We start from the raw sequence: 72,089 nt of genomic DNA on the forward strand, positions 1-72,089 counted from the left end.
TGTTTCCCAGAGCCTCAATCTCAGGTGTGAACTTTAGCGCCTGGAAATTGACATGACACCTGAGTTTCTGAAGCTCAAGAGGGATCCCATTATTTGCCAGTCGAGCATCTGTTTTGTTGAAGTATATAACCTTATGCTGGCTGAAGAGAGGCAAAATCTGCATGTGGAATCTAAAACATAAGAACAAAATGTCTCGTTCTATTCCAGCGCAACAAAAATTAACTGAAGAATAGCATCACTGTAGTAGCAAGTGTTAAGATTCCCACACTAAAAATAAACTTTCAAGAACTCCATTTATAAGCAATAAATGGATCACACAAAAGAAAAAGTAAAAGGGAAACAAAATTTTGATGTCTTGATTAAAGCTTGTTTGCTCTCTCTCCATTATATTGCAACTAAACATAATAGTTTACTTCCCAAAATGCTTTTATTTGTTGATATATATTTCAACCTCTATCCTCATTCTAAAACTTTTTGGACATCCAATTCAAACTATAATGACATGAATTCTAATTTTTTTTTCCCAAACAAAATTCATAATTTGATTGCAAAAGGTTACAAATAAATTCAATGCAATTAGTGGTGTGCAACTATTTAAATGGCTAGGACACCATTTTGCTTTCGAAAATAGAATCAAATAATTCCCTGATAAGACATCATGATCTTCTGTCAATGGCATGTGCACTATAGGTATTTCATTATGTGATGAACATCGGTGCAGAGGTGAGGTTATGCATAGGATGCCATGCTCGATAGTATTAGGGATAAGGTATGCTTGAGCAAATTTTGAAGCGAAATGTTTCGCCTGCAGGGGAAGAAATTAAAAGATAGTTCAGCCTATCGCCCACAAGTTGACGGTCAAACGGAAGTGGTTAATCGGGGGTCGAAACATATGTGCGCTGCTTTGCTGCATTCAGACCAAAAGAATGGTACCGTTTTTTGTCTCTGGCAGAACTATCATATAACACTTCATTCCATGTATCTACACAACTGATACCTTTTCGCATACTATATGGGAAAGAGCATTCATCTCTATTACATTCGAGAAAGGCACCACCATTTTTTCTTCCTTGGACCAGCAGTTAGTAGAACGCGACACGGTCTTGAAGGAGCTCAAAATTCACTTGCAACGAGCTCAATAGCAAATGAAGAACATGGCTAATAAGCATCGACGTGCAGTGGATTTTCCAGCAAGTGATTTAGAGTATTTAAGAGCTTGGTTTTTTGGATTAAAATCTAAATTCAAAGTCAATATTAAATTTTAACCACGTATTTTATGGGACCTACAACTTTTCAACCACACATTTCAAAAACTTCTTTCAAAAATCTAATTTTAATCCCTACCAAACACCCACTAAAAATGAAGTCGTATCATCGCAAAACTTTGGCACACTAAGTCAATGAAAAGCTGGCTCCTCACTACTACGGGCCTTTTAAAATCGTGGCTAAGGTGGGAAAGGTCACCTATAAACTAGACCTATCGCCTGGAACCTTAAATTCACCCGGTCTTTCATGTATCGCAATTGCGGAAAGCGGTCGGGGAGCATCATCTGACCACTCAATCTTGGCACGGATTGGGAGTTAGTAGTGGAGCCAGAGGCGGTGTTGGGAGCCCGAGGTGCCTTATCAAATAATGCTGATGATATGGAAGTCGTGATAGAATGGAAAGGGTTGTCTCCAATGGAAGCCACTTGGGAGCCGTACAGCCTAATCAGCCTACAATTTCCCACTTTCCACCTTAAGGACAAGGTGGCTGAATTGGGGAGGGTAATTGATAGGCCCCCAATCAAGCAAACTTATTCCATAAGAATCAAGAAGAATGGAGTGAGTGGGGGCAGCAACTGATTCTGTTAGGAAGGCTGTGTTGTAACCAAAATCTGCTTTAACACGCTTATAAATAGTAGATGTGAGAATAGAAGGGGCATGACTTTTGTGATTAAAGTGAGATATAGGATAGACACAGTCCTCTCTAAAGGCTGCAATTTATCATTCCAGTTTTCTGTAATCTTTTCCTTCAATCAATACAAACCCTTTGGGCTCTCATTATTCCATTGTTTTCTTTACGTTCACCAGTGATTCCCATCAGTTATGCAAAGTTAACAACAGAAAAAACTGGCTGTTAGTCTCTCAATCAAGCAAGACTTCAAAACCTATTCTTCTTATGGAGGTTTTTCTCGAGAACCAATATAAATCTGACACTTATTGCTTTATAGCCACTGGTGCAAGCAATGATGCTTACCTAAAAATCGTATTCTCCTTCTCATGTTGCAAACATGAATCACTACATAGAAAAGCATGTAAAGCCTTAGACACCAAACTGCTAAATTTTTTCCGTTGTCATGCACCAAAAGGGCTAGCCACATATCATTTGTAAATTAGGTGATGCTGACATGGAATTGTTGATGGCAGTTGACGAATATAAATAAGGATTAACAAATAAGGGGAATTATCTTGGCAGAAGTTCAAGGGAAGTAAAATGCACAATGTACATTGACTTACAAATTAACACTTACAAATTAACATTGTACGCACAAGGAACTTGCTTATGCCACGAAAATATTCATGATAAAAGAAATATACAAACCTGTTGCAAATAGTATTTCTCATTTGACCAGCTTACAGGAGGCATTATAAGCGGTTTAAATCCATATCTTGCCCCAAACTTCTTGGGCAACCTCTTAATAATTCGAACTTCATCTCTTAATGAATCAATGAAATGTCTCACATCAAAAATATCCTCAAAATTACTGCAAGTAAAATAACAGAGTTTCAAGCTGCAGAAAGGAATAAATGACAGATTTCTATGCATGTGCGTGACTACTTTTCCATAGTAAAATATACCTAGGATCAGCCCAGAATGATGCCTTATCAAGCTCGGGAACAACCAAAGTAAGATTTAACAGCCTAGCAATTGTGACCATGTCACAAATCTGAAAGTTCAGGTTGCCAATTAGTTGAGGCGAAACTTATGTAGTTAACAAGAGAATAAAGAATGAAACTAAAAATACAAACCTCTGAGCGCATTTGATTCAAGCCGCCATTGCAAGAGACTTTAAGAAAACCATTACTTCTGTAATTTCCTGCAGTATATTAGACTTGAATCTTAAACAGTACAAGAAAGTACAACACCACAGCTATTGGATTTTCAAATTTATCCTAAGTTCTGCAATTATTCTACTCTTTTAGAGAGAGAGAGAAGTGGCTTTTCAACAACTGGCACCATTCATTTAATGCGAAAATCGGAAGCCAAAATTTAAGTGGGGTTATTTATGTATGATACCAGTAGATTTATAGCTTGTATAATATGAGATTCCTCCTCATTGTTTGCCAATATTGCAAATTACCTCGATTGGTACAGAAGCATAAAACTTAGGTCCTATCGACTTTGAGAACGCATCTAGTTACCCCAACTATCTCAGCCTGATGATGCAAACTTTCATATTCATCAAATTGCCCACAAATATTAGTCCTGGTTTTAGGTAAAAATTCCCAGTCACAACCTTATCTATGAGTTTCACTAACTTATATATTCAATATAGGACCTAATAACTATATACATGAATGTATACATCATTACTATTTAACTGACATAGACATCACAGATTTGAATATAAATTCATGTAGGCAATAATGCACCACTCAAAAACAAGTTCAAATTAGCAAAAAGAGATTACTCACTAGAAGGAACCGGGGGTGGGGGTGAAGAAGGTAGGGATTCTTCTCCACCAACCGACATTTTTCTAAATCCCAATTCTCCGGTGAATAGCCGAGGATGCCACAGTTCCCCAACTGTGACAAGCTGAACCAAACAGGTCCATATTAGAATGCTAGAACAAATTCTGATAAACCAAGCTTGTAATCTTGATCTCTGAACCGCCTGCCCCTGCAATAACGGCAATTTATCAATGTCCCTTTCTGATCTTACCACCTCCATCTCCCTCTACCTCTACCTCTACCCTCATTGCCATCGCCAGATATTCATCCCCAAATTACACATCACAACAAACCCCAAATTCATGAATCAACTACACGATGTTACATGCATATTCTACGCATATGCATGATTTGAAATGTGGGTTTGTCAAAGATTCAATCTTTCTAGTAAAATGGAAGAACTGAAACGCGGATGGGTGAAATTGAAGGAAATTTTTGAATTTTAATTGAGGAAAAAAAAGGAATTTTTTTGACAGGATGAAGAAATGGCATCTCCCTATATATAAGAGAGGAAAAAAATAAATGAGAAGTGATTTTCACGATCTGAATAGTTTATCAAAATGAACGTGTCTCTGCAGAATTTCTATCCTATTTTTCAGGAAAAAATGATCCAGGATTTGGATTATTTTGTTGTTTGCATAATCAAGTTTGATTCATATAATTATTGCGGTAACATTGTAAATTAATTTATTTCATGATTTTATTCTGATCTCTTTATTTTGAAACTTTCAATAAATTCCATAGACTTTTTTAATCAAAAGGTGGGCAACATGATTTGGTTTAATTAAGATTATACAGGATTTGTTTAGTGACAATTTGACATCTGGTTATGGAGCTGCAGAGTTTGCACAGTTGCTAATTGAGGTAATAGGTGTGTACTATTTGAAAAATGCTACACGTACACGACATTATACAGCTTTGTTGACAACCTTCTCACATATAAGAGTGGGATCCACGATTAAAATAATCACGGGCCCCACATTTATGAGAGGGCTGTAAAAATTTACAGCATATACATGCTATACAAACAGCATTTCTGGTACTATTTATATTAAGTTTCCTCATTTTCAATCATATATTATCCCATAAAATAATTTTACACGTGAACTCAAAATTTTTCATTATAAAATACATTTTTGACCCATAAATTGGGCTTAAACGGGGGCTAACAATATCAGGAGCAATTAATGCCGTTGATGATGAAAAATGATGTGACACTACTTCATCAATTTAAAGAAATTTGAAAGGAAATACGGTTATATATGTACTAGAATTGAACAAAATTAGAGAGTGATTTGCTAAAAATTGTTTATGGTACTACAGAGAAATTTTTGATAGCTCACCCTATTCTCATTCATCCGTTCGCTTTAATATAGATTGTCGCATATATATTTGTCATTTTGATCATATCAAACTACAATGTTTGACTTTAATTTGTGTATTATCATCCATTTTGAATAGATTTGATTGGCTGAGAAGTTCGATTGTAAAAGGGTTATCATAATGCCTAAACTATAGTCATCACGGCTTTCTTTTGATTAGTTGTCAGGGACGGTGCCTCTGTCTAGGGGAACACCTTTTTTAGTCGTATCATTGATGGTTTCAGATAATGTCTCCCATGGTCGGACCCATAATGATAGATTTTGTGGGTCAACCATCTATTCTGAACTATTTAATTAATCTGACAAAGACAAAGTCAAGTTGAACTCTCAAATGGTTCGAAGTAGGTTTTAATCTAATGTATTTTAGCCATTGAGTATTTATACAACACAGATACACATTAATCTTGATAACAGATTGTTTGTACATATCTTGGTGCATGTATTTAGTTGATAGTATGCCTGTCTCTCAAGGCAAGATTGCCAAAAACGTGAATCGAGAAGCATCTTTTAAAACAATAAATACATAATAACTTTATAGTATGTTTAGCTTTATGAGAATGGGTCACAATTTATGGTCAAGACACATAATGGGATTACGAGTAATTTTTTTATGACATCAAAACAGAAACAATAATAAAAGACAAATTTAGTTAAAGCATCTTGTGGAGTTTATTAAGGAGTCAATATTTTTAGAGGTGATGCTACACATATATTAAAGTGTTCATAAAGATGTCTACTCCCCTTATATGGACTTCGTCCCCCTCCATGTAAAGGGAGTGAACACCTTTATGAACTTCATATTATGTATAAATAGTATATTTCATATATTTAATTGTAAAGTAAGTACTCATCTAAACAAATTTCACGACAACATAAAAATGGGCTCTCGCCTCGTTAAAACAAGTGAAAATTACAGCCCATTAGAATTTTAAACTTTTCATTTCAAAATTAAGATTTACAAGTTTTTATTTCAAAAATCAGATAATAATTAAAATTTTAAATATAAATAATTATATTACAAAATATAATATACATATTCATCCCATTTAGCCCATACCCAACCACACACACCAAAACCCTAATTATTTTCATCATCTCCATTCTCTCTCATCTCTATCCCACCTTCTCCCTTTTCTCTAGCCGTTTCTCGCTGTCGCCACCACCACACCATCGACACAACCTCACCAGCACCACACCCACCAAAAAGATCCCCAAAGCCGCAGCCCCTTCCTCTGTCGACGCCATTACCACCACAAATCCACCATCTTTCCCTCAACTATCAACGCCACACAAAATAGATTAGGTGAAACAGAGGAGATGGTGAATAGAGAAACAAGTCTACGTTGGCGACAGGGCACAATTCGTCGCTACTTGGTGCACAGCAACGACACACCAGTAGCCGTTCAACGATTGTGCCTTTCGTTGCTCAACGTCGTCGGTGGAAGTGCAACTGTCATGGTAGTTCTGTCGGTGGCACATATCATTGTGATGGTGTTGTGCTGTAGCATTTGGTTGTTGACGGTGTTGGAATGATGGTTGTGGTGAGGCTTTTGTTGTGGATCTAATGTGGTGGTGTTTTTTAGGTAATGGTAGGCGACAATTTTGTTGGATCTTGTTGGTGATAGTGGTTGTAAAGGCATCTCCAATACATGTCCTATTGCACCAAAAATTGGTGCAAACTTCCTCAAACCATTGCACCAAATTTTTGTGCAAAATGTGCAACACTATTCATTACACCATTTTTTGTATCAAATGGTGTAATGTCCATTTTGTCCTTATTTTTCATTTTTCAAATATAATAGTTATGGATATTTGTGTCATTTTTTATCTATAATAATAATGATGATGATAATTAATTACACTATTAATTATATTATTAAAGTTTATTATTTTTAATAATGTAATCAAATAATAATTAACATAATTGTTAATTTAACGTAAAGTTTACTTTTAAAGTTTATTATTTTTAATAATATAATCAAATAATAATTAACGTAGTTGTTAATTTAACGTAAAGTTTATATTATTAAAGTTTATTATTTTTATAAATTTAACGTAATTATTTATCATAAATTAATAATATAATTAATTATTTTTGTCAATTTAACATGATATATAAAACGTGTGAATAATTTAGTAATCAATATATTTGTTAATTTAATGAAATTATGATTTCGTAATTTATATAGTTATAAAATAAATAAATAAATAATTTTTTAAATAAATACATTGTCAAAAATTGAAAGAATGAATAAAATAATAAATCACTGTTTATTTTATGTAAGTTTTGACGTAATGGTTGGAGAAGAATTTTGGTTTGGTGCAAAATTTGATACAAAATTGTGCAAATTTCGGTGCAGCGTTGAAGATGACCTAAGGTGGTGAAAAATTTTGAATCATGACTTGCAAAATTTGTGATTGATATATAAGTTGTGAACTATAAATTTTTTTATTTATAATCGGTGTATAAATTGTGATAGATAAAAATTTTGATTTGCAACCGTGAAATAATTTGTAACTTATAAAATTTTTTGTTCGTAACTGAAAAATAATCGTGACCAATTAATTCAAAATTTATGATCAAATTATATAAAATTGTGACTTTAATATATTTAATTAATAAAATATATTTTTAATTAATTATTTCATAAATAAAATTTAATAATACATTTTTTCGAAATTTTAAACCTTGCTTTTGAGTTTTGAAATAAGTTATATGAGTCTGTTTGGGAGTAATTTTGAGAATTGATTTTTTGACCGTAGGAGAAAAGTGGGGTCCACCTGTGAAAGAAGAAGTGAAATATGACGGCTGAAATAAAGAAATAACGGTCAAAAAATCGGGCCCAAACAAGCCCATATTTAATTTCTTAAATATGAAATTTTCCATTAAAACAAGTTACACATGGTCGGCATGTGCTGCAAGGACTACTTGTGCACTAAAAGGTAGAAATGAGGGTGGCATTGCCATAAATGAAAACAATAGTCATTTTTTCCCAAGTGAGTCCATAGGCTGGGGACCATTTTTGCAATTTTTTTCCCAAAGGAGTCCATAGGCTTGGGACCATTTTTGCAAATTCCATTTAAGCAGGATGTTAAATATGAATTTAAGAGCCTGTTTGAACCACATTATAATGAAAATGAGAATGAGAATGAGAAATAGAGCCGTTATGGGCCCCACACCAGAAATAGAAATTCAAAAATGGTGGCTTGATATGATGGATAACGGTCATATTTTTTATTTTAATGAGGTAAAAATGTGGCTCCAACAGGGGCTTAAACTATTTAAATTGAGCCAGCATTTCTGGCGTTAACAAAGAGACCAATCATCTAAGAAAATTTAATTTTGGTAACCAAATGGATTGAAAAAACATAGTACGGACTAATGTGAAAATAAGTTGAACTTCATTTATAAAAAAAAAATGAAAAATGTGGAAATTACACCACATGTCAAAATCTTGATTTTTACTTACACAAATGTCATCCTTTTTCTGACATTACAAATATGGCAAATTATGAAAGTTTTGGACTAATTTACCCCTCTGCAGAAATGTAATACCTTACAGGTTTTGCATTAATTGTAGATTTGACTAGGCAGTGTTTGGAGAAGAAAAACAAAGAAAAAAAAACGAGATGAAGGAAGAGAGCCAAACGTCGCCTCTCACCCAAAACAACGTCGAAGCTCTCTGCAATCGCCGACCCTCTCTCTGCAGTCGCCGACCGCAGTCACAGCCTTGGACGCCGATCGTCAACGTCTAAATCACTCCCAGTGGCCGTCGAATCGCCCGAAGCTAAGTCGAAATCACTCCCATTGTCACTCGAATCGCCCGAAGCTGAGCACAACGTCGAGGCTGTCTTCTCCCTTGCGACTGCCAGAGAAACCGAACAAAGGCGAAGGTAAATCCACCCATCTTCTGACTTCCCATTGTAATTTCAAATTTTGTTCCTATTTGTTGGCCAATAGTAGGATGCAGCCACATTTCTTTCATTATGCAATTGTTGAACAATTAGAAGGTGAAGATTGCTTTTTGAAATGCACATTTTATTTCCTTTGAAGAAGTAATTTTTTTTTTCGTTACTGAAAATTATCATTGAATCTGAATTCAATTGCTGGCGGCCTCATCTTGCAAGATGCCTTTTGACTTGTAATGTTATGCATACTAGTATTTTCTCTGTACAATTTCTTGCAGTTTTCCTAGCAAATTTTGTACTGTCTTCTTAAGCTCAGCATTGGTGTACTTTCTAGATATTTCACAGTTCATGATATTACTGTAGTCCTAAAAAGTGTGTGAATTGGTGAAGTTTATCATGATATAGTTGTCACTGTCTTCTTAAGCTCAGCATTGGTGTACTTTCTAGATATTTCACAGTTCATGATATTACTGTTGTCCTAAAAAGTGTGTGAATTGGTGAAGTTTTTGGAATGTCAGAGAAGCTTGTACTTGGTATTCCTTATTTTTGTGTTTTCCTCCACTTGTATATGGCTCGAAGTCCATCCTAGTTGGATGGTAGGGATCGAACTCTAAGAATTACTCGTGCCATTCTTCAATTTAGTTGTTTAGTGTACTTAAACATTTCTGAGCTTTTGATTCCATGTGGATCGCGTCATGTGTTTTCAACCCAACTGTTTTTGAGATGCCCGGATTTTTCCTAATCCCTTTGACACCATGAAACCTCACTAATTGAATGATTATCTTCTAGGGTATTGTTTAACACAACACCTAGAACAGCCTGTTGAACTAAAAAAAAATTTTTAGCCATTTCCTCCTGAAGCTCCAAACCTTCAGTTGTGTATCTGAAAACCCACCTTTTCCAAGTCATCTCAACCATAAAATTAATGAACCGTGAAGTTCCTCATTTTATGCTACCATATTAGAAGTAAAAATTTAAAATTATAGTTGATAGATCCCGAAGTAGTCCTACATAATATTCCTCCATTTTGGATACCATATGATAGCAAGGCTCATTTGAATGTTTGTCTCGATTGTGGTGACCAAAGTATATCCCTTGGGGGCGCAATATCACATGAATGGGAGATGTAGATAAGTGGAGAAAATAAATATTTTATCATGTGGAGTTACAATTTCGTCTCAGTAGGGTGGAGTTGTTTCTATTAGAAACTATGTCAGATACATGGATTTTCATTGAGATGTGTACTTGTCTGTAATATTACCATCTAATGTTGATTCTTCTTTCGGTTGACACATTCGTTTTATCATATCACCTTCTGGTGGAAAGATTCAACACGCAATCAAAGTATTGACCTCCATTTCAGTTTCTTTTTTCTTTAGATTGTGGTCTACTCCGTGTAATTGTTTTAAAATCCTAATCTAACGATCTAGTTATAGTCAGTATGATTCTTATTGAGCGTACGACGACATGTGTACTTCATATAGACATATCAATGTGTTGATTTTGGCGGAGTATAATTGTCACACCATACAAAATGAAAATGGAAGCTGTGGATTAAAAAACTTTGTTCAGGATTATTTCAGACGTATGATTACCAGCATTGGGGATTGCAGGTTGATTTGAATTGCATCTTGCTACCATATGCAGGTTGGAATTTCATAATCTGAAAATCGAAGAAGCATTGTGACAAAAACTCCCATGTAACCGGGACTTTTAACATGCTTCCCACGCCCCCACCCAGTTAATAAATTTTAGGGTAAGAGGCATTTGTAGTCTCTTATATTGAATTGTGAAGAGCAGTGGAGTTGGGAATACTTATTTAGTTTATCTTTCTCATCATTTGTCTGACATACTTCTGCTATCTTTTTCTTTTTCCCCTCTTCTTTCTGGTAAGCTGTGACTGTGAACATGGATCTCAAAGATCTTTGTTCACAGTTTATTCCAATTTTATATTTCCTTAGACTTAGACAACATGAATTTTTTTAATATACTGTAATATAATGCCATAGGATACCGTTATATAACGGTAGAGTTTTAGGTGTGTTGCTGGGCATTAGGCACATGATAATGAGGTCTAATGTTTGTTAACTATTCTGCTTATCAATATCACGTTTCCATTATTTATATTTCAATCACTGAATGCTAAAGCTTGTATAATACATCAATCATTTTCAATCATTTGTTTACATGCATTATTGGGGCCCCAATCCATTCGAATATTTGTTTTAATATTATGTGATAATAGTGATTAAGTTACGTCATTTTTATCTCAGCAATAACAAGTTCAATGCCTCCCACTAAACTGTCAATCATTTGTTTACATGCATTATTGGGGCTCCAATCCATTCAAATATTTGCTTTAATATTACGTGGTAATAGTGATTAAGTTACGTAATTTTTATCTCATCAATAACAAGTTCAATGCCTCCCACTGAACTGTCGTTCCCGACAGTAAAGCTCAGGTTTTCTCGACAGTTAGGCCAGCCTTCTTGCATGTTTAGACATCAACTGTCGCTATAGACAGATCTCGACAGATCATCTGTCGGTACCGACGGTTGTAGTCAGTTTTTCTCGACAGTTGAGTGTGTCCATGCCTTAGTGTGTTTCATTAAACTGCTACTTATGATACAATATCTTTAAGCTTATCCAGTAACCCGAGTGAGTTTTATGAATGCATCTTGCAGGACACAGGACTGATGGAGTTTGATTATTGTATTCAAGAGGAGGCAAGGTTGCGGGCCCACATTTCACAGAGGAGCAACTTGAAGTATGTGAAGACAGTGATGGACGTTTTCGATGACCGACAGCGCGACGAGTTTCGAAACTCCCCATTCGGGTATCTGGCCGAGGTTGCAGAGATTCAATTCTCTGCCCAGCTCATCCAGCAGCTCGTGTTCAGAACCATTCGCACTGACAAGGTTAACGAGCTCTGGTTCAATGTGCAAGGCAACATGATGAGATTCGGTCTACAGGAATACACCCTTGTGACGGGGTTAAGATGCGGTGTATTCCCGAAGGGTGATGAGTTCGATCGAGTGCTGGAGAGGAGAAGGCTGAAGGAGAGGTACTTCAAATCCATGGAGATAATATCGTTGGCACAACTCCAGACTACTATTGCCCGACCTTCGACGGCCCGAGCCGACCGCTACAAGCTAGGGCTCGTGCTAATAGTCGAAGGAGTTTTCAATGCCCCTGATAATAACGTCGGAATTGATTTGTGTACACTATCTATTGTTGACGACCTAGATATCTTTTTTGCCTACCCTTGGGGTAGAGTCGGCTATCGGAGTTTGCTGCACGGATTCTGGGGTTTCTGGGCAAAGAAATTTCTGAAGGCGAAGAGGAGGCAAGAGAAGGAGGTTACATACACTATTCATGGATTTTCCATTGCCATGCAGGTATACAATGTTTTAAATACTAGCATATCATGCTTTATTTGTTTGTCGTCATGTAGCATCGTGCGTACCATCTCAGTTATTTTATTTCTGTTTGTCTTGATGGAACAAGTTTGGGCGTACGAGGCAGTTCCTGAGATTGGGGAATGTTTTGGTCAGAGAGTTGGGGAACAAATGCCACGATTGCTTAGGTGGTCCGCACGAAAACAACCACAGCATCGTACGTACGATGCATTCTTCAAGAACGTGCGGGTATGGATACCATGTGTTACTTTTGTTATTCACGTTTCGTGTCATTCCTGAATCTTTTCGTTTCTAATGTATAACCGTACATTGCAGTTGCATGTGTATGCCACACTTCGTCCCACCGACGCTGAGGCGAAACAGCAGTATTTCTCCACTCTCGTGCCGTACGATGATCCTCTGGTGCCTGTGCTGGATGAGATTGCCAGGAATGTTGTGGGGCCGCAGTTTAATGCATCACACGGAGGTAGTGGAAGTGGCGGCCAGTTGGTGAGGCAGGAATCCGATGACGGAGTCTCGAGCGGAGGAGGTGGTGAGGATGACACGTCTGAAGATGAAGGTGCCGATGCCGAGGAGAGTGGCGAGGGGCCAGTGAGCGATCCAGCGTCGGTGCGGATACTTGTAGAGGGAAGATCGGTGCGTCTTCCACACCTCCAGCGACCCACGTATCTTCTCCAGTGCGAGGGCCGACGATGGAGACACGGCCAGTTGGCACATCCGGATCAAGCGTCACCAAAGAGGAGGTCGAAGAGCTGTTGTTCGACCAAAGAATTCTCTTTGAAATGCGACTTCGCACCGTCAAGCTTGAAATCGAACAGCACGTGACATCCGAATGTAAAAAACTCCGAGCTTTCTTCGCTACCCTCGTGGCCCCACCTGCTCCGACCCCCGTTCCAGCCGCGATGCCCGTCGATACCGAGGGTGGCGTTTCAGGTAGTATTCCGCAAGGTATGAATGTTCAATACATAAACCGTTTGGTTTATAATTTTCACCCATGTTCGACATGTAGCACATGCACCTGTAGCTCACATTTTTTTCCATACGACAATTGCGAGTTAGAAATACATGGAGGAGAAATGGAGCAATCCCCAGACGAGCGAGACATGCGAGCAGATATAGGAACTACACATGTACAAGGTACGTGGGTTTTTTATGACCACATTGAAACTTGTTATTTGACGGACTTTGTATGTTGTGGAAGTTGGGAAACCTAATGTATTCACACAGTTTTCATGTTCTCATGAATAGATGGAGGAGACATCGCGGCTCGCCCGGACAACGTACACGACCCACTGCACGTAGCAACCGATGAACAGATAGGTACGTTGTCATGTGCTACGATTTTTCCCTACTATATTCGATGGCATCTACTTCCGTTCTGACTTCATGAAAATGCAATAACATATTCCTATGGTGTGATTGTGGTCTCCAATTAGGTGGAGGACAGATGGAGCCGATATTTGCCGTCCCGGATTTGAACGGTAACATGCAAATTATTTTTCTCATTTTCTTTCTTCCTGTATGCTTCCATTATCTTCCAACTGCAAACGTCGAACACATATGCAGTTACAAATGTGTTGTAATGTCAGATGGAGGAGCCATGGAGCCCTCACATGCGGCCCCGAGCAACGATGCCGACTTACAGGGTTGCGATGTTACGGATGGTGATGGTAAGTTCATTCTCTGCATCACTTATTGTATGTTACGTATGCTACGTGAAGGGCATTTATGGTCACTAACTCCCCCCTACTTTTGAATTCTCGTAGGCGATCTCGCTGAAGTCCCTGTTCCCGCCAGTGTAGCCGAACCAGGACACGGAGTCCGTACGACGAGTCGGCGCTCGGCACGGGTGCGACGTCCAGCTCCTGCGGCCAGGACTCCATATACAAGGGCGGCGAAGCGAACGAAGAAGTAAAAGGAGTGTGAACTGTGGGGACAGCACGACGGTGGTGTTGTATTTGGTAATACCCTGTCAGCGATTTGGTGAAGGTGGTGACGGATGTTAACATGTTGGATAAATAACTTTTGTTAGAATTCTTTTTACATTACATTTTCATTACTCTTGTGTACCGTGGTGATACGTGGACAGAATCCTCATATTTTATTTTGTTTGGCTGATCGGTAGTTGTAGTGTTTATGAATTGTGTCTGCTATTTTACCTTTCTTGATTGTATCAATCAGGTTCGTTTTGTTGTTCGGTATATGTTTTTGTTGGACATATTGTGTGCGCTTATTTTCTTTTGGAGGAGGGGAACATGCGTATGCAACATGTCAATTTCCCGAAATGCTTTGTAACTACTGTTTTCTTGATATTGTTGATATTCGATCCAATCTTATTATAGATGTAGTAATATACTTCGAGTCTTTAAGATTTTCTAATTTGTGTTACGCTTCTTACACCCGTGTTGCTTACGTTAAATAGGGAATGTTATATTTCATAAATTTATGTACTGGTATCTAGTCTTCACTATAGCTTTAATCGGGGACGATATTATTATGATAAATTCTCAAACTAAGGCATTAAGGCACATACATGAGATGCAACGAGAAGATGAGTCGTTACAACTGTCAAGAGCATGACAACCACGGTAAAAAGAAATTCATAAATCAATGAAATGAGTAAAAATAATTATTTCGCTGTTCGTCTTCCATGTGTGTTGCGATGATGACCCGTACGTGTGAGGAACTATACCATTACAACCATGGCAAATTAAAAGTAGCAATTTGATTGAGCAGTTTTTTGTTGCAGATATGCACATTTCCTTAATTGTGCACATGATTAAAGAGTGTTTAACATTGTACTAAGTATGGGGAAATGTGGGATAAAGGTGCACTTCATTTATTCAACCATCACACCAATTGCATTTCAAATTTACTAGGAGAATGGACTTGGCGGTTGGGTAGGTGGAGACCATAATTGTTTCCCCTTCAATTTGCTTATAAAAAGTGTGGGACTTCATTCTCACTTACAAACAAGTTCCTTCAAGACCATTGTCACCCATTCACCTTCTCACAGACACTTATCATTCCTTCAGTACTACTATACGTTCACGTAATGAGTTCTTCTACAGGAAGCAACGAACCGTTGAACATGAACGAGCCACTGCCAATTCTTGGTTCATCTCCGCTTTTTCCAATTTATATTTCGTCAGATGAGGAGGAAGTTAACCCTCGTATTGGGAGGGGAGCCATTTTCCCTGTTCGTTTTCCCAACTTAGAAGTTGTTTCCAACGAGGGTGCGCAATCACCGAATGGAGTCCTCAATGAGGAGTTCGAGCTGGATGTCGGATACGAGGGGGATTTCGACGATGACGACGACTGGATGGCGTACGATCCCCCAAATGAGGTCATTATCCTCTCTTCCGACGAGTCAGGTGAGGATAGCGGGGACCGTGGTTCAGTTGTCGACGACGACTAATGTGAGACCCATGGAATGTAGTGAATAAGTACTGTATAGTAAGGTATTTTGTAGGGATGACCTTAGTTAAGACAATACCAAAAAGTCCACGTGAACATGTCTCTAAGATGCAATTCATGTCATGTTTTTTGCGTTTTCCGATCGAACTGTCGAGAATTACTGAGACTATCTGTCGGGGACGACATGTCAACTGTCGGGCAGTAACAATAATATGTACAAAAATGGTTATGTATTTTGCAGTATGTAAAACGACTATTGTGAAAGGTGTGTATCATGGACTAACTTTAATCCGTGATTTACGACGACGCAAATGATTGTACATTTCTTCGGGATTCAAGATTGCGTTTTGCACTACCTTTAATTTCGATTTAAGATGATGCTAATGATAGTAAATCTGTAGGGGGATAGAAGATTGCGTTTCGAAATGAGAAAAAATATATATGTACAGTATCAAACATTTTCCGTTCTCGTGTTTAGAGGTCACAACATGTATGTGTGACGCAGACCGTGAGTGTAGTGTAAGGTTTCGTCAACTGTCGAGAATAAGTAACACATCTATCGGGGCCGACATTTGAACTGGGCGGGATGTTTACTACGTGCTGGACAGACAGTGAAATTTTTATGTGCACAACATGCAAGAACATTAATGATCACAAACTGTAAATCGTAACTTCATAATGTTCGATGTAGTACGGAATAATTAACATACAACGTCTATTAACCTGCAAATCTTTAAGGAGCATGTGATACACGGGGGTTTGAACACGTGATCCGATTATGATCAACTCTACCACAGCGGGTACATTTTCTGGTAGACCATGCATACTCATACCTAGAACGCTTACGGCGGGTTGGTGGTCTACCTGGAGGATGACGTACGAGTGGTGGGAAAATAGGAGTACATGTAATTAAGCTCGGAACAACCCAATCCACTTCCCTCGGAACAGGATATATAGTTTCGTTGTAGGCACCCTTCCAGTAGTCCGATGAATAATAACGGGAGCAAAGCTCGTACAACGTCTTCCCTCTAAAGCAAGCAGCACGACTTGCATGAACACATGGCATACGGTTTAGTTGGAACTCACGACATGTGCAGGTTTCTTCGGACAAGTCAACTATGTCCGTGTCGTTGGATATTCCAACCTGCGTCAAGTTGTTTGTCAGGGCATGGGCTCGAAGCCTAGTTCCATTTTCGAAAGTCGTCCGTAGCTCGTTCTCCATCCTTGGTGTCAATAAGGTACTGCATTCTTCCGCATTTGCTCGACGTTCGTAAAACCACTTCTGCATAATACTCCGAATGTGTTCAACCAAGCAGGTTATCGGTAACGACCGGGCTTCTCTCAACATCGAGTTCAACGACTCTGCATTGTTGTTTGTCATAATATTGTAACGGTGTCCAATAAATAGTGCTCTGGACCAAAATGAATATCCCGCTCGCTCTAAGTACCCGTGCGCTCTTTCGCTCACTCTACGAATCTGTCCCATGAGTCGTTCAAAGTCCTCGACCCGAAAAGTTGTAGCAGCTCGTTTGAATAGAAATAATAGGCTTGCGTTGTTATACCGTTGTATTAGGTTCTTTTCCATATGCCATATACAACAACCATGCCGAGACGACGGAAACAACTGAGAAATAGCTTTCTGAATACTCTTTTTCCTGTCCGAAACGAACACAAGTTCTTCGGAATCCCCTATAAGGTCTTTCATGTTCGACAAAAACCACTTCCACGATTTATTGGTTTCAGCATCCACGATCCCCCATGCCAACGGATAAATCTGTTTGTTACCATCTTGGACAGTTGTCACTAGGAGTGTACCTTTATATGGATCTTTCAAGTGACTGCCGTCAACACAAATAACGGGTCTCAAGTACTGCATGTATCCACGAATGCTTGCACCAAAAGCTACGAAGAAGTAACGAAACTTATTACAACAATCAACTTCGATGTGGGTAACGGTCCCCGGGTTACTTTCTCCTACGACATGACAGTACGAAGATAATTTCTGAAAACTGTCCCTTGGTGTACCATGTAGCATTTTTAAGGCATGGAGCTTCCCCCTACGTGCTTTGCTATAACTGATTTTCACACCAAACTCACGTTCCATATCACGTGCAATATGAGTAGGCGGATATGATCGGTATGGAGTATCCAATTTTCCCAAAATGTGCTCCGCAATTATAGCACTAGTGGCATGCCGATGTGCGTTACGACGAAAATCAAGGGAACATGTGTGAATTGCAACGAACTTACGGATCATGAAGATTGCAGATTGCTTGACAGTAGAAGCACGTAGCATCCACTTGCAATTATCATCCACACAGACAATTGTTAACATTTTCAAGCTTGACCTGCTTACCCGGAATTGGAACTTCTCTTGCAAAGCAAGTACATGAAACTTCGAGTACAACTGTTTCTTGGTAAAGAATATTTGCTTCTCGGTGAGAACCGATGTATTTGCAGCTGTAATCCACTCATCTGTGCATGAACGTCTGGAATTTGATGACATTGTCTCGTCTATTTCAGCAATAATAGCACGATCTGTACCATGTAATGGGTTCTCTAAGTGTTCGGCGGATGCTGCAGCCTCTATACGCTCAATCGGAGGTTCGGGTCGTTCGGTTTGCGACACACTGTGCTGATGATTCATCTCGTCGTGTTGTACATTCGGTGGACATACCGTTGGGCCGAACAAGCTCCCTTCACAGTTTGCATCTGTTGACATACCAACAATTGGGAGCTCGGATACCAAATATGTGATGCAGAGTGCAGTTTCCTTATGAACAAATATGTACCACTGTAGATCCTCATCGTCGCGTATCTCTGCCGGAGGTAGATTCAAGTTCGGGACTTTGAACTTCAATTCGATTGCATTGCGGGATTCAACGATACCAAGTTTCTCCTTCAATCGTAATAGAAGTTCTGCTACGGTAATACTTCTCGACACTAAAATGGAAGTGGTTTTGTCCCCTCTCCACTTCCATTCATCATCTGAGTGAACGAAGTTTCCTCCATGCGACACGATGAATCTGAAATCATGACTCATACCTGAAATGTTAGGATTGCAAAAGTGAGAATTCTGCAGATTCATATGTCGACATTTCATAACATCAAATTGGCACACGAAAATACTTACATCCATGTACTACCAAAGATATAAAAGATGATCAGTTTTCAGGTGTCGAAATCGACAATTACATTTTCTATCCAGACAGTCAGTAAATGTCGAGCTCGACAGTTAAAATGTCTAACCCGACAGTTTCCAAGATACTGCTCGACAGTTCTATTGCCATAACTTTCGAGAAAGATAAATTCCATGTGCTTCACTGTTTGACGAATTTATTGAAAACGGTAAAGGCCATAATAAATTCTGGACTACAATATCACTGTATCTTTTTAGAAATGAATAAGATATCACTTAATGGTTCATTAAATGTTGAATTATATATGAAATACTTCACATTTTCTATATAATATTGGTATAATTTTTCTTTCTAAAATATACCAAAAATTTACTACATCAATGAATAAGAGATTGAAAGGGTTCATTTAAATATGATCATATTGTATTGAACATTTAAAGTAGTCAATTATGACATGAGATGAACTTTTTTCTACTACCTTACCTTTCAAATTTGTCAAAGGCTTTCCTTGTTTCCTTGTTGATGATGGAGTGGAGATAATGAAGAAGAAGAAGCTCTTTCAATTCGCGCGCGTGTGTGTATTTTGTAAAGATTTCACCTCTTTTTTAATCAAAAAAAATCTTTTTATACAATATAATATCATATCTTCAATATTAAATTTAAAGCAAAAATAAATTAATCACATCATAACATTAATTGCATTCAAATCAAGCATTTATTGCTCCAAAAAGGTGTTAAAGGGTAAAGTGGACGTTTTGTAGGGAAAAATTGACATCCTTGGAAGAAATTGGTGAATGTCCAAATTTTTTTTTTGTATTTTCAATTTTAGTGATATTTGTGTAAATTCCCCTTTATAAATTAACTACGTCATACGATTGTTGAATAGATCATTACTTCCGTACTTTAACAAAAGGTAAAACCTGTCACGTCATTCTTGAGCTTAATTTCGTCAATGCTTATCAATAAAATTATTAATTTATGAGTGATGTGGTCGAAAACGATCTAACCTTGATTTTTTGTACACTAAAATGTAATAAAATTGTTTATTCGAAATTTAAATATGATGATTATATTCAATTAATAGTTAATACTCCTACATGATTTAATAGACACCTTTCCGACGTGGAGTAATGTGATTGGATAGAACTACCATTTTTGACAACAATCTTTGTCCTTTATAAAAAGGAAAAAAAGAAGAAATCAATCCCACAAGTTACTTCTTCGTCTCTATCATTTCATTGCTAGATGATCAAACAAATTCCACAATAATCTCCTGCAAAACATTACAGCTAAATCAAACCAAGAATCTCGTTCTATTCACAACCCTTTATCCAAAGAATCACTTATTCTTTATTAATATGAAAATCCAAATTGAAAAACAGAGTCTTTTCATCATCTTAATTTCGGGGTTCTTGTTATGGAATCAGGTCGAGTCGATCCGGTTCGATCTGGAATCTGGGCACACCAAATGCATATCGGAGGACATAAAGAGTAATTCCATGACCGTCGGAAAGTATCATATTGTTAACCCTAATGATGGCCACCCGTTGCCTGACTCTCATAAAATCACCGTCCGGGTAATTATTATTATTATTATTATTTTATGAATTGATTTTGCACGGTCCTGGATCAATTTGCTAATAGGGTTTTGACTAGTTTATGAATGATGATTTGAAAATAAAATATTTTTGAAATCTTGTACCTCTTAAACCCTTTACAGATGAATCTTGTACCTCTTAACCCTTTAGTGTCATTTTTTCTAATTACAGATGAATTTTGAGGAGAATCATACTGACAAGTTAGAAATTAATACAAACTGAATTCTTTTGGTATTAATATTCTCTAAGTATTTTTATTTTTTTTCAACAGGGTTGGATCTAATGTATACAACTTCTTACTCAAAGATTTAAGAGAACAAGTTTTTTTGTAGGTTTTGTTAGTTAGATTAGTCGAAATGAAGGCTTTGCTCGGTTTTACTTTATTCCATGTTATTTTTTCTGTGTATTAATAAAGTGGAAAAGGTTTGACCTAATTTTGTTTGTAACTTGTAGGTGACATCGGCGTATGGGAATAGCTATCACTACTCAGACCATGTGACCGAGGGGCATTTTGCATTTCAAACTGCGGAGGCAGGTGATTACATGGCTTGCTTTTTTGCAGGTGATCACAAACCTTCCACTACTATTACAGTTGATTTCGATTGGAAGTCTGGTATTGCTTCCAAGGATTGGACGAATGTGGCCAAAAAAGGTTCTGTTGAAGTAAGTGCTCATTCTTCTACATTTCTTCGCTCGTCATTGCATTTATGCATGTGATATTATTCTGTCTATGGTTCTGAGTTGAAAGTGAGCTTAATTGTAGATTTGATGGTGGAGTGTATCCTTTGTTAAGTGTAACATAGATCTTCAGATTTTAGACTGCAGATTGCTTTTGTGACTTGCTTATGGATTTTGCTCAACTCTAAAATTTCATTTAAAAAGATCTTTTTATACATCAAATTTCCAACATATCTTAGAAAAGGCATACTTTCCAATCCGTCATTCACCTCCCATCCCCTTTATCATCTATGTCTGCACAAGTTTACATATCCCCTTACCCTGTCATCCTCCTTACCCCTCATTTCGTCCCGTGTACTTGAGAGCTTCCTGAGGAGTTTTGTGAGCCAAAAACAAAGGAGGAGGGGGGGGGGGGGGGGCGGGGGAGGGGGGGGGGGAAAATTGTGGCTAAATTTGGTCCACTATAGCACACGATCACGTTTGGGAACAAAAAAAAAGGGGGGGGGGGGGGGGGGGTAGCAGGATAGTGTGGGGCAAGGTTGTATAATAGCAAAAAACGGGGGCGGGAATGCAAGGTTGGGGTGAGGAAGGAGGAGGAGAAGGATTGTGTTGGGATTATAACAAAAAATTGATTCTTGTTCTGAAATGTTGAAAAAAGGGCCTTCCTTTTTTAATTTCTCCCTTCGATTTGATCCTTCCTATACAATTTTCTCTATATCTTTGGGTTTATCCAATTTGTTCCTATCACCTTCTTTTCTTTTGGATGTGGAACCTATGCCAAATATAGGAATAAGCAGCTATTATTTATCTTTGGAGGTGGGGACTTAGGAGTCTGTTTTGAGTTATGGCTTCCCCACTGCTCTCAAGGACTATAATTAATTAGCAGTTCATGAAATCCTCTTTATATCTTTCTTTTTCTAGAGTTAGCATATCTGACTTGTTTGTTTTCAGAATTTTATATTGTTATCTTGTTCCGACTTTGTCATATTGGCTATTGTGTTGAAGATAACTTAACTCGGTCAAGTTGGTTGGAGATATATAATAACGCGTGAATGCTATAATTGGAAGTTTTTTAATAAAATTATTAGGTGATTACTTTTCTTTTGAAATTTAGTAATTGTATTCTAACGTCCCAGGTTATGGAATTAGAGCTGAAAAAAATGTTTGATACGGTGCAATCAATCCATGACGAGATGTTTTATCTACGTGAAAGGTGAGCTAATTCAATTCTGGCTTTCTAAAAAAATTTTAGCCTGTTTGGTAGGGGAGGATTGCATAGTTCTGAAGCTAAATCTGAGTCTTGTTCTTGCACTATGTTTTCCACTTGATAACTGATGTAGAACCTTATTTTTCTTGCATGATTGATTATTGTTTCAGGGAAGAAGAAATGCAGGAACTTAACAGGTCCACGAACAGCAAAATGGCGTGGTTAAGTTTTTTGTCATTTTTTATTTGCTTGTCCGTGGCAGGAATGCAGCTATGGCATTTGAAGTCGTTCTTCGAAAAGAAGAAGCTTATTTAGTGGTGTACTGAATCATCCTAGTTAGTGTTTTGTAGTCATGAATTTGAAATTAGCAATACACAAATCTGAATGGATTTTTATATTCTGATGCAGGCAGAGTTCTTACTAGTTTTTTTCTGATTATTGTACAACTTTTTGTATCAAAAACTGTAAAAGGGGGATTAGATGCTGAATCAATGCTGCACTAAACTTGTAATAAATATCAATTAGCGTTCGAAGGTTCTGATGAATAATTTTGTATAGATGGGGAATTGGGATAGTGTGTGATTTTACTTCACTTTTTATGGAAGAGCTTGTTAGGTTTTCCATTTTTTTTTCAATCGATAACATACTTTCATAAAATTATTTAAACAGATTCAAGTGTGACTCTAATTGCAGAAGCAATTTTTAACTTTTTAAAAATAATGCCAAATATGTCCTTAATCTGCCGTTGTTTTCGTACTAAAAATAATGTTGTGTTATGAAACCTTATGAAATGTCCCCTCTTGGGTCAAAAATATGAATAACGTTTTGGTTCTCATCATGCCCTATGGACAACTTGGCCGAATGAATGAGAAAGTGTAGTAGAGAACAAAAATTGTGCAACACGAAGTGTACTCTTTGTAAAATTACTCTTGATGTTTGTGTGTATGGATAAAGTAGTATGATATCTTAGTGAGTTGTCAATTAGAAGTGCTCATCAACCATGTACCGAATACAGTAGAAGTGTCGTATATTTGAGTAGAAGACTTCATAACACAGCGTCGCTATAAAAACAAATGTATAATTGTTCGAAGTTATTAATAGAAGTTAGCCAACTACAACAGATTGCAACTCAAAGAGTGAACATTTATATATGTAAATTACAACACAAATTGACACTCGCTTCTGAGATCAAGAAACTGGGACTGTAGAAATAATAGGCACGTCCAAGGTTAAATCCAAATAGCACGATAAAGCATTGGGCAAACGATCAGTCTTGCAAGCTTCACACTATTGACTCCATTCAAAACCGATCTTGTTTCTGGCATGTAGGGGTGAAGGATATATTAGCAGATATATGAAGTTCCATCTTTCATATCTGGTTTCTCTCATGTTGTAAAGATGCTCCAGTGATGATCGGACGGTAATATGTCCCTAATCTTTTCAAGCCTCTTTAAGATTTCCAAGAAAGAAGGTCTCTGATTCATATCTGCTGCCCAGCACCTTTCAGTCAACCTAAAAACATGTCCAATTCAATAGGATATCAGGAAATCAAATACTCAAGTGACCATATTGTCTGCTTCGAACACAGTAATGTATGCAGTTCATTCATTACACTCGTAATTCACTGGCAAACATTAACGAAAAAAACTAAACTCTTAGCAGTAAAATTGGCTGGTGCACCAATGTGTTAAAAACATATATGAATTAAGATATTTTAAGGTCCCATTTAGAGCCAAACATGGACCATAGTTACACATGCACACACTATAAGATATTGTAGTCTACTCACTCTCTCAAATCCTGTATAAAACCTTTGGCCCTAAAAATTGGTCTTTGTCCCTCTGCCACATATCTAGCGGCTTCATATGGTTCGTAATTTGCCAGTGGCGGTTCACCTTCAAGCATCTGCATTAGTTCACATGTCACTGGATTATATTTCAATCAATGTTTCCATACTATTCTGATTCAGGACAAATAAAATTACCTCGTATAAGATCATTGCAAAAGAGAAAACATCAACCTTTTTGTCATATTTTCGGTGTTTGAAGACTTCGGGAGCCATATACCGGTCTTTTATAGTAGCAAAAATACAGAATTAGCTACATCATCAAAATTTCAGCCATATAGAAACAATTCATAAACAGTTACTTACAGCTTCCAGTTTCACCGGTCATTTTGTACACGTCATGAGAATTTTGCACCCTAATAAGTTTGCTTAATCCAAAGTCTCCAACTTTCAAATGGTCTGCACTAGAGTTGACAAGAAGAACATTCCTGAAAAAGAATCATATTCAGTTTGACAGCTATTAGGGAAAAGAAAGATTTTCCCAAGAGTTCCCAATACAAAAAAGAAAGCGATCTGGAACAATTTTAAACATAAATTTTGGATGAGAGATAAGATGACAGATATGTAATACTTATTATACTTGTTAGACAATAGTGGATGTCCTCGCAATTGTATCCAGAAAATAAGCTAACCTTGGTTTTAGATCTCTGTGTACTATAACGTTTGGCTCGCTGTGAAGATAAGCCATGCCTCTGTCAAAACAAGATTTATGAAACTCAACAAGCATACTATCATTTTACATTATTGCATAAATTAATTTATTTACATAATCATCCCATTTTTTTAAAGTAGGCATATGCAATCATGATACCAAAGACATAAGAAATAAGAACTATCACCTGTCCCAAAGCATACGTCATTCTGAAGTTACTCAAATTAGAAGAAAATTAGTTCTTAACCCAACCCCAATCCCACAAATATATATACTCTCCCAAGATATGCAACATTATATGTTTACCCCTGGGTGCTGTGTATGGGCTGATAAGCCAAATTATTTTATGCCCCACCCTAGATGCGTGCATGACATTGCACCCAGAAAATAATAATAATAATAATAATAATCATAATAATAATAATAATAATAATAATAATATATTTGCTTTAACTTAGCAAATATATTTGGAAATAATACATCTCTCTAATGCTTTTGGCAACAGATTTCATCAGTAATTGTGCAAGTGATTGAGTGCTTCTGATGGACAACTGACTTAATAAAGGGTTTGGAAGTTTTAGTAAACAAAAACAAAGACAATAAATTTGATGCAAATTTTACCTAGCAATATCCAATGCAAAATTGATTGCTGTTGATGGATTCAGTGCCCCCTTTTCCTTTAGGTATTGATGTAGATCCCCCTGTGAAGGAATATATAAGGCAACACTTAGGACATGACTTTCCATTGTCAGAAGTACGAAAATTCTGCTTCAACGTGGAAATTTATTCACTTACCCCCCTCAAATACTCTGTAATTAGCATTAAGGGCTTCCTTTCTGTGACCGCTCCAAGAAATTGGACTATATTTGGATGGCGAAGTTTAACTAGCAAATTTACCTCATGTCTGAAGTCCTGACTGCATGATAGCACGAGGCAATTCATTTTATTTTATGTTAAGCAGGAACATGATGTGAAAGATATGGCTATGATTGGTTATAGGAATAGAAACTCATAAACGATTATTTAATCTCAATTACTTATCCAGCTTAATGAAGATAAATTCTCTCTTTTAAACCAGGTTCCAGAGTCAATAGCCACTCTGTAAAAATTAAAAGCTTTAATCTGCGAGTTCTGCATGACCATGCATTATACTCAAATTAAAGCAACCTATTACTAATAATAAATAAAGAAATGTAACATCATGAGCACTCCATAACAATCTTAACCCAGTTATGAAACATACATCACCAATCTATCATCTGAGAGTTTTGGAAGAATTCGTTTGACAGCTACAGGTGTTCCCCTCCAATAAGCTTTTATTATCTCACCAAAAGACCCCTACCAATATCAGCCATGATCAGGAACTTCGCGTAAAGATGTAAATCACACATGACAATAAAAAAGGAATAAATATTTGATATGTAAACAACAAGGAGCATACACAAAAATTAAATTAACCATACAAGCATTTGAAGCAAAATGGAGGGTCATTCAATAACATTTCCAACCAACGCAAAAATAGAATAGAAAGGTAGTACTGTGCCATGAAAGTGCCATTGGGGGTGAACTTGCTTCCCACCCCCCGAATAATAAACAAAAGAAAAACCACAATTCCTTTGAGGAATTCATAATGGGGTATCACTAATATAGAATGAAGATGGTTGTGCAATAAAAATGACAGAACACTGAAGTTTACAAGAATCAAAATATAAAATAACACAAGAAGGCAATTTTTTGATAAATTCCATTAATTACCAAAATCTACAAACAAATTTATATCCAACTAAATCCTCAAATCCAACTGGGTTAATGTACTTCTCAACAGTAAATGTAACTGTTTAAACGTTCCACTTTTAAGAATAGAGACAGACCATTACATTGTTGAAAAGAACGAGATTTTAAATAATAATATAGACCGAAAACATCAATATTTTTATCCTTTAAAAACAGTATTGGATTACTTATTATCTACTGCATCGAACTGAACAGTGACTAATGTACAAAAACTTGATCAGTAATTTTTGAATACAGACCTTCCCTATGATTGTTGAGCTCGAGAAGTCCAGTTCGACAGGATCAATCTCCCAGTCACACTTATTTGGAAGAGGAGGTGGAACAGGCCTAGGTTCAAAATGGCTTCCATTCTGGCCCTGCAATACACCCATAAAACTAAGCTAATAGAAAAGCGAAAAAGAAATTATGCATGAAATTCTATATATGAAGAGAATAATGATGACCACAACTTAAACTTAAACTAACTTGTGCATGCCATGAAACTCAAGACCACAATCAAACAGGGCTTGAGTAGCTGAGGGTTGGCTTGTTCAAGCTCAGATTGGAAATAAAGAAAATAAGGTTGAACTTGTTTCTAAGCTTCTATAGTTTCTCTCGGCATTACAGCTAGTAGATATAGTGCAAAGTAACCAAATTGCCTGAACTCAGGTCCTATTCGATTGGTCAAAAACTGATTCAAGCTCAGCTTGAATAGTAAGCAAGTCAAGATATAACATTTTTTAGGCTTTTTATGTCACCGTATGAGGAAGATAACAATCAGCAGGGCTCATTTTACATTGATTCCTTCCAAAACATAAACTCACGTCAAATTATGTTATACCCCTCTTTTTAAAGAAGAAAAATCATGTTTAGTCTGTTTCCATACTCATGTACCTAATGACATCCATTATGACTTCCCAAGTACAGGCACGATCATGTGCAGTCCAGCAGAAAAGAATTCGAAAGTTACCTCGTGAATTTCAACAATTGGTCCCAAAAAATAAAGGAAATGATCAAGATGACAACATATGCCAAAGAAACAATTAACCATCAAGTAATCAGATTTTGAGACTTCAAGAAGAGTCCCTCCCCCAATTTAGGTTCATAAGGTACACAAAAGAACTCCATGGACTTTAGCAACTGAACTAAAGTAAACAAGCATCACATGCATTTATGAGTGAAGAGAGTTGCTGAACAATCTTCAAAAACCAGCAAGGCTATAGCTTGGAGAGTAAGAGAGACCTCAAAAGTCGGATAAGAAGAAGATTCAAATGTTTGCAAAGACTCAGTAACCCCATTAATGGTGACCTATTATTCATAGGAGCAGATGATTTCACAGCATCAGGCATATTATAACTTATCAAAATTAACAACCCCCACCCCCTGTTTGAAGAAATAAGTGAAGAAATTTAGAGGATAAGTTACAAATAAAACAACTGACATCACAAAGTATACCATCACCGAAAGAGTGTTCTTGTCCCAAAGGAAGAAAGCAAGAAAAAGAAAGAGACTTACATAAGATAGCCCACCATATGACTTTAATAACTCAATCATTCCATGTCTTTTTGCTCCTTCAGCATCAGCAAGAGGCTGTCATCACCAATACAAAGGTCAGATGAAAGGTTAAATGAATAGAATTATAGAAACTAGAAAAAGACTTCATCACAAATTAAGGTTCATAACATAGAATGGGGAAAAACTAAAAGAGAAGTTGGTGCATGATCTTTTAGTTGTGTATGGAATGGAGAGAGGAGATTGCAATGACAGTTGGACTTATCTCCACCAAGGAACTCTACGTTCACATCTCATGCGCATAGAGTATAAGACAGATAATAAAAAATGTTGAGATCATTATATTAGCAATTCTTAAGCCTAAAGCCAAGATTACCAAATAGAAGGTGATACTTAATCGTGCATACTTATAATAATTGCATTACATTAGAGTCATTAGACTATTTCAAAGTAATCTCTTACAATGCCCACTTTTCTAACTTATGTAAATAGATGCAATGTGAAAATTTAGGAGAGTTTTTCGAGTCACTTAAATGCATCTAAAATAACAGTAAGAAAAACCAATAGCAACTCGTTATAAGAATATAAAATTCCAGAAAAAAAAAAAAAAAGAGCATCTGAATGAAAAAGAGTGCTATAACAATTTATAGTGACAAAACAACCTGTCCAACTACGCACACAAAATTATTCAATCATGACTTTATAGCCATTAAATCAACAATTATACATATGTAAGTATATGATATAAATCTATATATGTAAATGATGAGGAAATTACTGTGTTTTTCCAGCGATCTTGTGCGTTGACGTCAGCATCATACTCTAGGAGGCACTTGGCGACGTCGATCCAGCCATGAAGCGCCGCCACATGAAGCGGAGTGCGGCTATCATAGTCTCTGGCTTGTACCAGAGATCGATCCTCCTCAAGGAGCTTCCTCACCGCCGCGGCATCATTCTGGTGCGCGTGCCACAGGATTAAAGAAGTCCTGCTCACCCGCGCCTTCTCCTTCTTCTTCCCCTTATCTGCCGTGGATGGTGGGTGCCCTTCCCCTCCGACCCCTCTCGCCGCCGACTGCCCTGAGCTCCCCTCGCTGCTGCTCATTTAATGGATTAATCGGATCCGAATTCCTAATGTCTCTCTTTCAGTTTGCTTTGGCACTCTCGCGCGTGTTTTAACTGGCAACTGAAAAACCGTGAATTTTACGTGGGTGAACAAACAAAAGAGGATTGCAGGAAACGCCAAAAATAAAATAATTAAATATATTTGGCCTTTTCTTTTTTTATTATTTAATTATAGACCATTTATCAGAAATATACACACGGCTCTGTCAAAAAAATATACACACACAAAAAGCATTGGATTTAAATAAGACCAATCAATATAATTAATAGTAACAATACAAATATGATCAATTACAAAGAACCCTAATTAAATTTGAATGTATTTGGTTGATCTTTAACTCCTCTCGTTGTATTTCTATATATCAGTAAGCGAAGCTTATTTGGGAGAGATTTTTCTTAGTGAAAATAATCTTTTGAATAATGTGTGATTAAAAAAAATACAATTTATATAAAATATGTGATTAGAAATTACTTTTTCTTCTATCGATAATCAGAGCTTGTTTGGGAGAGGTTTTTTCAAGTAAATATAATCTTTTGAATAATGTGATTAAAAAAGAAAAATTATAGATTAGATAAAATATGTGATTAAAAATAATTTTTTTCCCCTCCTATCGTTAATCGGAGCTTGTTTGGAAGAGGTTGTTGCAAGTAAATATATTTTTTAAATAATGTGTGATCAAAAAGAAAAAAGGTCCCGTAAAATATGTCATGAAAAATGATTATAATTTATGAGAAAATCTCCCCAAAACAAATTAATTGCTGCGGTGTGCCTATTACCGAGTCTTTTTCTTGATGACTTATCATGTGAATCCTTCATGCAAAAGCCAAAAATTGGCTTTGCTACTTTAATTAAGATTAAAGAGGGACATAAATATTTATTGAAGTGGTCCACTATGTTTTAGTGGCAAGGAAAAGAAAATCCCAAATTCTGAGGATTATGCCTCTTAAATGTCAAAGTCGACTGCGCAATTTTGCAGCCTCCATATTGGTGAAGATTTCAATTCATGAGTATTAAAGTGTTTAATATGTCGGATTTAATAGGAATAAAATAAAATAAAGCCTTTATTTGATAAAGCTTCACGAGATTATAAGTTGGTAATCCCATAAAAAGTATATAAAAATTGTGAATTTAATGACATGTGTAGTTAAAAATATTCGACCAGCTTATAATTTCAGAAATACTGTCGAACCAACCCATAACAAAACATGTAACACAATTCAGTTCAATTGGACTCGACCATCATCATTTCGTGGTTTTAAGCAAGCGTGTCAAAAAGACAGCGGCCAAGCCGGGCAGGTAATCAGGCCTAACAGATTTTTCAAAAGGAAAAATTGCAGTCGAGGTACCAAACCTTTCATTTGTACCACTGGAGATACCAAACCTTTCAAAAATTTGTACCCGAAGTCCAAATGGATGGAAACCGTCCATTTGACAGTTAGTTGACCAAGAAAAGTAAATTTTGACATATTTTGATCAAATTGAAATGGGTAAAATGGTAACTTGATAATTACAATATTAAATAAATTGAACAAAAAAAATCAAAAAATTAAGAAAAGAAATTAAAAAAGGGTTGTCTTCTTCAACCTCCCCACCCCATCGCACCCCACCCCACCATATTTTCGAATTCGTAAGCAGCCAATCAAGGGTTTTGCTTGGTTTGTCAAAACCTAGCATTTCTTGAAGATCAAAGAACTTACGTGCAGTACCAATGGAAAGCCTCATTCTTCGATCCCTTGGACCTTGAGCTGTAATTATTTTGCTATGCCTATCCTTTTTAACTATTTGTTTCCTTGTATATCCATTAAGCCTATCAAATTCTTGATAAGTAGTTAATTTAGTCTTGTTTGAAACAGGAAAGTCGATAGTTGCAGGTACCATGGGAGCATTGGCCACGAAATGGTGCCCAGAAACTAGATTCTGGGGGTAGTATAGAAAAAAATCAGCGCTATTTAGACCAATAAAAGAAGAGGAAGAGGAAGCTTGAAAAGATGGTGAAATCTGTGGAAAAAGGTTTGTAATTTTGCTGGAAGAAGCTGTAGACCCACGCAATTGGGGACAAAGATGGTGGGGTGGGGTGGGATGGGTGCGATGGGGTGGGGAGGTTGAAGAAGACAATCCTTTTTTAATTTCTTTTCTTAATTTTTTGATTTTTTTTGTTCAATTTATTTAATATTGTAAGTATCAAGTTATTATTTTACTCATTCCAATTTGGTCAAAATTTACTTTTCTTGGTCAACTAAAGGTCAAATGGACGGTTTCCATCCATTTTGACTTTGGGTGCGAATTTTTGAAAGGTTTGGTACCTCCAGTGGCACAAACGAAAGGTTTGGGCAAAGTCTGCTACTAAAATAAAGGTATAGTACCTCGGCTACAATTTTCCCTTTTGAAAAATTTGTTTTAAAGCCCAAGTGATTCGATCTGCATGGGCCACTGGGCTGGCCTAAAATAAGGCCAAGAATAGACCGCACATTACACTTTTATCCTTGGTAGTATGCTAATATTTCCAATTCCCAACCTAAATTCTCCATTAGGGATCTGTTGATTTAAACTCATTAACAAAACAAATGATGAAAGCTTTAAAAGAGGTTTTTTATGCGATATCTTGATTGCAATGTTTATTGTAGAAAAAATTATATGACAAAATCAACTATTAATATATTGACTGTGTTCCAAATCACCAGGGTTTCATATGAAGTCCTCTTGGTCTTCAAGAGAGCGCTTGCGTGCCCATAAGTTAAGCTTAAGGTTTTTAGGTCGACGGGGTGTTATTCCCCTACGGAACAAAACCGCTAGAGCCCTATTCATAGTGCACAGATCGAAAACCTGCAGAGAAATTTTGATAAATATTAGAAAATATTAATTAGGGGCGGATTTACACACGAAACCCAGCTTCTTATAGATGAGGCATCTATCTCGACAACACCTTCACAATCTTGACCTCCTCGTTCAAGCAAATCACACTATCTCACAGCTTCATTTTCATCTTCGATTACCTTCATCAAATAGAAAGTTGTTAATGAATGAATACTTGCAAATCGCAACTAGTAGATCAGGGAAAGCAGGGATAGAGCTAGGAGAGTAGAGTTGTGGGGGCAAATTTTACAAAATTATAATTGTGAGGGCAAAATTGAAAATTATTTGTATAAAGACTTGAAAAATCTATTGCAAAATTTCGGATTTCAAATTTAGCATGGGATAGCAAACTTCACTGCTCCTAATGTAGATCCACCTATGAGGGAAAGAATAGAAGTTATTTTCAAATATATCTTAGGGACATCGAATGAAAAGAGGTCAAATATTAATTAAGAATGCGAATCAAAACTTACGAGCACACTGATAGACCCCCAGTTCAGATTACCTACCAAAAGCGCAACAGAGGGACAGGGGCAGAAAAGAAAATGCAAGGAGAAAGAAGACCACATGCACAGTTACATAATCTGTTGAGAGAATGATCTAGAAGCAGAGCAACCTATAAATAAGGATAGTCAAGTCCAGTAAAGGGGCAGAAAATTGGCATTCATCTAGAGAGCAGTGGACCTCTCGAAAGTTCACCTTTATTCCGTTATTTCTTTTTTTTTAATCCGTTCATTGTAATTCCGGATTCGTTCTTTATATTACAGATCCTTCTAGTGTAATTTCTAGTGCATTAATGAAGTATTTTGCTATGTTTCAATTCTCATTCATCTTAAAGGGTGTTAAATAGGTCGTTAATATCCCAGAATCCTATCAACTGGTATCAGAGCAGATCGGTCCTGATGGTGAATTTGACAGATAGAGTGGAGAGTTTAGAAGGAACCCAGCAGAAATTACAGGAGCAACTGGAGGGAATGCAACAGGGAATTGATCGAATGCAAGTGGAATTACAGAGAGTGCAAAACATGGCAATCATCTCCGAGCAATTTACCTTCATGAGGACGAAGTGGGAGGAGGCGGAAAGGTAGAGGAAAGGAAGGGACAAGATGCGGAAAGGTAGAGGAAAGGAAGGGACAAGATGGAGGGAGAGATTCAAAATATACTATGCACTCTGAGATTTCACCTGGCCTGGAGACGAACAGTAGGGAGTTGGGAGGTACTGCCGGCGGGAATTGGAGATCGAAAACTAAGGGAAGGAAGCTGGAGATGCCCGTGTTCACCGGAAAAAACCCAGACGAATGGATTTTCCTGGCAGAACGCTATTTCGTTGTAAACCAACTAACAAAGAAAGAGAAATTAGAAATGGCAAGTCTGTGTTTCGAAGAAGGGGTGCTAGCTTGGTATCAATGGGAGCAGAAGAGAAGGGGGGTACGAAGGTGGGATGAGCTCAAGGTCCTGATGCGAGCTCGATTTAGGCCTTCCATGGAGGGAACCTTGGAGAAGCGATTCCTCGCCCTCCGGTAAGAAAGCTCAGCGGCAGCTTACAGAGAGGTGTTTGAATCAGAAGCTATCTTGGAAGGTCATTTCGTAAATGGGCTAAGCCCAAAAATTAGGGCCGAAATCAGGGTGATGCAGCCCAAAGGGTTGGACCAGATCATGGAACTGGCCCAAAGAATTGAAGAAAAAAATCAGGCGCTCCAAACCCATGGACCCGTTAAGAGTAGATCAAATCCCAGCTCCAATTGGGTCATGTCGTCACCACGAAGTAATCAGATTTTTCCCCAGAGCTCTAGCCCCAAGTCGGCGACGACCAGTTTTTCCATGCCGACCGGTGCGGCCAATTCGCCCTTCAAAAGGCTCAGCGAATCCGAGTTATGAGCTAAGAAGGAAAAAGGGTTATGCTTTCGCTGTGATGAGAAATATTCCATTGGACACAAATGCAAGAATCATGAACTGCAAGTTTTGCTAGTTTGCGATGAAGAGCGGCCGAACAACTGTGTGGAAGAGCCAGTGGAAGAAACGATCGAAGAGGAGAAGTCGGTGGCCGGGGAGTTGGTAGAGCTGTCAATGAACTCCGTAGTAGGACTTACACCGCCTCACACTATGAAAATTAAAGGAAAAATTTTGAAGAAGGAAGTAGTGGTGTTAATTGACTGGGGAACTAGTCATAATTTTATATCAGCAGACCTGGTGAGAAAATTAGGTTTACCAAGAATAGAAACAATGGGCTATGGGATCATCATGGGTATTGGGCTAGCAGTGCAAGGAGCAGGGGTATGCAAGGGAGTACAATTATCACTTCAGAATATGGAGGTGGTAGAAGACTTTCTACCTTTGGATTTGGGGAGCTCCAATGTAATTTTGGGAATGAAATGGCTGTCCACTCTAGGTCAAACAAAAGTCGATTGGAGGACACTCATGATGAAATTTCAGATTGGGGGCACTACCATGACCTTGAAAGGGGACCCGAGCCTTTGTAAAACTTTGGTCACTTTGAAGGCTACGATGAAAGCATTCAAAAGGGAAAGAGAAGGAATACTTCTTGAACTGGGCTGTTTGGAGGTCGAGGGTGGAAAAGAATTGCAGAAGATGCCTACAGAAGTTGAGCAGGTGCTGAGTGAATTTAATTCAGTCTTTGAAGAGCTGAGAGGTTTACCACCATTGCGTGATCGTGATCACGCCATTACTCTCCAACCGGGGACGACTCCCGTCAATGTGAGGCCCTATCGCTATCCCCATATCCAAAAAAACAAAAAAGAGAAGTTGGCAGCTGGAATTATCAGGCATAGCACCAGTCCATTTTCGAGCCCCGTCTTATTGGTGAAAAAAAAAAAGATGGCGAGTGGCGATTTTGTGTAGATTATCGAGCAGTAAACAAGGTGACAGTGCCAGATAAATTTTCGATTCCCAGAATCGATGAATTATTGGATGAGTTACATGGATCAACGATCTTCTCGAAATTGGATTTGAAGGCAGGGTCCATCAGATACGGGTCAGACCTGAGGATATCCCTAAGACAGCCTTCAGAACACATGAAGGGCATTATGAATTCCTTGTGATACTGTTTGGTCTTACAAACGCGCCGGCTACATTTCAGTCACTTATGAATGAGTTGTTCAGAGAAGAGTTAAGGCGATTCGTTCTGGTGCTTTTTGATGACATCTTAATATTCAGCTGCAATGTAAAGGAGCATGCGAGACATTTGAGAAGGGTATTGCAAGTGCTACTCCAACATCAGTTATATGCCAACAACAAAAAATCTAGTTTCGACCAGCCGGAAGTAGAGTATTTAGGGCACATCATTTCTCGCCACGAGGTGACGACAGACAAATTAAAGGTCCAAGCGATGGTGGATTGGCCGAGCCCCAGTTCATTGAAGGAATTGCGGGGTTTCTTGGGACTTATGGGATACTATCGTCATTTTGTGAAGGACTATGGCAAAATAGCATGGCCCCTAGCGGAACGACTTCAAAAGGACAACTTCTACTGGGATGGGAAGCCGAGCAAGCCTTCAACAAACTAAAAGTAGCAATGTCTACTATTCCCATTCTGGCTCTTCCTGACTTTAATAAACCATTCGTTGTAGAAATCGATGCTTCAGGGTTTGGATTAGGGGCGGTCTTGATGCAGGACCGGCGCCCGATTGCGTATTATAGCCATGCGTTGAACCCGAAGGGAAAGATCAAATTGGCTTATGAAAGAGAGTTAATGGCTCGTCTTCGCTATTCAAAAGTGGAGGCACTACAACTGGGCCAAAAATTTTATGTGCTCACCGATCAAAAAAGTTTGAAATTTTTATTGGAACAACGAGAGGTAAATCCTGAATACCAGAAGTGGTTACTTAAATTGATGGGGTACCAATTTGAGATTCATTATCGGACAGGGAATGAAAACAAAGCTGCAGATGTCCTTTCCAGAGTTAGTTCTTCGATAGACTTAATGGTGTTATCAGTTCCTACAGTGATGCAGCTAGACACTCTAGCTGAGGAGGTAAGATCAGATCCGCAGGTAAAGGACATCATTCAGGACATCACTCAGAACCCTTCAAGCAGGCCAGGTTATGCTCTGGTGAATGGTCAGCTACTGTTTAAAGGGAAATTGTTGCTTCCAAGAGGTTCGAAATTGATTCCACTGGTATTGCAAGAGGGACATGACAGCAAGATAGGCAGACACTCCAGGTTTCTGAAAACTTATAAGTGTATTGCAGCAAATGTCTATTAGGAAAGGATGAAGTCCGATATCCATAGGCATGTCAGTCATTGCATCATTTGCTAACAACACAAGTATAGTGCCCTTTCGCTAGGGGGCCTTTTGCAACCGCTGTCTATTCCGGATCGTGTATGGAAAGATATTGCCATGGACTTCAATGAAGGATTACCGAGGTCAGGAAACATGGATACAATCTTGGTGGTGGTGGACCGCTTGAGCAAGAATGGACACTTTATTGGACTCAAACACCCTTTTACAACAGCAAGTGTGGCAGTTGTTTTTGTTAAAGAAGTGATACGACTTCATGGGATACCTCAGTCTATAGTCTCGGACAGAGACAAGGTCTTTATAAGTCATTTTTGGGAGGAGTTATTCAGACTGCAAGGTACTAAACTCAATCGGAGTACCGCTTGCCACCCCCAGTTTGATGGACAATCAGAAGTATTGAATCACACCTTAGAAACATATCTTTGTTGTTTTGCTTCAATCCGACCCCAAGTCCTGGTTCAGCTGGTTACTGTGGGCAAAATTATGGTATAATACCTCTTACCATACAACATCCAAGACAACTCCTTTTCAGATCATATACGAGCGTGATCCCCCATCATTGTTGAGGTTTGAGAAAGGGTCTACCCCAGTGTCAACAATAGAATAGCAACTGTTGGAACGTGACAAGGTCTTGGAGGAATTGAAGACACAGTTACTTAGGGCTCAAGCTAAAATCAAGAGTAAAGCATATTCTAAAAGGAGGGATGTTCAATTCCAGATTGGTAAATTAGTATATTTGAAGATTAGACCCTATCGCCAGAAAACATTGGCTGCCCGAGGGAATGAGAAACTGGCTCCAAGATTTTACGGACCATTTGCAGTTGAAAAAGATTGGACAAGTTGCATATAAATTATCCCAGCCAGCTACATGTAACATCCACCCGATTTTTCACGTATCACAGCTGTGCAAAGCAGTAGGAGTAGAGCATGCAGTGGATGAAGTGCCTAATCAGTTGAGTGCGAAGCTGGAAATGTTAGTGGAACCTGAGGCAGTATTGGGGGTGAGACCAGGGACTAGCCACAACTTCAAGGGTCTAGACGTTTTAATACAATGGAAAGGGCTGCCGCCTCTAGAAGCCACCTGGGAGTCATTAGATCTGCTAAGACAGCAATTTCCATCCTTCCACCTTGAGGACAAGGTGAGTCTCATAGGAGGGAGTAATGATAAACCCCCAGTTCAAATTACTTACCAAAAGTGCAACAGAGGGACAGATGCAGAAAAAGAAATGCAAGGAGAAAGAAGGTCACATGCACAGTTACGTAATCTGTTGAGAGAATGATCTAGAAGCAGAGCAACCTATAAACAAGGATAGTCAAGTCCAGTAAAAGGGCAGAAAATTGGTATTCATCTGGAGAGCAGTGGACCTCTCGAAAGTTCACCTTTATTCCCTTATTTCTATTTTTTAATCTGTTCATTGTAATTCCGGATCCGTTCTTTATATTACGGATCCTTCTAGTGTAATTTCCAGTGCATTAATGAAGTATTTTGCTGTGTTTCAGTTCTCATTCATCTTAAAGGGTGTTAAATAGGTTGTTAATATCCCAGAATCCTATCACACACCCTCTTGGATGTCCTCGACAAGCATCTGGAATTTAGTGCTAACTCCCAACTGCTTGGACTGATTTCTCCACTTTCCCCCACTAGAAAATAGGCGTCCGAGCTCTGTTTCTACTTCACTATATTAAGAACAAGCTCTAAGCAAGTAAAGATAGAATAATTGAGCAATTAAAAAAAAAAGGTAACACTTGAACCTCAACTCACCTACGATTTCTACGAGTTCTCATCGTACATAACTGGTTTTCCCTGTGAGTAAGTACATATACAGAACATACAAAATAATCAAGTGTTGGAAGTCCTGCAAAACTAGAAACTTATCTTTTGGTGTCAATAAAAACAGCTTGCTTGCACATTCCAGTTGGGGATGCACATTAGACGTGATACAAAGTGGCTTCAGCTTTTGATTTCTAAGTGTCCATGTTGCGACCCATTACAAGTCTATGTGATGCCTAGGGGGGAAGGAACGTCAGTAGAAGCTATAATAGGTTACTTTTCAATTACTATATGCATAAAAGACAAAAATGTGCAGTCAATTTGGGCAAAAAAAAAAAATAAATCTCTATCACTAGGAATACTCATAAAAATGTCCCTCGCTTGTTGGGAAATTTCAAATATATATAGATCACGAACAAGACATGTCAAAAGCGTTTCCTGGATGTCCGAGTGTAAGTGTCCAATATGAGCAACACACTAACATACGACTTAGAGAGGTTGTCCAGGCTTCAACAACTGGGATTGCCACAAGATGTTATTTATGTAGCATGGGATCACACCACTCTAAAGAGTGCTAGCTTCATTCAAGTCCTCTTCGGACGCCATGGCCAGATAAGGACAAAAGTCTTTCTAATCAAGAATGAAATATTCATCTATAAGCAAGTGAAGATGGTCTAACTAAAAAGTGTCAAAGTAGTAATATCTGAATGTAAAGGAGATATATTACTAAATGGCCTTACATATCAAATGTATGTTTCCTAATTAACATTATTTCACATATTTTGCAGAAATCCAAAATCCAAGATGAAGCTAAAGCATATCCAATGTCCATAAGCCCCTGTTTGGCCCCCATTTATTAAAATTCATTATTTTTCAAACCCATTTTCAATCACACATTTCATGTGATTGACAACTTTTATTAACTTATCAGCCATACTTTTCATCACATTTTATGAACTTTTCAACTACACTTTTCATTAACTTTTATCAAAATTTACTAAAAATCTAATTATTAACATAACCAAACAGGCGCTAAGGTTCATAAAAGAAAATGCATCCTTTGCTCCTTTAATCTTTACCCTACTCTAAATACCGAATATATTTTTGGTTGAAACATATTTCTCACTCACCAATATCTCAAGTTCCATATTTCTTGCTCAAAAAAGTTTTCTAATAGACAGAAAAAACCTTAAGAAGTTTCAAATCTTTGAACATCCAAATTCCTTTTTCTAACATAATAAAATGATAAGCTTGTCACCTCCATAACAAGACTAGTGGCGAATCTAGGAGTTTGAGTCAGCACGGGCGGTCGTTGACCATTTACCGTTAGTTGCAATAAAATATTAAAAGTCCTTTTGGTATCCTTTTTTTTTTTTTTTTTTAAAAAAATGCATTTTGGAATGGTTAAGAAGTTTCAAATCTTTGAACATCCAAATTCCTTTTTCTAACATAATAAAATGATAAGCTTGTCACCTCCATAACAAGACTAGTGGCGAATCTAGGAGTTTGAGTCAGCACGGGCGGTCGTTGACCATTTACCGTTAGTTGCAATAAAATATTAAAAGTCCTTTTGATATCCATTTTTTTTGGCAAAAAAATGCATTTTGGAATGGTGATTTGATAGAGAACGTCTGAATTTGTGACTAAAAATAAATAAAATTTTTGAATTTATGCGTAATATCATTTTATTGAAGAATGTATGAATGAAAAGAAGAAAGAAAAATGTAGTTTTAAAAAAAAGGGAATCAAAGAAGGCCTAAAGTGTAAATATGGCAATTATTTTGTTAAAAATGAATATATATAATTTTATTATAAGAATAAATAGAACTCATTAAATAACATTGTTGCCAAGTTTTGTATAATTCAAATGAAGAGTGTGAATTCGAATTGTTTGCATTAAAACAATCAAAACCGAACAAATATCATTTTGTTAAATTTAGTAACACAATTCAAGAGGTACAATAATGGTTAAGTTTACCATAACCCTTGCTTGAGATCATGGGTTCAAATTCTCATTATCCCTCCCTTATTGAATTTTGGTAAAAATTATAGAATAAAAATAATACATAACAAATCAATTGACAAAGATTCGAACATAAGACTTGAAGTATATTAAGTCTGGCTCTCACTAAATAAGATACAAGGATGTTTGAAAATAAAATCAATTACCAACAATATAAGGTAAAAATTTAATCTATTACTAACAAAAAAAAAAATATCCCGGTGGATCCAGCTAGGGCGGCCGCCCTCTGGATCCGCCACTGAACAAGACTACCAATTCATTAAAAGGGATCAACCTTCTTAGAAGGACTTCTCTTTTCATGAGAGAGACAACATGAAAGAAAGGTAGACATCAAGACCTTTTCATTCCAAAGCATTTACTTATCATGTTCTAGGGAGCAGCCATTTTTATTTTCTTCCAGTAGTACTTGTGATAGCGACATTTAAACTTGCTTTGCATTAAAACTTTCACTGTGTTAAAAATTCAAATCAAATCTACTTAAAGTCGAGAATCAAAAAAATCTAATAAGACATGGATTAGTAACGAAGATGTCAAAATTATTATTGTGGCTTGGAAAAATTCAGTCATATTTTGTGAGAAAAAAAAAGAAATAAGGCCTGAAATACGAGTACTAAATTGAATTATATAAAAATATCTACACTTGAAACCAAATTTTGAAAAATGATCAACGATAATAAAAGGAGAGAGACCTTACCATCGTAGCTACTGCTATCAAAACTCCGCTGAAGATGCCTACGCATGTCATAAGCGCGTGATGACACTTGCTTCACAAACTCGTTAGAACTCCCCGAAATCGTACCGTCCAAGCGTAGGGCCCTCTCCAACTCCTCATCTCTCTTATCATTTTCATCTTCCCTCTCATTTCTTTCACTCAATTTACACGAAACTCTGACCTTTTTATTTCTATTAAATGATTCTCTCGGGTATAAAAAAAAAAAGCTAGACACAGAAGAAACACCAAGGTTGTTAACTAGTTTGATGTATGTCGAGGAAAAAGTGATTTGCCTCCGCCTCCACTGATGGTGGATCGGAGTTACTATAGATGGTGAAACAGATGGCAAAGAATCCATGGATTCCGTGGCTCCTCTCTCTCTTTCTATATAACATTACAATTTATATTCCAATCAAAATACATAAATGATACATGTATATATACACAAACAAATGGAGTTACAAAGGGAGGTTGGAAGGAGGAAGAACAAATTTGAAAAGTAGATTGTGAACGTGAATCTGCAAATTTTTTTACCGAGTTTGGTTCATAGGGGTAATTTTAATATTTACCTAGTCAAATCAACTAAATTTCACGTTGACTTCTCAAAAAAGGGATATTATGAAAATGGCCTATCCAATGTTAAAAGACAAAAATATTCTTAAATACATTATACAATTACAAAAGTTGATTTTTTTTAAAAACATCAATACCCTTTCACTGAACAAATAAAAACCAAACACTTCCTACATTTCTTATCTATTTACTCCAACACAGATAAATAAAACACTATCATCTTTCATCTGCTTCAACTGCAGAAATTGAAATATTTATCGAAATTAGAAGTCGAAAAATTTGTGGACATCAATCTCGTCGGTTCGGTAAGTTTATATACGCAAATTTAATCTTGTTTTCGTTAAATTATTGTATGTTTAAATTGATAAATTGTATTTCGACATTTAATGATTAGTAGATAAAAAAATTTAATAGATCTGTAATTTTTTAAGTATTTGACCAGAAAAAATTCAGCTGCATAAATGCCAACGCCGGCGAATCGACTGTTTGACGGGCTGTTAAACAGCCGGTCAAATAGCCAAAAAATAGTCGGCCAAACAGTTTGACAGCTATTTAACAGCCGGCTGTTTGCCCACTGTTTTCTTTTTTCTCTCTTTTTTAGGTTATTTTTATTGTTGTTGATATTTTTCTTGTAATTAAAAATTCTGTTTCGACATGCAGATATGGTTGTAGTCCTAATTTGTTATTTTGATGATTTTGAATTGGACGAAAGAGACCAATGGGTATGGAAATGGACAAGTGCTAAACGTGGTGGTATCGCAATTTCCATATCATCAGATACATCGTATGCAGAACTCTATAATGATTTACAGAACAAGTTGAATGTTGATCCTTCTCAGTATAACATGGAATTGAAATTTAAATTCAACGAGCATGCATCAGTTCCGATTCCACCTATAATGATTTCTTCGGTTGATGAAGTGAATCATCTGATTGAATTGAACAATAAGTACACGACTCATCTTTGCATGACTTTAGTAAGGAAGGATGTCGTCCAAGATGAACAAGTAGACCCGGGAAGTGGGGATCACAATGCTAATGATTTTTGAGATACAGTGGAGATAGCTCGTGAAGATGATGTGGTTATTTCAGAGATAGTTGCACAAAAAATCCCCTCCACTGCTCGTCACAATGAGAATGAAAATGCAAATATTTTTACAAATGAGGACTTGATTGCTTTATCCCGACAGAGACATGAGTAGGGTGGCACCTCGGGGGCTAGATCGAGTGGACCATCCTCTAACTCCTCACGTGTGGTTCCTGATAATGAGGATTTGTATGTCGAGCAACTGTTTGAAACAAAGAAAGATTTGCAAGAAGCCGTGTACCTAATTGCACTGAAATACAACTTCGAGTTTAGAGTGAAAAAATCGAATAGGTCGTTGTTGACGCTATCATGCGTAGATGATAGTAGCAGTTGGCGTTTGCGAGCAATGAAGATGGACACGAATGAGTGCTTCATAATTCACCAATATACATGAGAACATACTTGTGAAGTGGGAGTTTGTCGCAATCATTACAGGCAAGCCCGAGCTTAGTTTATTGGTCGACAGTTAATGTACAAGTATCAGGATCCACAGACAATCTACAGACCATTAGACATTATTAACGATGTTCGTCGAGAGTACGGAGTAGTCATGAGCTACCAAAAGGCCTGGAAGGCCAAAGAATGCGCGTTGGAGGATTTAATGGGCTCGGCAGAGGAAAGCTATGCTAAATTGGCCAGGTATTGCCATAACATGGAGAAAACTAATCTTGGCTAGGCATTTTTTATTGAGACGGAGGCCGATAACTGCTTCAAATTCTTCTTTATGGCTCTTGGACAATGCATTTGGGGATTTCGAAATGCTATGCGACCCCTAATTCTAGTCGACGATACAACTCTGAAATCCAAATACCAAGGCAAGTTAATTATTGCTACATGTCAAGATGCCAACATTCAAATTTACCCTCTTACATTCGGCATAGTTGATAACGAAAATGATCTGTCGATGCGTTGGTTCTTCACAAAGCTCAGGGAAGTAATCAGAGAAGTTGAGGGCCTTGCATTTGCCACCGATCAAGGACAGTCTATAATAAATGGTATTGCTAATGTTTTTCCCGATGCACATCGTAGGTATTGCATGTACCATATACAAGGCAACTTGAAGACTAGGTATCGAGGTAAAGACATCGTTTCATTGTTTAGGAGAGCGGCCGAAGCTTACAATATTGAAGAGTGTAATAGGTACATGGTTGAAATAGGAAGCAAATCATGGCCCGCATGGGACTATTTAACGAAAATGGGGATTGAACATTGGGTGTGCTCATATTTTCCAGGATGTCGATACAACATGATGACGTCAAATAACGCAGAGTCTCTCAATGCATTATTTAAGAGGGATCGAGATTACCCATTCTCGTACTGATTGAGAATATCCGTACGAAGCTGCAGCAGTGGTTTCACGATCGACGTGCGGAATCACATAATTGCACAAGCGTGCTAGCTCCAGCACAAGAGGTGAAGCTCTTCAAGGCTACAGAGGCTGTGAGAAAGTTAAATGTCGAACCATTAGACGAGTTGCGCTTTTCTGTGGAATATGCACGTCATACGGTAAACATGGTAGATTTAAGTGATGGAACATGCACTTGTAAACAATTTCAGTTAGAGAGTTTTCCATGTGAGCATGTAGTTACGGTGGCTATGTATCGAGGATTTGCAGCGAGAACATTGTGCTCTTCTTATTACACTGCTGAAAACTGGAGAGCTGTGTATGTTGAAACCATATTTCCGCTTCCAAACGAAGCAGAGTAGGAAGTTCCCGATCATATTTGCCCGTTCAATACATTGTCGCCACCTCTCATTGAACCACGTGGTCCTGGACATCCAAGTACTTCTAGAATACCATCTACTGGAGAGTTTTTTCGACCGTGTAGGTGTAGCAGGTATAAATCAGTAGGACATACTCGCCAATTTTGTACAAATCAGGTTCCCCTAAATGATCGTTAGAGCATTGTGTATTTCCATTGAAATGAATAGTATTTACATTGAAATGAATAGTATTTACATTAAAATAAACAGTATTTACATGAATAATTACAAACAATTGCGAAAAATAGTTACAAATAATCACAAAAAATAATTACAAATATTAATTACAAAAAATATATACAAATAATTTATGGATCACAATTAAATTCATATAAATCACACGCTAACTTATTTCGCCAATTCTGTATCCATGACTGGTTGATTCCATTAACCTTATATGCTATACTAAAAAATTCTATGTATTTGATTGCGAAAATCCCAAAGTCACCCCTGCAAATAAACAAATATGTGTTAGTTCGGTTCCAATTACGTATGAATTGATTACTAAATTAAAAAAAAAAAAGATTACAAAGACTTACAATATAGATTGTCTTGCCGTCGTCGTATCTCGTACGATGGCTAGTTTGTCATCCACAGTCAAGCCCGCATGTCTAGCCATCATAGGAATGATCATAGTCACCAGCTCTAAGATCTGCTCGAGTTGTCCTGTGTCAGACATGAATGATCGGGGTCGTACACATATATCGTCGAATCAGGGAACACGATCTCCAGTGCAATGCAGTGTTGATTCGCGATAACTGGAATGTACAAATGTGTACAACCCTCCCATGTCTTTTCCGCAATACTCGGTGACAGCTCGATGACCCACTCGAGCATATACGCGAGAAGCACGTACTCGTTACCTAAAAGCTGGAGTGACTGATACTCAATGGTAACGACACGGAAGAACTCGGTGTTCAGTATTATGCGGCCAGGCTTGTGGAATGATTGTGGATATCTCTCAACTCGATCGCGCAACAAGTCTATGGCCATGTCGATGTGCTACATCAAGGAAAACAAAGACATAAATACTTATTTCATTTACCAAATTAAACATAATGTATATAAAAAGTAACAATAACACTTCACTTACATCGTCGGCGAGCCAAGCCTCCTGAGTGGTGACATCATGGAACCACTTTTATACATCCAATATCGTCTTTCCGGCTATCATGTGCGTGGCTCTGGATAAAATAGAAAAAATATTAAACAAAGCATATACGAGTTCTGGTAGTCTACTAAATCATATAATACTTACCCGGGCAACATTTTTCGCCACTTAGCCTCAAATGCTTTCCACTTGGCATGGTCGACCTCTCGAAATAGATTGGGGTACATCCCATCGACGAACCTCCTTCTCTTCGCCTCAGCCGTGAAAGGAGAGACGACGTGCTGTGACGGCACTCTCGGCCTCTTGCCGACCGCCGTCTCCGACATGTCAACAACATGCTTTTCTACCTTATACACTGTCACCTCTTCCACCCCAAGGATTGCCACCTCCTCCATCCCCTCATCTGCCACTGTCTCCGTCCCCGACGGGGCCACTCCCTCATCTGCCACCGTCTCCCTCCCCGACGGGCCTCCCTTCTCTGCCATTGCCCCCGTCCCATCGCTCTCCACAGATAAAATAAACGATTCTCATGCATCATCATCATCATGTGTGTATGACTGTCGAAGACCCCTATCTCTATCACCCCCATCCTTATCACCCTCTCGATCACCCCCTCAATCACCGTCTCCGTCAACCCATCGCCTACCGTCTATATCACCTCGAAGTGCTGCAATCTCATTCGACAAACCTTCGACCTTCATCCCAGATCATCAACCCTCTCTATCATCTCTCGACGCAGCCCGTCGACCTGCCCCGCTATAAATCTACTCAGACGGGCGTACAGATCATCAAAATAGTGCCTCTGACTACGTGTGGGAGATCCACATGAAAGGTCTCTGGACTGGGGAGGCAGAGGAAATGCCCTCGACGGCAGAGGTGGTGATGTCCTCGACGGAGGTGATCGTCGATCAACTGGATCACACTCCTACACAAGCAACAACATTACAAATTATTAACTTAATCCGTAATTGCTAACTCGTACAAAACGGTAATCAATAGATTTTATTCAATTCGCTCATCCAATCTCGGTCGTGGATCGAATCGGACATCTGGTCGTCTTGGGTGTGCGAAACGCCTAATTAACGCACAAGACCCTGAGCTTCCTCCTCCATCGACGGCGTCAACTCAATTATGACTTCAAGCTGACATATTAACATTTGAACTAGTTAACGATCATGCAATCAGAAGTTAAATCACACACAATATAAATTACAAATACATAATACTCACCTAAGGGTCGTCGAGGATAGCCGATAACTGTTTCCCAGTGGGACATCCCTCCGATCAAGATGCTCTCCAATGGTGCATCGGAGTGCAGCATGTCTCCCCTCGCCTCACAAAGCGGGCATCCAATATGGGGACGACCTCATACGCCCAAATCTGCAACACATACAATTATTATATATAAATTCAATATGAAAATAATTTTAACATTCATTATATTAACCATTTACTTGCACCGCTAGGGGCAATCCATAGGTGTCGTACTTACGTATGGCTCCCTTTCTCTTCGAGTGCGATCTGGTAAATACGTGTACAGTGTCCTCAAAACATCTCCGGCCCCACGGATAGTCGTTGAAACGATCGATGTCGTCAACGATCTCCAGATGGAAGAGGTCAATCGCAGTCTTCTTATGGTGACACAGCACCACGCTCTCAAGGATGTAGACCAGACCTAACTTTAGTCTGTCTAACATCTGATCACACCTCCTGATTGCGTCCAACAGCTGTGTAGGAAGCACAGTACCCTGTCCCTCGAAGTAAGCATCATGAAGCCTATTTCTTCTCTGAGTCCCATCACCAATTGCTTCATCGCCCGTAATCTTTAATCTCGTGATCATAGCAAACTCGAACATCGAAAAACTGGCAATTTTACCCCTGTTTGCGAAGTGGAGGACATCGCTGTCGACTAGACTCAGCAATCAACATAGAGGTGCATCAGTAATCTAACTCAAGTACTACAGATCTCTCAACGGGTACAAGGGCCACAGGAAGGATTGGCGCAACATATCAGCATGCTGATCATCAAGTAGCTCTAACACAGCTGTGAAACTATCAAAACTACTATTCTACGTAACTTTGCCTGTCATCTGTCTCAACTCTGCGTCAAGATGATAATCCATTCCGTAAAAATTCAAAATGTTAGAACATTGTACAAGTGATAATAGTAATAACAGAAAATTTAGCGAACGAAATTGTAACTACAATACACAAGACGCAGATTCATAATAATTAAAATCATCAATAATGTGAATTTTTTTATCCTATTATCAATAATGTCAATTTTTCTCAATTATCACAATTTTTTAATCAATTCAAGTTCAAAAAATATTTAAATTCAATGAATGAAAATAATATTATTTATGAAAAACTAACAATAAAAATAAATATTAAATATTAAATATTAAATTTCAAATTAAATTTTCAACAATTATTTCAAATTATTATTTACCAAAAACGAAAAAATAAAAATAAATATTAAAACAAAAATTAAATGTAAAAATTATATTTAAATTTAGTCGTAACAATTTTATTTAAATTCGACAAACTAAATAATTTATTATTTATTAAAACCAAATAATAATAAATATTTAAAATTAAATTATTAAATTACATGTGAAAAAAAAATTGGGCAAAATAAAAATAAAAATGGGCCAACAGTCAGACTGACAGTCTGCCCAAACTGCAGTTGGTTTGGGCGGCCGACTGCTAATAGTCGGTATGGGTCGACTATTATACCGACTGTTACCCGATTATTAACAGTCGGGTGTAAGCCAAAAATGCCGGCTGCACTAGCAGCCGGCCTTCTTCAACCTTTCTCGCCGGAAAATCATCATTTCAGGTGATTTTTCAACGAGAAAAGCTTCGAAATTCAAAAAACCAACCATTTTTTACACTATATAACCCTATTTTACTTATATAAACAAAAATATATTGAAAAAATCTCCAACAAATAAATCATTCACACCTTTAACCAAAATCTAAACATTAATCCAACCAAATAATGGTTACCTTAACAAGAAGTAGTTCGTCGGCGATGGACTAGCAAGTTCTCCGACCGACTGGAAATCGACCTTGCTTTTTTCAGTATTGTGAGAAGCCGAGGGGTATTTTGGGATTTTAAGTTTTAAATTCGATTTTTTTTTAATTAAAAAGGCGGTTAAAGGTTACTTTGGAAATAGGGATGGGTTATCCGATCATTTCCAACAATTTCCTCCGGTTTATAGTGGATCCGCTTCAGTCGGGCTTGTTGCATTGTCGGGTTAAAGCGGAGCTCCATTCCTTTGAACAGAGAAAGATTGCCCACGTTTCATTCTTTCTTGAGAATTTTCACGAAATAATAATTCTTTTTATTTTAAAAATCTTTTAACCCTTTTGCGCTTCTACCCACAACCTTTAATTTATGACATACGTATCTCCAATTTTTCATAAATTTGCAACCACGTCCCTATTTAAATGGAACCATATCTAGGCAAGCAATCTAAAATGTATTATTAGTCTCCAAATTTATGCCTTGATTATGTTTGAGGTATAAGAATAATTACAACACAAGGGAAACAAATATTTGATGATAATTTTATTTTATTTTTTTTAAATTGACTTTCCTTTCGGGATGAGAAATATTTGCTCTGTTTTTTAATCACACATTTGAAAAATAAATAAATAAATAAATAAATAAATAAATATATATATATATATATAATCATTTTTCACTTGTAAAGATCTCTCCTAATTTTCTTAAATTTCAACAGTTGATTATAATTCCTTTTGGGCTTTGAAATCATTAAAATTATTATCCAAAATTAATTTGTAACAAAAATAAAATTTTCTGCAACACTATTACACAAATACTTCAATTAGAGTAACATGTCTATGTTCAATACGTGTCCATACCAACACTCTTCAAACACTCTACCATAATCATTTTTCATTTTTTATTAAAAATATTATAAATTTTTAACTCAAAGTTATTAGTAAATAATGCCCTTGTTTGAACCCCATTTTGATGGGAAAAATGAATTTTTGAATAATGTATTGATGTGAAATGTGTGGTTAAAAAATAAAGAAAAGTTTTGAATTTGCGTGTAATATTATTTTATTGAAGAATGTGTGGTTAAAATTATGTCAAAACACTGTTGAAGAATTCATTTTCTAAAAAAATGGGGATCAAACGGGGCAATATTTCCCAAAAAAAAAAAAAATGATAACAAGTATAAAATTAAATTTATCTATTGTTTGGCCTCCCTAAAAATTTTAACACATTCTTCTCTAATCACACAGTCTCCAATAAAATAATATTACACATAAACTGAAAAATTTTTCTTCATTTTCAATTACTCATTCTCCAAGAAATATTAGTCCAGAAATTAAAATCTCAAATAATGGAAACCAAAGGTGGCTTATACCATATAAAAAAAGAATTTTAAAGAATTTAATCAATATGTCGACGAAATGTCGTATCAATACTTTTTTAAAAAATCGTGTGTCGACGTATCCAACACTTATCGTGTCAAACACGTGTTTGTGCATCATAGCTCCAGCATTTCTACTATAATTCAGCAATATATTCATTGCCTGAATAATGTAAAAACAATGTGAATAAACACATTTTTGTAACCCAAACAATTTTTGCATGCAGCCAAGAATAACCCCCAAGTGCAATTTTCAATATTCACAAATAATAAAACATGCTTCATCAATTCTAAATCTAAAAGTCTAACCAGAAGAATATGTACAACCCAAGTGCAATTTTCAATATTCACAAATAATAAAACATGCTTCATCAATTCTAAATCTAAAAGTCTAACCAGAAGAATATGTACAACCCAAGTGCAATTTTCAATATTCACAAATAATAAAACATGCTTCATCAATTCTAAATCTAAAAGTCTAACCAGAAGAATATGTACAACCCAAGTGCAATTTTCAATATTCACAAATAATAAAACATGCTTCATCAATTCTAAATCTAAAAGTCTAACCAGAAGAATATGTACAACCCAAGTGCAATTTTCAATATTCACAAATAATAAAACATGCTTCATCAATTCTAAATCTAAAAGTCTAACCAGAAGAATATGTACAACCCAAGTGCAATTTTCAATATTCACAAATAATAAAACATGCTTCATCAATTCTAAATCTAAAAGTCTAACCAGAAGAATATGTACAATAAGAGCTTCATCAATGTGACAAAACAAAATGTGATGCTATGATTTATCATAAAAACTGCTCCTTTTCTTTTACAAAATATGCAGTATTACCAATTGCAGAATTCTCCCCTTTACTCACCTTCTTCCCCATGACTGCAAATACAGCACTGATCTCTCAATTTAGCAAAGATGCTAAAGCAGACTTACTGGGAAAGATTGTCTAATAGACTTCGGGTTCCTCTTCGATTGCCATGTTACTAGATTGTACTACTTGATAGCAAGTGTAATTAGTAATCAATAACTGCTTTACAGGAGGGGCAGGTACCAAGCCAAAGCATACTGCTGCAGTCTACAAAACAAAGAAATGGAGACGCACATATTAGGATTCGGGAGAGGAAGTTTCTATACAAAAGAACAAGTGCAAACTTCTGCAATATGAAAAAGGAAATCTAAAACTTCTGAAAGTTGAATTATATTTAAGAACAGTGATATCTACAAGAATTTCCATAAATATAGTATTAGGTTTCCAGTGAAGACAATATAGTGACATTAGTAAATGAAATACTATTACACCTACAAAGCTCTGGAAAAATTCAAGAAAATCAAGTCCGGTAGTAATATTGTAGTAAATCTCAATCAGAACTGTTTAGGTGTTATTAAATCTGGTTTTTGTATGCTGCAAAACCCCAAACAACTTGGTCATTGGTTATGCCGTGAAATTTTTACTACCCAGGCATAGCACCATCAATAAATTCTTTGCTACCAGTGTGATTAGATTTATTATAGCCCAAACGGCTTCTGACCAATCATTAATAAAGGTAAATCACATATTAGTGCAATTGGCCCATATACACAAACAAAAGTCTATAGCAGCCCGTCCTTTAGATCACCCCATAGACAAGTATACATACTAGATTTGTTTCAAAATCAACAAAAAGCAAGATTTATTTCTTTTCAGTGCTTCTGGTTAATTGGAATACATTCAAGCTAAATTCTCAAAAGGAAGTAATAAGGCGACACAGGGACGGGAAGAAACTAATGGCTAGTGACAGAATGACACAAAAAGTAAAAGTAAATATAGAAAATAAGAATTTTTTTCTGAATATCGAAAAGGTCACCCAACAAATAAAATATGCATTCACAAAAGCTCAAGCATTCATCAAGAAAAAGAATTATTTTGATTGTCCTTTATGGTTTTAATGTGAAGAGTTTCTATTGTTATGTATAAACGGTCCACCTTAACCTTTTCTTTTTGGTCATCTATAAGGTCACCGCATGGATGGAGGTAAGATAACCCTTGTTCGGACCTCCTCTGGGATCTGCCAGTCCTTTTCGTTGTCTACTGGATGTATTGGTTCAGCATAAGCTTCTCTCCAGCAGAGAGTTGTGTAATATGGGGAGCACAATGTGTCGAGTGCTACCCCTCTCAACCTTGAAACCACAAGTGCATGCTCACATGGAAGTTGTAATAAGTCAAACTCCTTGCAAGTGCAACTCTTCTCTGCAAGGTTCACAACATGCATATTTGTGTCCATACCGACGTGAAACTCATAAAGTGTTACCGGCTGCACTTGCAACACTGCCGTTGCATCAATCTTTTTGCGGAAATCATCCTCTAGTCTTGGGGTCAACGGGGTCATGCACTCTTCTGCTTCAGTGCGTCTCTCAAAAAACCATTGTTGCATAAATGTTCGAATATGTTCTATCAATGCAGTAATTGGATAATCTCGTTGGTGCTTCAGCAATGAATTTAAGGACTCGACATTATTTATTTTCATAATGTTGTACCGATTAGCTTTAAAGTGTGCTCGAGACCAGTACTCAAAACCTGTATCCTCCAGGTATGTGCCAACAGTTTCATTCTTCCTGTAAATATCTCCAATTAAGCTCTGAAACTCTGATACACAATAAGCTTGAGCTGCTGACTTGAACAAAGACAAGATGCCAGTCGTGTGAAACTTTGACTTTATGTTATTTTCCATGTGCCCCATACAATACCCATGATGAGATTGTGGAAATGCAGTTTTTATCGCACTAGCAATGCTGTTATTTTGATCAGAAACGAACACAAGTTGATCAGACTCACCAATTTGCTCTCGTAACTTCAACATAAACCACAGCCATGATGCATCATTTTCAGATTCCACTATACCCCATGCTATAGGGTACATTTGTATGTTGCCGTCTTGACACGTGGCACTAAGCAAAGTCCCACGGTACTTAGATTTTAAATAGGTACTATTAACACATACAACATGTCGCATAAATGAATGGAAACCCCGGATACTTGGACCAAATGTCAAGAAGAAATACATGAAACGGTTCTCACTGTCAGTCTCGATACACGTAGTTGTGCCAGGGTTATTCTTTTCTAGAATGTAGCAATATGAAGCCAGCTTCTGGTAACTTTCCTCCGGTGAGCCCCTAATAAGCTCAAGCGCATGCTCCACAGCCTTTCGGGCCTTCTGGTAACTTATATTGATACCAAACTCTTGTCGCATGAAGTCAATGATGCTAGCTGGTTTCAATGATTGGTTCGGCTCTCGCAACTTCTGCATGATGTGTCTTCCAATAACCCAGCTGCTAGCTTGTCTGTGGCTATTATGCCCAAAATCTGAAGAACATGTATGTTGACATGAAAACTTCCGAACTAAGAAGAAGTTCGACTCCCTGAGCTTTGTTGCCCTCAAGCGCCACTGGCAGTCATCATTGATACAAATCACTGTAAAAATATTCTTATTTGACTTCTTTACCTTGAACTCAAAATTTTTTCTTAGTGCAAGCATATGCAACTTTGTTTGCAACTCTTTCTTACTCTTGTATAGTTTGTTGACCTGAACATCTCCAGTGTCAATACCTGACTCAACAGTAGCATCAAATGGAATGCTACTACCACCAGTGCTGCCAACCTGGGCAGCACTAGGTGTACTGTCAATAGAAGCATGATCTGCAGATTCATGAGCACCATCGTGGTTATCAGATATAATATCCACTCCAATCATGCAATCATCCTCAATGCCACCGTGGACATCATCGATGTCGCATAGCTGATTCACAGGACCAGGTTCTCGCGGACAATTGTGATCAGCTGAATTAAATGCATTGAAATTTCCTTCATTGTTGTAATGTTGGTTAAATTGTGCATCAGAAACATGCTCACGCGACCATTCTATCTTAGGGGCCTCAACAGTTATTTGATTAGTTCCCACTTCAACAACTTGTGTTGACTCCATTGTAATCATTCTTATAGTACTAACGCACAGTGGGGTTTGCTGGTATACCGAAATATACCAATCAACATCATCATCCTTGCATATCTCAGCAGGAGGTATAGACATATCTGACATTCCAGGGACCTTAAACTTCATCACAACCTTGAAAAGACTACAATCAACTTGGAGAAGCTCTATCACTTTATCAAGCAGTTCTTTGTATTTTATATTTCTTTTTACCAGAAGAGATGTGGTCTTCGTTCCATTCCAATTCCACGAGTTATTGTCATGGCTAAACTCTCCACCGTGAGATAGGACCAATCGAATCATTGAAGTAATACCTGGAGTTTATATTAGTGTAAGAAATTAATTTAAGAAGACATAATGCAGAATATATGTAGACATCAGCAACAGATTCAAACTGTTAAAACATAGATTCAGATTGCTGTCGAGGTTCATTTTCAGCATAATTCATTGAAGGTCCTCAGTGGCAATGCTACTAAAGCTATTATTTCAGTTACAGTTGTACAAGCAAATCCGATAAGAACGTTCTTTTAATATTTATCATATTATTAATTGTACAATGCTTCACAAAACGCAACGTTCATCTTAGAGTACATGAACTTCGCACCTAGCCATGTTATGTCCTTGAAACAATTTTACTGACATGAATTTATGTGACTTATTGTACTTTCAAGAATACGGTTCAACGGAATAAAGTATGCAGATAAGATGTTCCATTCTCTTGCAAGGGTACCCTAAAATTTCCCAGAATTAGCTTAATTTCATAGGTTATAAACCTCCCGCGCCACCCCCATAATAATAATAATAATAATAATAATAATAAATCTGAAAACAAGCTAATCAGCAGACAGCAAACACTTATCAATGATTAAGACCAGATTAATCACTCAAGTATCTTGCTTTCTCTTGGCTATTTGAAAATAATCCTAGAGGCTACAATCGAACTGGAAACGGAAAATTAAAGACGAAAAAGGAGTCTTACCACGTTACGGATCCGTAATGGAAAATAATGCGCAAGAGCCCGGAAGTGAGAAATTATTCTTATTTAGGGTTAGTGATATGTGTAGCAGAAGAAAAGTGGGAGCGCAGAGGATGGCGGAGGGCGTTACGGTAAAATTTTGGTAGAAGGACGGGGTACTTTTCAAATTGGCCGAGTAAAATAACAAGTTTTGTATTTTGACCATTGTTTTTTTCATTCACCATATTGGCCTCTTGTGTTGAAAAAGACAATTTTCCCCTATTATGTTTCATAAGTACAAAAATTTGTTAATTTTTGGAAAAACAATAATACCCTTACAAGTTTAAATAAATTCAATCACTTCCTCACATAAATTTCAAAATCAATTTTACTTATCAATTTTTTAATATAGTTAAAAAGAAATTTCCTCTTCCATCTGCTAGAATACTGAAATCTCACAAAATATCAAAAGTTCAACAAAAAACCATTATTCACAATCGGCACTCGAAATTGGTAAGTGTAAATAACTATTTTTAATTTCATTTTAGTTAAAATAGTATACTGTTTGAATCTTTAAATCTTATTTCAACAAAGGCAGATGAATTATTACATTATTAAATGCAAATGTATTATTTTTTTAACAAAAACAAAGAAAAAAATTTATCTGTATTCATATTATTTTAGGAAAAATTCATAGTATTTCGTTGAAAAAAAAATTCAGCTTACCCAGACGTCCGGGGCGACCTTTTCCAACTAGCCCCGGTTGTTTCCATCCAGCCTAGAAAGTCCGGGCTGCCCTTTTTTAAATTTTTTTGGTTATTTATTTATTTTTTTAATGTTTAATATTTTATAATTTATTTGTTCATATTTAATGTAGTTTATTGAAGTAAATATTAATTAATATTTAATACTAATTGAAATAAATATTTTTGAAACAATTAAAATAATCAATGAATTATCATAACTATAAAATTAAATTAAATATGAAAAGAACAATTTAAAAAATTATATATTAATTCCTTATATTTAATCTATTATCTAATATTTTTAATTTGTGACAGATATGACATCAACATGTGTCACAATTTTTTACTTCGATGAAATTCAGAAGAATAAAAATACTCAATAGGAATGGAAATGGACGAGTGAAGGAAATGAGGTTAAAGCAATTTTTATAACACATGTACATCGTCTACAAAAATGTACCATGATATATAAAACATGTTTAACGTTGATCCCTTTCAGTACGATATGGAATTGGAATTTTTGTTTCATAAGCATTCAACCATTTCGATTCCACCTATGAAAGTTACTTCTGAAGTGGAGATAAAGCGTCTAATTAAATTGAACCAAAGTCGAAAGTCGACTCCTATTTGTGTAACTTTATTGAGGAAGAATGCCCCCGATGGTGAACACGAAGTTTTCGATGAGGAGAATCGTAATGTAAATGATGTTTGGGATACAATTCAGATTGTTCGTGAAGATGATGTGGTTATTCCCAAGACCACTGCTACTTACCATGATTACATTGTTACATACAGAATTTCATCGACAGTTGAAGACAACGAGAATGAAACGCATTTACAAACAAGGATTTGATTGCTTTATCCCATAGGAGACATGAGTCGGGTGGGAGCTCACAGGCCGGACCGAATACACGGTCCTCTAATTGTTCACGTGTGATTCTCGATGATGAAGATGTGTATGTCGAGCAACTGTTCGAATCAAAGAAAGAATTGCAAGAAGTTGTGCACCAGATTGCTTTAAGGCATAACTTCGAGTTTAAAGTGAAGAAATCAAACAAGTCGATGTATACAATTATCTGTGTTGACGACAGTTGTCATTAGCGTTTGTGAGCGACGAAAATATACACGAATGAATTCTTTGTAGTTCGTAAGTATGCACGGGAACATACTTGCGAAGTAGGTATTCGTTGAAATGATCATAGGCAAGTTGGATCATTGTTCATTGGTCGAGAAATAATGCACAAGTTTCAGGACCTACGAACGATCTACAAACCCTCGAACATCATTAATGACGTTCGACGAGAGTACGGTGTAGTTATGAGCTATCGAAGGTTTGGAAGACCAAAAAATGTGCATTGGAGGATTTGACGGGCTCGACCGAGGAGAGTTATGCTAAATTGGCCAGGTATTTCATTGTTTATGTGTTTATTTCTTTGTTATTTTAATTGTTAATTATTTTATTTCAATTGTTTATGTAATTATGTAATTCAATTGTTTATTTGATATGTAATTAATTATTTAATTGAATTGTTTATTTTTCTATTCATTTCATATTGAATAGATTATCTAAATTATGATTATTGTTTATTTACATTGGCTAGGTATTACTATAACATGGGAAGAATTAATATTGGATCGACACTTTTTATTGTGAAGGATGACGATAATCACTTCAAGTATTTCTTTATGGTCATTGGACAATGTGCTCGAGGATTTCGAAACGCAATACAACCCCTAATCCTAGTCAACGGTACAACCTTTAAGGCAAGATATGGGGGTAATTGATTATTGCAACATGTCAAGATGCCAACATCCAAATTTGCCCTCTTGCGTTCGACATGGTTGACGGAGAAAATGATCTAGCGATGAGTTAGTTTTTCATGAAGTTGAAGGAAGTAATTGGGGATGTCGAAAACCTTGCATTCGTAACCGGTCGATGGCGGTCAATAATAAATGGTATCGTCAAAGTCTCTCCCGAGGCACATCATGGTTATTGTATGTACCATATACAGGGAAACCTGAAAACTAGGTATCGAGACAAGGGCATCGTTGCATTGTTTAGGAAAGCTGCAGAAGCTTACAATTTTGAAGAGTTTGAGAAGTTCATGATCAAAATAGACAGTAAATCGCATACTGCATGAGAGTATCTAACAGAGATGGGGATCGAACATTGGGCACAATCACACTTCCCAGGACGTCAATACAACGTGATGACGTCGAACAATGCAGAGTCGCTTAACGCTTTATTCAAGAAAGATCGAGAGTTACTAATTCTCGCAATGATTGAGAACATTCGTGACAAGCTACAACAGTGGTTTCATGATCGACGTAAGGAATCACAGAGTTGTACAAGTGTGCTAATCCCGGCTCAGGAAGATAAACTCTTCAAAACTCTAGATGTGGGGAGAAAGGTATATGTAGAACCACTGGATCAGTTTCGCTTCTCCGTGAGATGTGCATGTAATTTCGGATACATCATTATCATTTGTGCACGTGTAGACAGTTTCAGTTGGAGAGTTTTCCGTGTACATATACAGTGACAGTGGCTATGCATAGAGGATTTTCACCACACATCTTATGCAGTGCATATTACATAACTGATTATTGGAGAGCAGCGTATATGGAGACAATATTTCCTGTACCAAACGAAGTCGAGTGGGAAGTTCCCGACCACATTCTCCCACTGAATAACTTGTTGCCTCCAACAGTTGGACCATGTACTCCTGGACGTACACGTATGTCTAGAATACCATCTATCGGAGAGTTTTTCCAGCCTCGTAAGTGCGGTAGTTGCGGTGCAACAGGGCATACTAGAAGATATTGTACAAGTCAGATTCCTCTGCATGACAGTGTAACTGAAGTGTAATTTTACATTTGTTAATAATTATTGACAATGTAATTATTTATAACATTATCATTAATTATTTATGCATATTATTTATGTTAATTGTTAAATTTAGTTTTTTTATTTAAACATTTCATTCATTAGTTTCATTTGTTACCCACATTATTTATGTATACTATTTAAACATTTCATTCATTAGCCCCCGGGTATCCCCTGCACGGGCACCCCCACATTCTCAGGTATCCCCTCTATCTCGGGTGACGTCCTCTCGGGTACCACCTCAACCTCCACTACCCTTTCTTCCTTTGGTACCCCCACGGCATCCTCGGGTACCCTCTCCTCCTCCAGTATCCTCTTCGTCTCTTCCGTCCCCATTGTGTCATTAAAAAATGAATCGAATGCAGCAACCGATGGCCACGATGAGTTAACATACCCCATCTGACTCCTTCCCCCGTGATAACCATCGACCCCTCCGTCATGATAGCCGCTAGCCCCTCCGTCCCAATAGCTGCCAGTTCTTCCGTCACCCTCTCCATTCCAGTACCGACTTGTCGCTCCGCCATCTCCTCCCAAACTCGGCCCTGACCCAAGGCCAACTAGGCAATGGCCTTGGGCCTCAACATTCTAGGGACCTCCAAGAAAAAAGAAAGGGAAATTTTCCAATGTATCCTACAAAAAGGAAGAAATTCTAAAATTATGAAGATTTTATTCCCATAATACTTGAATTTTGGGTTAAATTTTCATAACAATTGGAATCTATGTATAGCGTTAATTAAGGAAACTAACCCTGACTCCGCATAAATGGAAAATCTTTCAAAACAATTCCATAATAATTGGTCAAATTGAATATGACAATAAATTCGTGTAATTAAGCCTAAATTTGGGAAGATCGGATTTCCATAACAATTGGAACCCATATATATAGTTCTTGTACTTCTAAGTATTATTTCGTCATCTATTATTTATTTATAAATATTTAATTTAAGTATTGATTGGTATATAATATACATTTATATATCATCATGTAATATATATTTATGGGATTTTGAATAGTTGCTCAAAAACTCTATCGGATGTACAAGAGATCAAGACACTATGTCGAACCATGATTCAACAAGATGATAATCCAATTTTGATATTTTGCTATTTAGTTTTTAAATGTTAAAAAATAGTGAAAACATGTGTAGTGTAACATGGTTTCATATTCTATTTTATTCCATAAGTTTCTTTGTATGTTATACACCAATATGTTACAGTTGCTTTCTCAAATGGCGAATTCAACAACTTATATCATATTCCTACATAGTAATGCAAAGATTTATTATTAATTAGTAAAAAATGCAAAATAATACATCGTTTCACAGCATGTTTAGCCCCTGTTTGGCCCCCATTTATTGGTAATGAAAATGGGTGGAATAGTATTTTATTGAAAAATGAGTGGTTGAAAAAGAAGGAAAAAATTTTGATTTACTTGTAATATTATTTGATGAAAGATTGTATGGTTGAAAATAGGAGAGAGAAAAATATAATCTAATGGAATGTAATTTAATGGGGGCCAAACGGGGGCTTAATTCCATAAGGTATATTGTCTGTTATCGTATGTTAGTGTTTTTTCTGGAAGATGTGAACACAATAACATATCGTGTTTTGATATGTATAAGGGTCTCATAATTATTAGTCGCCTAGGGTCTCAAATTTCTTAGGGCCGGCCTTGTCTCCTCCATCCTCATAGTTGCTCGTCCCACGCAGGCATGCTATGTCGCCACGTATCGCTGCAATCTCAGTATGAGGCCTTCTAACCCAGCTCGTAATATCGCGACATCATATTGTAACTCTGCCAAATCTCCATACCTGGCTCGTAGCGTCGCGACATCATCCAATAACTCTACCATGTTTCCTCTCATCTCCGTCAGGAGTTCAAACAAATCAATCGTAGAAACACGGTGACTAGGTGTAGGAGGTGATACTGGACGGCCCTCCTGAAAAAATAACTGTTACAAATGAATAACACAAAAATTGAAAGGACAATGAATAAATTATTTTTAAATAACGTACTCTAGCTTGATCGATGCTGGACTCAGTTATCTGAACCTCTGGTGTAGCTGGACGTGATCTTCTCGACGGAGGTGACATCCTCGACGTAGGTAATACTGAACGACTCTCCTGAAAAATAAATATTACAAGTGAAGCACTTAATTACAAGATCAAAGCGATATTATACAAATCATGCACAGTAACATACCCTGTCTTGATCCACTATGGACTCAGGCATCTGATCGTCATGCATAGTCGGAGCAGACAATTCGTGAATATAAAACTGACTCTCCTCCTCGATCGACGGTGCAACTCAATGAGAACTTCAAACTGACATTTTGACATTCACAGTTAATAACTATGTATTAAGATTGTAAAAGGACATACAACATAAATTGCAAATGTATAATATGTACCTCTTGATAATTGTCTGGCAAGCGACTTGTCTTGTGCTCGCCAGTGATGCATCCGAGGCAGCGTGTCTTCCCTCTCCTCGCATACCAACTGGCCAAGATGGGGACAATCTCGTACACCCATATCTGTAGCAATTACAATTATGATGTATAGAATTCAAGGAAAAAAGCGTAGGTAATTCATTAATTTAAACATATACATGCAGCGCTAGTGGTGGTCCATATACATCGTACTTGCGCTCGGGCTTATCCCCTTTAGGCATCGAAAATCTCCTCCTGAACACAGAAAACATCTCCGGCCCCATGGGTAGTTGTTGAAAGCATCAATATCATCAACAACCTCCAAATGGAAAATGTCAATCGATGCATTCTTATGATGACATTGGAGTACGCTCTCGATGATAAGCACCAAGCCCAGCTTCAGCCTGTCAGACATCTGATCACATCTCCTTAATGCATCTCCCAACTGCGCTAGAGTAATTGTCGTCTGTCCACGAAAATATTCATTCAACAACCTCTTGTTCCTCGAAACACAGGCCCTCGCCTCTTCTTCGTTCGTACATCGCAATCCAGTGATAAGGGCAAACTCAAATATGAAAAACGTCGCTACCTTGCCTCCAAGATCAAAATAGAGGGCGTCTCCATCAATTGGCTTCAACAACTGACAAAGCAGGGCATCGAGCAGCTGCCCAGACCACTGTACATCACGCAACGAATACAATGACTATAAGCATGATCGGCGTAATATGTCCGCGTGCTCGTCATCCAGCAAATCTAATACCAAAGTGAAGCTGGTAAAGTTACAATTAGACGTAACTTTACCAGAGATCTGTCTGACAGCGTTGTCCAGATGATATTACATCTTGCAAAATTTCAAATATTAGAACCCTATGTAAATGATGTTTGATAAACCAAAATTTTTATTGATAGGTAATTGATAAATAAAAATATTACAAAAATAAATTAACACACTGATACTATATGTAATAATCAACCGATAACGAAATAAAGGAAATGAACATAAATTATTATTTTTTGTTGATTGATATTTTAATTTCCTAATTTAATTGCTTATTTTTATTATTTTACAAATGTTTAAATATTTAATTATTTTCCTAACACTTAATTTAATTTTTTATTTTTAATTACTGTTTAAATACTTATTTTAATTTTTTATGCATATTGCTTATTTCATATTTACAAATTTATTTTAATTACTTTGCAAAAAATTAATTTGATTGATATTTTAATTTCCTAATTTAATTGCTTATTTTTTTTATTTTATAAATGTTTAAATTCTTTATGTATATTGCTTATTGAATAATTAATTATTTCTTTTAATTATTTTACTAACACTTATTTTGATCGTTTATTTTAATCTTTTAATTGCTTATTTTAATTATTTTACTAACACTTAGTTTAATTTTTTATTTTTAATTAATGTTTAAATACTTATTTTAATTCCTTATGCATATTGCTTATTTGATATTTAAAAATTTATTTAAATTGCTTTGCAAAAAATTAATTTGATTGATATTTTAATTTTCAAATTTAATTGCTTATTTTTATCATTTTACAAATGTTTAAATATTAATTTAAATTCTTTATGCATATTACTTATTTAATATTTAATTATTTCTTTTAATTATTTTACTATTACTTAACATAAAATAAGTAATTAAACTAAATTAGCAAATAATAAATATTTTGATAAATAATAAAACATTTATATTAAGCATTTCAAAGAAATAATTTTAAATACATAATATACATTAAAATTAAACAATTCAAATAAAGCATTAAATATTAGACAACACTAATAATTAACTTCAATAATTAAAGAAAATAAATAATATGTAATTTAAAAAAATTGTCTGGGCTGTCCCCGATAACTAGCAACCCAGGGCGCCCAGTTGACTGGGTCGTCTGGGCATAGTGACCCAGTCAACTGGGTGCCCAGACTGCCCAGCTACGGGAGAATGTCGGAAAACTTCATTTCCGGCAAACTCCATATTACTTATTTAATATTTAATTATTTCTTTTAATTATTTTACTATTACTTAACATAAAATAAGTAATTAAACTAAATTAGCAAATAATAAATATTTTGATAAATAATAAAACATTTATATTAAGTATTTCAAAGAAATAATTTTAAATACATAATATACATTAAAATTAAACAATTCAAATAAAGCATTAAATATTAGACAACACTAATAATTAACTTCAATAATTAAAGGAAATAAATAATATGTAATTAAAAAAAAATTGTCTGGGCTGTCCCCGATAACTAGCGGCCCAGGGCGCCCAGTTGACTGGGTTGTCTGGGCACAGTGACCCAGTCAACTGGGCGCCCAGACTGCCCAGCTACGGGAGATTGTCGGAAAACTCCATTTCCGTCGATTTCCACTTCATTCCCCTCGCCCCCCACCCCAAAACTATTATCCTTACCTAAATTCCACATTTAAACCTTATACACATGGATTTCTCAATACATGTATATAAAATCATGTTTTTTTTTTCAAAAATTAACATAAAAACATACTTTTTCTTGGTATCAAAAGCTTACCTTCTTCAGAGAGAAATTGACAACTGGATCTCCTGTTTTTCCTTTTCTGTCGGTGCCTGGGTCGACGGTGCTACAGTAATTTTCCTATTTCCTTACTGTCTTCTCTCTTTTCTTGAAATGGTAAGGGTAAATTTGAGTTTTTCTTTGTTTTTTTTGGTTTTCAAGATTTTAAATACTTTTGACTTTTTTTTTAATTGGTCAAAGGCCTCTTTGGAAAAATGGCCGGGTCAACTGGCCAATAGTCACTATTTCCTCGTAGAGGGACCTCCTCAGTTTAGGGTTTATTTCATGTAATATAATTTAAAATTGTAAGTGATAAAAAATAATATGTTCAAATTTTTCAGAAAATAAATATACCAATACAAATATGCATATCAAATACTTTCCTAAATAATTGTTTCGTTGATTTATATAATAAAGAATTAGGCAAGCCACAAAAATACGTCGACGACCGCCAAAGGACTTCCCAAGCATCTGTAACCATTGGATTGGGGATCGAAAGAATTCCTAGCAAATAAACCAGATCATCCATGTGAGTATATGTCGTCATAATTTTCTAATTCTTTCAAAAAATCAATATATCTTTCATCAAACGATCTCTGCAACAATTGTTAGTATTGGTTTATTCATCAATTCCGGAAATTGAACATTGAGAACTCACTTTTCGAAGTACAAAAATATTTTTGTACCATTTATATTACCTGTCACCTTTCAAATCAAGTATTATTTGTATCACAAAAATGTAATCACTTTCAACGATCATGAAAAACTATGCATGCAGCATATATAGCTACTTTCGGACGTGCACACGCACAGCTATAGATGCGTATGGGCTAACCAAGATTGAACTGCCCCTGGCTGCAAAACCAGAAATAAATAAAATTTCCACCAAATTAAACAAAATACAAAATGCCTCCTAACAGTTAGAAAATCATTAATCAGGTAACAAGTACTAAAATAAGATTGAACCTTCATTAAAAAAAAAAAAAAGGAAGAAGGAGAAGAAGCAAAAATGAAAACAAAACAAAAATAAATAAAAATGAAAATACAAAAGCTCTAATTAAGCCTCTATTTTGTATCAATTCTTTAAAATTCATTTTCAACCACACATTTTTCTTATAAGAAAAATTTTACACATTGACCCATAATTTTTTCTAACTTTATAACAACATATTATAAAAAAATTTATTGTTCACAAAATCTATTCTCAAAACTATATTTAATGATGTTAGCAGTGTAACATTAATTGTAGAAGACTTATTAGCAGGGATGGAGCCAGGAGATTGAAGTTGTGAGGCAAATTTCACAAAATTTTAATTGTCCAAAATTGAAAATTATAAAGAATATATATATATATATATTTTTTTTTTTTTTTTTTTTTTTTTTTTATAAATCTTGTATAAAATCTTGAATTTCAAATTTAGTGCAAGGGCAACGAGCTCACTGCCCCGACTATAGATCCGCCTATGCTAATCAGTATAGTTCTAGAGAGTTTATTTATTTATTTTGTGGTTTTATTTTTCTTTCATGCCATACCTAGGGCTGAACGATGGAATCGTTAAACCGTTAAATCGAACCGAAATCGTTTGTTTAGGTCCACGTGGATCTGTCAATGTTTTGATTTTGGATCGAACCAAACAGTTTTGAAGTGGTTTGATTTAGGTTTTAACCATTTCAAATCGTCAAATCGTTAACAAAAATAAATTAATTTAAATTTTATCAAACTCAATTAAAATTAAGCATATTCCAATTAAAAAGAGAAATTCATATTAAACACATTCCAATTAAATCTAATGATGATACTCAACCTGGAAGTTCAAGTTCTTCACAAGTTGCTTTGGGATCCAAACAAACCCACCGTCTCAAATTTTAAAGCTAAAATTATGCTACAAGCTCAAGCTAGGAAGAATGTTTCGATGGATTACTTAAATGTTCGTTGTAATGTTTTAACCATCGAGCATTTTGAAATATTACTTTGGTGGAAAGTTAAATGAAATCTTTTTCTCTCATATTGTCTTTTAGTTAGCCATTCAATTATTAACAGTTGCTTTCGAGTGATCAAATTCTCGATTCATTTAGGAATTTGTTAATGCAAAGATGGGCAAGGCTTTGATTTTCATTATCAATCATGCTACATGAACATCAAGATTGACATAAAGTTTGACATAATGTCAAGTGACATTCTATTATTGTTCAATTTAAAATACAGTAAGTTTTTTCATCCAATCATCTACTAACATATGAAATTATGTCAAGCTTCTTGTCAAATTCTTCTTGCAAAATAGCTTTATCCTTTTCATTATAAGAATTGGATGCAAAGTTATAAGGAACTTATAGTGATCTGTCAATATTTGAATGAGGTAAAAGTATTTAATAATTCATAGAATGTTATGGAATGTATTATCTTGTATATGTTTTTTCCATTCATTTTCTTTTATTAGCTACTTTATACCATTTAATAATAATTAATAAATATATTTACTATATTCTTATTTTTATGTAGATAATGAATTATGCGTTATAACTGTTGTACCAATTAATATCAACCAACAGCTTAGAACTAAACGTTTTCTATCGTTTTACAGCATTGCAAATGATAATGTGAACTTCCTTTTCATTGTAGCTGATTTGAAAAGTTTTTTTAAACATTACGAAGAGTCCACCAAAGGATAAGTGTTTCGAGGAGAGTGGGAGATTAACAAAACCCCTAGAAGAAACGAAACGAAGGAGAGTAAAAGTTTGCATAGAAAAGTCACTAGTTCTCGAAAAAGGGGGATGGCAAAAGAAAGGCTGATTAAAAGTGTAGAACTTTGTTTATAATATTCGTAATGATTTTAGTATTTATGTTTTAAGGTAATATTTTAGATTAATATTTATGATTTGACACTTTTCAAGTATATAATTTTTTTTTTAATAAACTATGGTTTTAATTCAATCCAAAAAAAAAAAAAAAAAAAAAATTGAGCTTTTTTTGGCCAAGCTGAGTAGGCTCACGAATTTTTTTAACTCTTTTTAAAAATTTATGAAATTTGGAGAGTAAAAGTTTGCATAGAAAAGTCACTAGTTCTCGAAAAAGGGGGATGGCAAAAGAAAGGCTGATTAAAAGTGTAGAACTTTGTTTATAATATTCGTAATGATTTTAGTATTTATGTTTTAAGGTAATATTTTAGATTAATATTTATGATTTGACACTTTTCAAGTATATAATTTTTTTTTTAATAAACTATGGTTTTAATTCAATCCAAAAAAAAAAAAAAAAGTGATTTGGCTTGGTTTGATTTGGTTTAGAATGTGAAGTGGCCAGATTTCGTTTGGTTTTGAAAAATTTAAAAATGAATTTAAGTGATTTGTTTGAAAATTTTCTACGAACCATTCAATTTTCAATAAATAAATAAATTTCTCAAATTCCACCATTTTTTAGAAGAAAAAAAAAAGTGCTTCTTGCATGCAAAAGGCTTTTTCATGAAAATAATAAGGATTGATACTAGAAAACCTCCTAAATATGTTTCCATATGTAATATGCTTCCCTACCAATTGGAAATCGTAGAAAACTCCTGTTTGAAACCTTTTTATGCGAAGGGCGATGCTGCCTGTGCAAGCAGAAATATTGTTATGCGAAATACAATTTTTTTTGTATGAAAAATCCCTTATAGTCCAATTTCGTTAGTTTAACCGTTAAAAACAGTAAAAATTGTCAAAATTAAAAAGAAGTAATTGTAGCTATACTTCTAAACTTTTTAATTTTTTTATATATTAAACTAAAATATTTCATTTGTACCACCCATAATTCCAAACCTTTAAAACTTTATCTGCTTCTCCACTCTCATCCCCATCCCACCCACTTCTTTTTCCCCCACTCCAAACCAGACAAGAAACCTACAAATTCTTCCCTCCTTTCTACTCGTCTCTCAAAATCCTTGTCATATCGCCCATGCTCAACCCAAAATCAACCGTTTCTTCTATTTTCAATCTAAATCCCCCTCCCCATCAAAGATTTGAACAGATACCCACCAAGAATAATAATAATAATCCGAGAATGGGTTTTGTATTTTCTTTTTCTATAGATAATTAGCACATAACTTTCCTATCTTTCACTATTATTTTGAAAGACGTCTATACTTCTATTTTTTTTGGCATTTTCATCCTTAATTAAATCTTTAATTGCGGAACTTTTGCTTGCATTGTATTATTTGGTCCAGAACTAATAACTTTTGAGATTATGCAGGATTATACATGAAAGATCCTTTTTTGACCCTTAATTAAATCTTTAATTGCGCAAACCATCGTTTCTATCAATTTTTATCAAATTTCTCAATAAAAAACTGTAAAATGACAAATATACCTTTCTATTTAAATTTTAAAAAAAATAAAAAACTAATTGTAATCATATTCCCAATTCTTTTTTTTTCTTTTTTTTAAAAATGTAAACAAGTGCCAAATAAATTATTAAATAATTAGAAATTTAAAAAATTAAAAATATGCAAATGAGTCCTAAATAAATTATTAAAAAATTAAAATTTTAAAAATAATTTTCTTAAATTTTCTTTTTTTATTTAAATAGGAGGTTATATCCGTCATTTCACGACTTTTATTAAGAAATTGAATGAAAATGAATAGAAATAATGGTTTGCGCAATTAAATAAATAACTAGTAGTGAAAATGTTAAAAAATAAAATGTATGAATGTTTTTCACGATAACAATGAAGTATGGACATTATGTGCTAGTTACCCTTTTAATAATTTATTTAGGACTCGTTTACATTTTTTAAAAATTTTTGGGACATGATTGCAATTAGGTCTTTCCTTTTCCTTTTTCTTTTTCTTTTATTCAAATAGAAAGATATGCCTGTCATTTCATATCTTTTAATTGGAAAAATAGATGAAAATAACTTTTTACGTAATAAAATGTGGAAATATGGGTGAAAATTTTAAAAAATGAAAGATAAGAATGTCTTCCACAATAATAATGAAAGATAAAAACGTTACATGCTAATTACCTTTTTTTCTATTCATTGATTGGCTCATTATAAACCTCTTCATGAGTAATCTCATCATTCATTAATCCGTAGATAAATTCCTTCAAAACCCAAATATATTTTGGGATTTCTGCTTCGGGTTTCATTGATTTCTTGACATTCTTCAATTCTTTTGGTAAATTAACTAATGGGTCAGCGTTTTTACTCAATTCTGAGTATAGTCTGATCTGAAAAGACAATGGCAAACTTCAGAAAATAATATTATTATTATTTGCTTTTGAAATAGTTATTTAATATTTACTATTTAGCCCCCAAAGTAGCTTTCGATATGGTGCCATGCCTTAAAGTGTGCATAACTGCGTTGAGTTGATTGATAATTTTGGTTTAAAGTGGTATTTAAAAATATTTTAGTACGTTAAACATGGATCATTTCAAGGTATTGTCAGAGTTTCTCATTATTGTGCTGTATGTATATTTAGGCCTCATTCTATTCTCATTTTCATCGGAATGCATTTTTTTTTTAGTCACACATTATTCATTAAAATAATATTACATATAAATAAAAAGCTTTTCTTTATTTTTCAATCACGCATTTTTCATCAATCTACTATTTTAAAATTTATTTTTTCATAATGTGTGATTGAAAAAAAGAGAGAAAAATGTATTTTGGGAAGAATGAGAATCAAATAAGGTCAAATGAATCATAATTTTCATTTCCAAACCTTGTTATTGCTGCTGTGCTCTCTGGAAATTGGAACTTTGAAAGCTGTGTTCATCCGTTAACAAGAAAGGAGATAGGATAATTTGTTTGGTTTGTGTGGGTGCGTGAGTGGGGGAAGAATATGAGATGGGATGCGAGTTGGGAAGAAGATGAAGTTTTAAAGATTTGGAATTAGGGGTGGTGTAGTGATGCAAATAAAAGATTTTTGTGTAATTTATAAAAAACTACAATTGAAATTAATCCTTTATAATTTTGATCATTTTTACTATTTTTAATGGTTAAACTAAAGAAATTGGATAGTAAGGAGTTTTTCGCACAAAAAAAAATTCAAATAGGGGAGTTTTATTTTTGCGATTTCCATTAAGTATGATGGTATATCGCATATAGAAACGTTTTTAGAGGGTTTTCAGCTATTAGTCCAAAATAATAATAATAAAGGGCGTTAGGGCAAAAGTTTGGTAAAAGGATGTCCTCAACTTAGGGTTTATTTCTCCCTGGCCGAGTCTAATGACAGTCAAAATCACATTATTTAGATAATTTATTAATTTTAAGTTTACACGTTAATACAAAATTGGGTAATATTTTTACTATATGATCTCAAAGGATTAAACAATGTTGTCAGGCAAAAAACAAAAAAATAAATAAATTGAAAATTGCTTTTCATCGCGCTTTGATGTTGCTAAAAGTTGTTTAAATTAATAAAAATTATGTATTCAATAAAATGTTTGATTACAAGACAACTTTTTACAAATAGAAACTCTATCAAAACGAGCGTGAAGTAATTTAAATTTTATCACGTGATACAATTTTATTTATTTTTTAGTAAATGCATCTCACAAATGCTCTGTAAATATGTAGGGGTGAGCATAATAATCTCCGATCCACCTAAAATCAACCAAATGAATCAACTCGGATCAATTTGTGTATGTTTTTGTAGCTTATTGATTTGGATCGAGAGATAGATGTATAAATTAGTTAGACTGGATCATATTGCAAGTTTTGCAATCAATTTGATTTGACACTAACCCACAGATTTGGCCGCGGTTTGATTTGGATCCATTTCGACTCTAATTTGAAATCAAAATCAAATTAGTCGATTTAGGTTAATTTTAACCCAAATCAACCCACTTTAGCTTTTAAATCGATTCAAATTGAATCGGTTAGTCAGTTTAGAATTTTAATTAGAATTGATTTTTTTGAAAAAATAATTTTTCAAATTTTGGGCCCACTTAGATTACAATAACTAAAATAACTAAATAACATTATAATACAAGATCAATTGATTAAAAAATAAAATCAGATTAATAGAGATAGATCAATAGAAAATATGAGAATTTTTTTTGCTTTTTTTTATTATGTGGTCTGACTGTTTGGGTAAGGAAAAACGTTAAGTATAACATACGCAGTTGAGATATAGTTATGATATTGTGACTTATCTTTTGATATTTTACTTTTCTCAAAAAAAAGAAAAAAGAAAAAGAGTAAATATGTAAATGACTTCGGTCAGTTCGATTAACCAAGAATTCGAGATTTTAAAATTATGACTAAACCGACCCACCATGATTTTATTATTTTTTTTTTAAAATCCAAACCAAATCAAACTAATTATTTGTATCAAATGATCTAATTTAATTGATTTGATCGATTTTTCGATATATACACACACACACACACATTTACTCAATTATGTTTTAATGTTCAATTTTTACAATGTAATTTGTAAGGAGATTTTGGTAACAAAATGTTAGAGTCGATTTAATTGCAATTTAACCATATCGACTTTGTCGATTACGGTTCAGTTTAGGCCCAAAATGGATCCAGCCCATCACTCCCACCGACAAATAAGCATCAATCGTAGTCTCTGGAATCAATACAAAGACATTTGTGTTGATCCATCTTGACATTGAAATTATATCGCTCTACTATTAAAAGGGAATATGGCATTCACTCTTCATTCATGAAGCATTTTGCTTTCCCATTTTACCCTCAAATATTTTAACAATCCCTCTTTTCTTATAGACAAAGTAATCATTATGTATTGATCTCATGGCATCTATACAAAATAACTTTCTCCCTACTGTCTCCAAATGAAGACACTCCATTAACCCTAATCTCTCTTTCCGTTCGTCAAAGTTGCACTAAGATTAGGGTTTTCCTTCACCAGAGAGAGAAGCCAACCCTAGCCATGGCGTCGACTACAGAATCCGTACGATGCTTCGAGCAAAAGAAAATGGCCATCGTAGTTACCCACTGCAAGCAAGGCCGCAGATTGATCAAGATCAAAGGCGTCCCCATCAAGTTGGTCCAACCGGAAATCCTGCGCTACAAGGCATTTGAACCCATTCTCCTCCTTCGTCGCCACCAATTTTTCGGAGTGGATGAGGATCCGTGTCAAGGGTGGTGGTCACACCTCCCAAATATACGCTATCGGTCGGTCCATCACGAAGCCCTCGTCGCTTTCTACCAGAAGTACTTGGATGAGCAATCCAAAAACGAGATGAAGAACATTCTCGTGAGGTAGATAGGACCCTACTTGTGGTAGATCCTAGACGCTATAAGCCTAAGAAGTTTGGTGGTCGTGGTGTTCGTGCAAGGTTCCAGAAATCCTACCATTGAAATACTAGTATTGGTGTTTCTTTTATTATAATTGTTGTCTCAAACATGGTTATTCACCGTGATGTGGTGCAAAAGGAATTCGACTTCATGGCAAAGTGGGATCGACACAAGAAAAAATAATTTGGGGAAAATTTGGAGTTGTCCGTTTTTGACGAATTTGTAGTCTAATTCGGCTGGAAATGGGTTGAAAGGTTAAACTCAAAGGTTGCACTTTGATGTAGAACCAATTTCGGGCAAATTCCTTCGCTTAGGCCCTCGTTTAGGCCTTGTTTCCTTTTTTGATAATTCTTATTTTGAG

At 36.0% G+C, this 72,089-nt stretch overlaps 6 protein-coding genes, 1 long non-coding RNA gene and 2 pseudogenes across 8 annotated transcripts in view; 4 read left to right on the forward strand and 5 right to left on the reverse strand.

Annotated features, from left to right (window-relative positions):
- Nucleotides 1-4,413, reverse strand: part of LOC111398912 (O-fucosyltransferase 3-like) — a 6,303-nt gene extending 1,890 nt beyond the window's left edge. Inside the window, exons 1-5 of the mRNA XM_023026070.1 lie at nucleotides 3,679-4,413; nucleotides 3,013-3,080; nucleotides 2,842-2,930; nucleotides 2,585-2,747; nucleotides 1-157 (exon numbers count right to left, since the gene is read on the reverse strand). The exon at nucleotides 1-157 is cut by the window's left edge and continues 133 nt beyond it. Coding sequence (XP_022881838.1) covers nucleotides 1-157; nucleotides 2,585-2,747; nucleotides 2,842-2,930; nucleotides 3,013-3,080; nucleotides 3,679-3,934 — 733 coding nt within the window. The 5' untranslated portion in view covers nucleotides 3,935-4,413. The remainder of the gene's footprint in view (nucleotides 158-2,584; nucleotides 2,748-2,841; nucleotides 2,931-3,012; nucleotides 3,081-3,678) is intronic.
- A 9,444-nt stretch (nucleotides 4,414-13,857) lies between these two features.
- On the forward strand, nucleotides 13,858-14,245 carry LOC111399262. Its single transcript, XR_002703611.1, has 3 exons — nucleotides 13,858-13,905; nucleotides 14,014-14,094; nucleotides 14,191-14,245. It is a non-coding gene; the product is annotated as an uncharacterized LOC111399262 (long non-coding RNA).
- A 5,936-nt stretch (nucleotides 14,246-20,181) lies between these two features.
- LOC111398913 (transmembrane emp24 domain-containing protein p24delta9-like) lies at nucleotides 20,182-23,063 on the forward strand. Its single transcript, XM_023026071.1, has 4 exons — nucleotides 20,182-20,558; nucleotides 21,033-21,242; nucleotides 22,394-22,470; nucleotides 22,635-23,063. Exons 1-4 carry the CDS (start codon nucleotides 20,340-20,342, stop codon nucleotides 22,777-22,779), a joined length of 651 nt encoding a protein of 216 aa, XP_022881839.1. The 5' UTR covers nucleotides 20,182-20,339; the 3' UTR covers nucleotides 22,780-23,063.
- Nucleotides 23,064-23,474: 411 nt separating this feature from the next.
- LOC111398914 (integrin-linked protein kinase 1) lies at nucleotides 23,475-29,451 on the reverse strand. Its single transcript, XM_023026072.1, has 11 exons — nucleotides 29,026-29,451; nucleotides 28,251-28,325; nucleotides 26,996-27,112; nucleotides 26,206-26,300; nucleotides 25,758-25,878; nucleotides 25,584-25,663; nucleotides 24,943-25,002; nucleotides 24,617-24,738; nucleotides 24,449-24,534; nucleotides 24,254-24,369; nucleotides 23,475-23,976 (listed from the first exon to the last, which is right to left on the reverse strand). The coding sequence occupies exons 1-11, from the start codon at nucleotides 29,347-29,349 to the stop codon at nucleotides 23,850-23,852; spliced, it is 1,323 nt and encodes a 440-aa protein (XP_022881840.1). The 5' UTR covers nucleotides 29,350-29,451; the 3' UTR covers nucleotides 23,475-23,849.
- On the reverse strand, nucleotides 29,350-31,248 carry LOC111398331 (transcription factor CYCLOIDEA-like). Its single transcript, XM_023025249.1, has 2 exons — nucleotides 30,955-31,248; nucleotides 29,350-29,430 (listed from the first exon to the last, which is right to left on the reverse strand). Exons 1-2 carry the CDS (start codon nucleotides 31,246-31,248, stop codon nucleotides 29,350-29,352), a joined length of 375 nt encoding a protein of 124 aa, XP_022881017.1.
- An 807-nt stretch (nucleotides 31,249-32,055) lies between these two features.
- LOC111398332 lies at nucleotides 32,056-41,344 on the reverse strand (annotated as a pseudogene).
- An 8,908-nt stretch (nucleotides 41,345-50,252) lies between these two features.
- LOC111398915 lies at nucleotides 50,253-55,067 on the reverse strand. 2 transcript variants are annotated; one of them, XM_023026074.1, is made up of 3 exons: nucleotides 54,893-55,067; nucleotides 51,917-54,227; nucleotides 50,253-51,023 (listed from the first exon to the last, which is right to left on the reverse strand). In XM_023026074.1, the coding sequence occupies exon 2, from the start codon at nucleotides 54,214-54,216 to the stop codon at nucleotides 51,943-51,945; it is 2,274 nt and encodes a 757-aa protein (XP_022881842.1). In that variant the 5' UTR covers nucleotides 54,217-54,227; nucleotides 54,893-55,067; the 3' UTR covers nucleotides 50,253-51,023; nucleotides 51,917-51,942. The 2 variants fall into 2 exon arrangements, with proteins under 2 accessions (XP_022881842.1, XP_022881843.1); XM_023026075.1 differs by having other exon boundaries at nucleotides 51,912-54,227.
- Nucleotides 55,068-57,770: 2,703 nt separating this feature from the next.
- Nucleotides 57,771-58,480, forward strand: LOC111398334. The gene is made up of 2 exons (XM_023025250.1): nucleotides 57,771-57,877; nucleotides 58,114-58,480. The coding sequence occupies exons 1-2, from the start codon at nucleotides 57,771-57,773 to the stop codon at nucleotides 58,478-58,480; spliced, it is 474 nt and encodes a 157-aa protein (XP_022881018.1).
- A 12,689-nt stretch (nucleotides 58,481-71,169) lies between these two features.
- LOC111399263 lies at nucleotides 71,170-71,896 on the forward strand (annotated as a pseudogene).
- The last annotated feature ends 193 nt before the right edge of the window (nucleotides 71,897-72,089 follow it).

Source organism: Olea europaea, chromosome 8 (genome assembly GCF_002742605.1).
Source record: "Olea europaea var. sylvestris chromosome 8, O_europaea_v1, whole genome shotgun sequence".
NCBI classification, from domain to species: Eukaryota; Viridiplantae; Streptophyta; class Magnoliopsida; order Lamiales; family Oleaceae; genus Olea; species Olea europaea.

Coding starts and splice junctions, on each gene's coding strand:
- LOC111398915 (XM_023026074.1), bottom strand. CDS start 54,216: ATGATTCGATTGGTCCTATCTCACGGTGGAGAGTTTAGCCATGACAAT.
- LOC111398914 (XM_023026072.1), bottom strand. CDS start 29,349: ATGAGCAGCAGCGAGGGGAGCTCAGGGCAGTCGGCGGCGAGAGGGGTC. Junction 25,879..26,205: donor TCAGATGATAGATTGGTGAT/GTATGTTTCATA, acceptor GCTATCATGCAG/TCAGGACTTCAGACATGAGG. Junction 24,535..24,616: donor GACCGGTGAAACTGGAAGCT/GTAAGTAACTGT, acceptor CTACTATAAAAG/ACCGGTATATGGCTCCCGAA.
- LOC111398331 (XM_023025249.1), bottom strand. CDS start 31,248: ATGGTACCTGCAACTATCGACTTTCCTGTTTCAAACAAGACTAAATTA. Junction 29,431..30,954: donor GGGTGCGATGGGGTGGGGAG/GTTGAAGAAGAC, acceptor ACGGTTTTTCAG/TTGCCAGTTAAAACACGCGC.
- LOC111398334 (XM_023025250.1), top strand. CDS start 57,771: ATGGGGATCGAACATTGGGCACAATCACACTTCCCAGGACGTCAATAC. Junction 57,878..58,113: donor TTATTCAAGAAAGATCGAGA/GTTACTAATTCT, acceptor GTGCACGTGTAG/ACAGTTTCAGTTGGAGAGTT.
- LOC111398913 (XM_023026071.1), top strand. CDS start 20,340: ATGAAAATCCAAATTGAAAAACAGAGTCTTTTCATCATCTTAATTTCG. Junction 20,559..21,032: donor CTCATAAAATCACCGTCCGG/GTAATTATTATT, acceptor TGTAACTTGTAG/GTGACATCGGCGTATGGGAA. Junction 21,243..22,393: donor CCAAAAAAGGTTCTGTTGAA/GTAAGTGCTCAT, acceptor CTAACGTCCCAG/GTTATGGAATTAGAGCTGAA.